Source organism: Zea mays, chromosome 7 (genome assembly GCF_902167145.1).
Source record: "Zea mays cultivar B73 chromosome 7, Zm-B73-REFERENCE-NAM-5.0, whole genome shotgun sequence".
NCBI lineage: Eukaryota > Viridiplantae > Streptophyta > Magnoliopsida > Poales > Poaceae > Zea > Zea mays.
Genome location: NC_050102.1, coordinates 90,287,649 through 90,359,737, shown reverse-complemented (window position 1 = coordinate 90,359,737; position 72,089 = coordinate 90,287,649). Strand labels below are relative to the sequence as shown.

Genomic DNA, 72,089 nt, shown 5'->3' with positions numbered 1-72,089 from the left:
ATTTGCATTGATGTTGCACTTCTATGCATTGCTTTTTTGTGTTGGCATAAATCACCAAAAAGGGTGAGATTGAAAGGGAAATGTGCCCTTGGGCCATTTCTAAGTATTTTGGTGATTGAGTGCCAACACAAATGGTCATGGGTTAAACTATGCCAAATGATGGACAAAGTGAAAATCAACATAAAAGTATGTTTCTAAGACTTAGTACTTTGTTTTAAGGACTAATGTATTATGTCTAAGTGCTGGAAACAGGAGAAATCACTTTAGAAAAGAGATGGCTTTGTTCAGCCAAAGACAGTTCAGTCTGGGAGCACCGGACTGTCCGGTGGTGCACCGGACAGTGTCCGGTGCGCCAGGCTGGCTCTGGTGAAAAGGCCGTTCTTGGGAATTCGTCGGCGGCGTACGGCTAAAATTCACCGGACTGTCCGGTGAGCCAACGGTCGGTCGAGCCAACGGTCGGCCACGCAATCCGCGCGTGACGCGTGGCCAGGCCAACGGTCTGAAGGGGGCACCGGACTGTCCGGTGTGCACCGGACAGTGTCCGGTGCGCCAACGGCTCCAAATCGCCAACGGTCGGCTGCGCCAAAACAGGAAAGAAATCCGCACCGGACAGTGTCCGGTGCGCCAGGCAACAGAAGGCAAGAATTGCCTTCCTGGAATGCTCTCAACGGCTCCTAGCTGCCTTGGGGCTATAAAAGGGACCCCTATGCGCATGGAGGAGTACACCAAGCATCCCTTGAGCATTCCTAAGCACCAAGACCTCATTTCCGCGCATTCGATTCTTTGTGATAGCAACTAGAGCTCCATTTGAGTAGAGAACTCTTTGAGTTGTGTTGAGAGCTCAAGTTGTGACTTGTGTGCGTATTGTTGCTCTGATTTTGTGTCTTGTGTGCATTGGTCATCCCATCCTTACTTCCATGCTTCTTTGTGAACATCAAATTGTAAGGGCGAGAGGCTCCAAGTTGTGGAGATTCCTCGCAAACGGGATATAGTGAAACAAAGCAAAACACCGTGGTATTCAAGTGGGTCTTTGGACCGCTTGAGAGGGGTTGAGTGCAACCCTCGTCCGTTGGGACGCCACAACGTGGAGTAGGCAAGTGTTGGACTTAGCCGAACCACGGGATAAACCATTGTGCCTCTCTGTGTTGATATCCTTGTGGTTATTGTGTTTTGCAAGAACTCCTCTCTAGTCACTTGGCTTTATTGTGCTAACTCCTAATCAAGTTTTGTGGCATTAAGTTTCAAGTTTTTACAGGATCACCTATTCACCCCCCTCTAGGTGCTCTCAGTTGGCTAGTTGGGGTAAATGCCATCAGCTAGGTAATATTCGAAGTTGTAAGCATGACCGTTGATTGTGTAATTCATGGGTGGCATTCGACTGCTTGTCATGGGGTCAAATACTGGTGATCGATGAAGCACGTTTACGTCATTATTTTTCCCAGACATGCAAAAAATGCATGCCAAATCCATAGATCATACGTTGCTACCGCTTCGAGTATCATCGTATGTCTTCCATTTCTGCCACAAAACTGTCCACGCCAGGTCGTAGGACAGTTCCTCCACTCCCAATGCATACAATCTATGGAACCCAACATTCCAGGAAAGCCCCTAGTCTCGCCATTGTGCATGAAGCGTGCAATGTCAGCTTGATTAGGAGTTCGTAGATACCACCCACTAAAATATGCAATGATTGCGCGACAAAAATGATGAAGGCATTCCCTAGCGGTAGACTCCCCAATTTGAATGTACTCGTCTACGGCATCAGTAGGTAATCCATAAGCAAGTATCTGCATTGCCGCACATACTTTTTGAAGGGGCCCGAGTCCTGACAGGCCTGTTGCGTCCATCCGTTGCGTAAAGTAACTATCCTGCTGTTGCACTCCTTCCATAATGCGGATGAACAATGGCCTACTCATGCGGAACCTATAAAATGTAATAGGTTCATTATGAAGACAATGCTAATGTGAGAACATATCCAGAAAAGTTTGAACTTCGTACCTTCTACGAAACACGTGGGGTGGATACACTAGGTTGGGGCCGAAGTAGTGATGCTGGATGAGGTTTTCTCCAGCAAAATGATCCCTGTGAATGATGCAGCGAGATATACCGGAACATCATCGGAGAAGGCGTCTAGCCTCAATGTTGAGGGTAAGAAGACTGACAAGCATAAGTGTGTTGTCGTCACTATCACTCGAATCGGAATCATCTTCCCTATGGAAATGAGACATACCGAACAATGGCTAACTAGCTCGAGTTGTGTTGGATGTGGGCACATTTGGGAAGAGAAAGTATGCATATATATAGGCGAGATGAATGTGGCTTCTGAGGGAAGCTCGTGGCTTTCACTGGAAGCCAACCGTGGCTTCCTGCGTACGATTGTTCGGGGTCTGCTTGCAACGTAAGCTAGGTTCAATTATGACGTCACAATGTTTCATGAAATGTTTGACGACGCATAATTGTGACGTTTTGTATGCAATTCCTAATAAAATTTTAACTAAATTGTTTTGTTAGTATGTTCTGAATAAATTGTAAACAAAAAATAAATTTATTAAAAAATTAATTTACAACATTGCAACATGTCCGACTTGTGAAAAGGAAGAAAGAAAATAGAAAATGAAGTTGGTTATGTTAGTTATGTGAAAATGTATATTTAATGTGTAGAGGGATATATAGGGGAATTTATTGGGAACGGTTGCGGGATGAGTGAATATAGGGAAGAGAATCTTGCTGACGTGGTTGTATAGTAACTTCTAGAGGGAAAAATTTAGGATACACCGTTGCGGACAGTCTCAGTGACGCGGTGGCCCACCCGCAGTAGCACCTGCAGGATGTTTTCTGTGCTCGCACGCGTCGTACGTCGGAGCCAACTCGTGCCGCAGCGTCTTCTATGCTCGGTGGAGAAACGGCGTCAAGGGGCAGCAAGTTGTGTGAGCAGCGCCGGTGAAGCAGCTTGTTACGACGGCCGAGATCCGTTAGCGCTGCCGGCCAGGAACATAGCTGTCGCACGCCTGGGACCGCCAGCGCCGCCCGCCAGGGGGATCAGCGCCGCGCTCGTAGGAGAACTAGCCCACGCCGCGCACCTGGGAGACATGCCCGCACCGCTCACTGGAGACCACCACCCCCGCTCGTCGGAGACTCAAACGTCCGCCGCACGCCGGAGATGGATTTGGCCGCTAGAGGATGACGACGTGCGTGGTCTGCGCTCGACGCTGCGGTCAACCACCACGCATGCGTGGTCTGCGCTCGTTACGATTTGGGAAGAGAAGGGGAAAGGGGAAAGTGTGGATGGTTTTGGGTCTACATGTAAGAAACTTGACGGTAGAAAATAGGGTCGTGAGGGGATTTCTGAGCGGATTGTGAAGGTGGAACGACAAAACCGAGTAAAGAATTTAGGCAGGGGTTGAAATTTAAATGTTCCAAAAAATTATGAGACATGTAGTGTGTTCTCAATGTCATAAATGGTACATTGGTCATTGCTTGCATTTAGAAGATGTATTGTCTAAGACCGAAACATGGTCCGGGCCGACAAAATCCCCGAACCTTAGCCCCATTACTAACGGGTTGATCAATTGCACACTCTGCAACAATCCAGCCGGAGGATGGCGCGCAAGATTACGGTCTCCGAGAGCAGGTGTGGCACAGCGAGGGGATTGGTCCAGGCCGATAAAACTCCCGAACCCTACCCCATCACTAATGGGTCGATCAACTGCCCACTTTACAATGGCTCAGCCGGAGGGTGGCACGCACTCTACAACGACCCAGCCGGAGGGTGGCACACAGGTTCTAGTCCCCAAGAGCGGGCGCGACACAACGAGAGGATTTTTTGACCAAGGCTGAAATTCGCCTCTCACGGGAATCGAACCCGAAACCTGAATGTACTACTCGAGAGCCTTAACCATTACGCTAGAGTATAGGTGTACATTTGGGCCGGGCCTGATGGGCCGGCCCGAAGCACGGAAAAAAAAAAGCACGGCCCAGGCACGGCACGGCCCGAAATAATTTAGTGCCGGGCCGGCACGGCCCGTTATATCGGGCCGGGTTTGGGCTGAGGTCACGGCCCATGGGCGGGCACGAGCACGGCCCGTTTAAGGCAGGCACGAAAAGGCCCATATAGAGGCACGAAAAGGCCCATATATTTATCAAAACACACTTCATTCCACACTTTCATATACTTGATAAAAAAACACAAAGCTAGAGATAATGCTAGTTAGATGTTTTTTGTATCTTTGAATTAGAGTGTGTGATGTAATTTTGCTTTTGTTATGAACATTAGACAATAAACTAAACTTACGAACTTTGTATAGAGCTGATTATACTCTTTTTTCTTCTAACAAAATGATTTATAAACGAGGTAGTCATTGCATAGCTGTGGTAACTTTAATACAAATATTAAGTTTAATTTTGTTCAAATTTATTTGTCTTATCTTTTATTTGTTTTATTATTTTTTTGAATTTAGGGCTCTAATGTGAATTTCGGGCCAAAAACTGAATTTCGGGCCCTAATGTGAATTTCGGGCCAAAAATTGAATTTCGGGCTTTTATAATTTCGGGCCGCCCGAAATAAGCCCGGCACGTTTAAGCAATTACGGGCCGGGCCGTGGGCCGAGGGCGAGGCCCATGGGCCGGGCCGTGGGCCGAGGGCGAGGCCCATGGGCCGGCCCGGCACGGCCCGAAATTCAAACGGGCCGGGCCGGCCCGAAATTCAAACAATACGGGCCTTTTCGGGCTTGGGCCGGGCCGGGCCGGGCGGCCCGAATGTACACCTATACGCTAGAGGCGCTTTCGTGTATTGTCGGCAAGGTTTACAAAACCGACCTGTTTTGGTGGTAAACCGGGCGGTTTACGGAAACCACGCCCCATTACGCTAGTGGAACTTTCGTGTATTGTCTGCAAGGTTTACAAAACCAACCGGTTTTGGCGGTAAACCGGTCGGTTTACCGAAACCGCGGGGGCGCGGTTTCGGTAGTTTTTTTTCAAAATTCGCCTTAAATTCAAAAAAAATGAAATTTTTTCATAAAAACGAAAACCGCTGGTAAACCGTTTTTTGGACCGGTAAACCACCATTTTTTACCGGGAAACCGGATTTGATGGCAAGATTGAGTTCCAGTTTAGGCTTATTAGTCTAGTTTACTTTTATATGCTATATGTAGAGATAAGTTCGTATTGTTATATATGTGATGGATTATTGTTTATATATTAGCTATTGATAAATGTGTTATTGTTTCATTATTATTAAATGTGAATGTCCAATAGTTTATGGTTTAGTTATTGTTTCAACATTCTTACTATGATGCACCTCATTTACAATGGGAGATAATAACGGTCGACGCCGTTCGGTTTCATTTCCTGTCCAATATTGAATTCGTAGCTCAAGTAGCTATAATTCTTCTAACTTTCGTCTGGACAATACCCAATCTAGAACCCTTATGCATGGCAATGACAACCAGGACAGGGACCACCAGGCGAAGTACCACCATCGATCATGTATATGTATGAAAACTATGGACCCCCTTCCACCGCCATATTCAAATATGTATCTACTAGGACCATAGTATGGTATGGACAGGTTCCTGCTCCACCGGTATGTTATTCTTGCTTCGCCGATAAGTATTTATTTTTCATTCTTGTTTTTCTCGCTAATGTATCTCATATCTTTTATATAGATATATCACTATCACTATGACAGATTGGAACCATATCACGATCCTTCCAACATGCCTAGGTACTATAACTATGACTCGAGCTGAATATATGAGTATTGTGAAACAAGTCGACCTATGTGTCGTTGGAGAGCTGTAGAAGAACTTGTATTTGGGTATTGCGAAGTTTGATGATTGTTTGTTGCATGAGAACTAGAGTTTGTGGTCACATATGTATGTCGTATGTTATTTTGGTAAACATATGTCATGTGGATCAATTAATATTTATTGTGCAATGTGAATCGAGCAAATTACAAATAAATCATATCAAAATTTTCCATTTTTTCTGTAAAAACAGCGAAAACAGATTCGTTTCATGAAAAACCAGCGGTTTAGAGCACTTTACCACTGGTTTTTTATCGGTAAACCGGTACAAATTCAAATTGGTTTAGATTGTCCAAACCAATCGATTTTTACCGGTTTACCGGCGATAAACCGTTACCCGTAGATACTGGTTTTCCCACCTAAAACGGTTTTAAACCGGGATTGTCAATGTCTCACACCTAAAATTTCAGGCGCCTGAAACACACGTACGTCATTGATGCAACGACAGGTTTTATTGGTACTTGCTGATCCAGTACACATAAAACACAGCAAGCTGCTCTGCTAGTGAGCAGCGACGCCGAGCTCTCTACCAGAGCTGGAAACAACAAGACCAATCACTAATAAAACTTGAAGCTAGGCAGCAACTGTGGGGATGCTCCAGCTCCACCCCGTTCTGGTCCAGCGAGCTTGATCAATGACGAGAGCATCGTCCTCTTCCGAGGAGCGTGGCCACGAGCAAGAGAGCATCTACCGTCTACGTCTTCTCTGGCCTCGTGCCTACAGCAAAATCAAGACAGACGAAGTAGAAGTAGGAGAAGCAACCAAAACTAGAAGAATTTGATTGAATTGAATGCTGACTGAGTCGAAGATAGCCACGACCATGCACCGTCTTCTCCTCATGGCCCTGTGCCTACAGCAAAAAAGAGACGACACGAAGTAAAACAAGCAACAAAAAACAAGAACCATCGACTGAATTGAATTCGTTAGATTTCAGCCTAAAAAGATTCGTAATGGCCTAATGGGGGCATCACGACGGGTGATGGCAGGCGAGCGCGCACGCGGCGGTGCTCCTCCTCCTCGTCCCCGACAACGGCGTCCGCCTGCCTCTTCCTACTGGCACAGCACCCGCACGGCGGCAGGGGCACCTTCTCCAGGACCTCGCAGAGGCCCCTGAACTCTTGCCCGCCAACGAACAAGCGATAGCTGATCGCGCGCAAGAACCGCTCCTCTAGGGCTGCGATCTCACCTGTGCGGATCGCGCGGTCTGAGACCGCCTCGAACGCGGCAGCCCAGTTCTTGGGGGAGTGACCGCCCAGGAACAGCGCGACGGCCACCAATCGGTGCGCGGTGGACGGCTCCACCACGATCCCCGCGACCCGCGCCGCGTGGCTGCCGATGAAACGCGTCAGGTACACCCCAGCGAGCACGAGACACGTGCCGTCGACGCGGATCGCGTGCCCGGCGGCCGCCTCTGACCGGACGAGCAGATGGATCCGCTCGAGGAACTCGCCGATCGGAACACTCCACTCCATTAAATTACTCATTATTTGTTATCGCTTCGAGCAACTCTTCAACTTTAGTATAATCTTCACTCATATTGTGTTCGCCAAATGACTTTATAATCTTCACTCATATTGTGTTCGCCAAATGAGAGAAATTAGTTAAAGGGCTTATATTTCACTCTAATATCCGTTTTTGGCGATTAATGTCAAAGGAGGAGAAAGTATTAGCCCAAAGCAAAAAGACCGCACCACCACCGATTTCAAAAATTATGTTCAAATGATGAAATTTTTCAATTTGGTATCTTATTTTTGATAGAATTTCAAAATGGATCACCCTCTTCAAAAACTAATATCTAAAACCCTCTTAAACACTAACAGAAGGATTTTATTGAGGGAGAGTTTTGTTTAGTCAAAGGAAAAACATTTGAAATAGGGGGAGAAAATTTCAAATCTTGAAAATGGTTCTCAAAATCGTATTCATTTACCTTTGACTAGTTCAATTATGCACTTCTATACTTGCTTTGGTTTGTGTTGGCATCAATCACCAAAAAGGTGGAGATTGAAAGGAAAATAGGCTTACACCTTTTTCCTAATTGATTTTGGTGGTTGAATTGTCCAACACAAATAATTGGACTAACTAGTTTGCTCTAGTCTACAAGTTTTACAGGTACCAAAGGTTCACAATAAGCCAATAAAAAGACCAAAAAAGGTTCAAACAAAGAGAGCAAAAGACAACCCAAAGGCATCCTGGTCTGGCACACCGGACTGTCCGGTGCACCATCGGACAGTGTCCGGTGCACCAGGGCACTCGACGCTAAACTCGCTACCTTCGGGAAAATGGGAGGCCGCTCCGCTATAATTCATCGGACTGTCCGGTGAAGCACCGGACAGTGTCCGGTGTCACACCGGACAGTGTCCGGTGTCACACCGGACAGTGTCCGGTGTGCCAGCGAAGCAACGGCTACTTCGCGCGCAACGGTCGACTGCAACGCATTTAATGAGCGCCTGCGCGCGTAGAGGACAGAGCACGCGCAGTTGGCGCACCGGACAGTCTACAGGACTTGTCCGATGCACCACCGGACAGCCCAGAGGCCCCACCTGTCAGAGCTCCAACGGTCGAACCCCAACGGCCTGCCGGCGTGGCTGGCGCACCGGACAGTGTCCGATGGCGCACCGGACTGCCCGGTGCGCCATGCGACAGCAGCCTTCCAACGACCATATTTTTGTGGTTGGGGCTATAAATACCCCAGCCACCCCACAATAAATGGCATACAAGTTTTCCACCATCAACACATTACAAGAGCTATAACATTCAATTCTAGACACTCCAAAGAGATCAAATCATCTCCCAAGTCCGGAATCACTCCAAATCAAATAGTGACTAGAGAGAGTGACATTTGTGTTCATTTGAGCTCTTGCGCTTGGATCGCTTCTTTTCTTTCTCATTCTTCTTGTGATTAAACTTAATTGTAACCAAGGCAAGAGACACCAATTGTGTGGTGGTACTTGCGGGAACTTTGTGTTCCGTTTGATTGAGAAGAGAAGCTCACTCGGTCTAAGTGATCGTTTGAGAGAGGGAAAGGGTTGAAAGAGACCCGGTCTTCGTGACCACCTCAACGGGGAGTAGGTTTGCAAGAACCGAACCTCGGTAAAACAAATCCTCGTGTCTCACTCTTTATTTGCTTGCGATTTGTTTTCACCCTCTCTCGCGGACTCGTTTATATTTCTAACGCTAACCCGACTTGTAGTTGTGCTTAAGTTTATAAATTTCAGATTCGCCCTATTCACCCCCTCTAGGCGACTTTCCATAAGAATAACTACGAACAAATAAACTGATAAAGTGATAAATAAAGTGTTAGATGTGATGGATCCAATCATATCTTCTTTAAAAGTCGAGTATTGTGATTTGAACTTTAAATGTATTTTTAATAGCTCATTTCATTTTATACCAGCAACATAAAACTCCCACTGATAGATAAAAAGGCTGAACCTCTTCAATCACCTCTAAATAGGTAAACTTTTGTATAGTTAACTCCCTACCTATCAGCTCATATAATTACTTACCAAAAGTATATATACATACCGTTAATACCACTGTGCACAAAAAAAACTTTCGATGCATATGTATAACATTACTAACACTGTTTGTTTGTACACGTACTTTTAAAACTATAAAAAATGTATGTTTTTGATAGTCGCCTAGAGGGGGGGTGAATAGGGCGAAACTGAAATTTACAAATATAAACACAACTACAAGCCGGGTTAGCGTTAGTAATAAAGAAACGAGTCCGCGAGAGAGGGTGGAAAACAAATCGCAAGCAAATGAAGAGTGTGACACGCGGATTTGTTTTACCGAGGTTCGGTTCTTGCAAACCTACTCCCCGTTGAGGAGGCCACAAAGGCCGGGTCTCTTTCAACCCTTCCCTCTCTCAAACGATCCCACGGACCGAGTGAGCTTTCTCTTCTCAATCACTTGGAACACAAAGTTCCCACAAGGACCACCACAAGTTTGGTGTCTCTTGCCTCAATTACAAGTGAGTTTGATCGTAATGAAAGAATCAAGAAAGAAGAAAGCAATCCAAGTGCAAGAGCTCGAAAGAACACAAGCAAATCACTCTCTCTAGTCACTATGGCGTTGTGTGAAATTTGGAGAGGATTTGATCTCTTTGGTGTGTCTAGAATTGAATGCTAGAGCTCTTGTAGTAGTTGGAAAGTGGAAAACTTGGATGCAATGAATGGTGGGGTGGTTGGGGTATTTATAGCCCCAACCACCAAAAGTGGTCGTTGGGAGGCTGTCTGTTCGATGGCGCACCGGACAGTCCGGTGCACACCGGACATGTCCGGTGCCCCCGCCACGTCATCACTGCCGTTGGATTCTGACCGTTGGAGCTTCTGACTTGTGGGCCCGCCTGGATGTCCGGTGCACACCGGACATCTACTGTTCCTTGTCCGGTGTGCCAGTATGGGCGCGCCTGCCTTCTGCGCGCGCAGAGCGCGCATTAATTGCGTCTCAGGTAGCCGTTGGCGCCGAATAGCCGTTGCTCCGGAGTTGCACCGGATAGTCCGGTGCACACCGGACATGTCCGGTGAATTATAGCGGACTAGCCGTTGGAGATTCCCGAAGCCGGCGAGTTCCTGAGGCCGCTCTTCCTTGGCGCACCGGACACTGTCCGGTGTACACCGGACAGTCCGGTGAATTATAGCGCGAGTGCCTCTGGAAATTCCCGAAGGTGGTGAGTTTACGTTGGAGTCCTCTGGTGCACCGGACATGTCCGGTGGCACACCGGACAGTCCGGTGCGCCAGACCAGAGGTGCCTTCGGTTGCCCCTTTGCTCCTTTGTTGAATCCAAAACTTGATCTTTTTATTGGCTGAGTGTGAACCTGTTACACCTGTATAATCTATACACTTGGGCAAACTAGTTAGTCCAATTATTTGTGTTGGGCAATTCAACCACCAAAATTAATTAGGGACTAGGTGTAAGCCTAATTCCCTTTCAATCTCCCCCTTTTTGGTGATTGATGCCAACACAAACCAAAGCAAATATAGAAGTGCATAATTGAACTAGTTTGCATAATGTGAGTGTAAAGGTTGCTTGGAATTGAGCCAATATGAATACTTACAAGATATGCATGAATCGTTTCTTTCATTCTTAATATTTTGGACCACGCTTGCACCACATGTTTTGTTTTTGCAAACTCTTTTGTAAATCCTTTTCAAAATTCTTTTGCAAATAGTCAAAGGCAAATGAATAAGATTTTGCAAGGCATTTTCAAGATTTGAAATTTTCTCCCCCTGTTTCAAATGCTTTTCCTTTGACTAAACAAAACTCCCCCTAAATGAGATCCACCTCTTAGTGTTCAAGAGGGTTTTGATATATCATTTTTGAAATACTACTTTCTTCCCCCTTTTAACATAATAGGAAAACCAATTGATAATAAGCTTGGAAACACGAAGTTTTTGAAATAGGTGGTGGTGCGGTCCTTTTGCTTTGGGCTCTTACTCTCTCCCCCTTTGGCATGAATCGCCAAAAACGGAATCATTAGAGCCCTCGAAGTACTTTCTTCCCCTTTGGTCATAAATGAATGAGTTAAGATTATACCAAAGACGAAGTCCGGTCCTTTTGCCTTGGGCTCTTACTTTCTCCCCTAAAGACAAAGTCCTTTTCTTTGATGCTCATGCTTTTCTCTCCCAAGAATGGAGAGTGACTTGGAGTGATGGCGAAGGATAAGTTACGGAGTGGAAGCCTTTGTCTCCGCCGAAGACTCCAATTCCCTTTCAATACACCTATGACTTGGTTTGGAATAGACTTGAAAACACATTAGTCATAGCATATGAAAGAGACATGAACAAAGGTATATAAATGAGCTATGTGTGCAATTTAACAAAAGAAGTTCCTAGAATCAAGAATATTTAGCTCATGCCTAAGTTTGTTAAAAGATTGTTCATCAAGTGGCTTGGTAAAGATATCGGCTAATTGATCTTTAGTGTTAATATATGAAATCTCGATATCTCCCTTTTGTTGGTGATCCCTAAGAAAATGATACCGAATGGCTATGTGTTTAGTGCGGCTATGCTCGACGGGATTATCCGCCATCTTGATTGCACTCTCATTATCACATAGCAAAGGGACTTTGGTCAATTTGTAACCGTAGTCCCGCAGGGTTTGCCTCATCCAAAGTAATTGCGCGCAACAATGGCCTGCGGCAATATACTCGGCTTCGGCGGTGGAAAGAGCGACCGAATTTTGCTTCTTTGAAGCCCAAGACACCAAGGATCTTCCCAAGAACTGGCAAGTCCCCGATGTGCTCTTTCTATTGATTTTGCACCCCGCCCAATCGGCATCCGAATATCCAATCAAATCAAATGTGGATCTGTGGGGGATAGATATCCCCTAGGTCCACTAAAGGAGTAAAAGACCTCACGAAAGGCCCAAGGGCCCAATAACTCGTAAGGTCATTTTTTCGTGGGCCTGGGGTGGAACAACCAGCAAGGGAGAACGACATGAGGCCGGATTGTTGCAAACCCGAACGGCCCACATCGTCGAGCGAATGATCGCAACAGAGACCCGACTTTCCCGCGCGGGAGTCCCCATGCAGCGGAGCCGTGCGAGGATAAGTCGGCGAGGATCACGCAGGATAAACTCGAGAGGTTCACTATCTTTTAGTTACTTGTTGTTATCATATCCACGTGTATTGCCCCACGGTCGAGTATATAAGGCCTAGGGGGCACCCCTTCAGAACGATCGACCCTATTTTCTACTTAGTCACCCTCATTAACTCTCTGTGCCTTCAATCCAGAGAGCCCTCTTGTAACCACACTCGTATACTCACCAGGACGTAGGGTGTTACGCATCTCTAAGCGGCCCGAACCTGCAAATCTTGTCCACTGTCCCTCGTGCGATTGGCACGAACCATTTTGCTACAGTCGTTGACACCGTCCTACTCCTAAAAACACCTTGAGGGGCAACCCCGGGTGTGCGGTCGGACCCAAAACACCGACAGCTGGCGCGCCAGGTAGGGGGTGTGTCGACGATCCAAGCTAGCTCAATGGCCGTCACCTTCCGCAGTAAGATCACCGTGCGTCCCGGATCTGTATTCTGCTTCGGGACAATCTCATCTGTAGCGGATGAAGACGGAATTCTACACCGTATCGCAGATCCGTCGGAAAAGAAGTCCACTCCAACGAACTCCGAAAATGCTGGAAAGACGCAACCTTTAGCTCTTCAGAAAAAGATCGTCTCCGGAAAGGCTGGAGCTGGAAGCTCGCTGACCCGGGAGACTCCACTATCTACCTCTCCGACAACAGAATGGACACGGATTGCGAGGAAGAAGAAGACTGGGGAGAAGCAAGCCGTTCTTCCTGTTCCTCCGACCTCAAAGGAGAACGGAAAGAAAGTCGCCACGACAGCAGCACCATTCTACCCCGACGTCCGCTTCATCGGGAGAGCGGAGTCGCCCGCCATCTCTGATGACGAACCGACCGCGCCTGGAGAAGAACCACCTCAACGAGAATCCCGCCGACGGAGGAACCGACGCAGGAACGTTCGACGACATCACGCAGCCGAAGAACGGGATCCAGAGCAGCCTGTCTCGCGAGACGAGGTCTCGGAGATAGGAGAAACTCCGGAAGAACGCGTCTTCAGGGAACGAAGAAACTCCCGACGACGTGATCGCCAACGAACTCAGGAGCAAGCCGAGCTAGATGCAAGGCAACGCCGGGAAAATCCACTCTTCGGACGCAACCTGAATCCCGACTTCGCTCGAGCTATGAACACGCCAAGCGAAGTCGGAGGCGTACTAGCTCGGATAGCTGACGGACTTCCTCGGACTCCCGACGCCGAGGGATACCGACGCCTGTTCACTCAGGCGGCCAACCATCTTCTACCACTCGCTCACCCGCCGAACGATCTACGACACGCCATCAACAGTCGTCGAGACGCGCGAAGCTCCATCAATGCTTCGCGCGAACGGCGGCATGAGAATGAGATTCGCCGTCGGGAGGAGTATGACAGGTATCATGGCATCCCGACTCAGAGCCAGGCCACCAGGACTGAGTCGGCAACAGCTTCAACTGGCGGGACCACCCGGGGACGGTCGAGGAACTACGATCACAACTCCCCTCCCCGGGACAGACATCGTCCCCGACGACAGGAGGACACGTGCGGAGTGTCCGCCCTTACTCCGCGCCTTAGGGCCATTCAGTGGCCTCCCAACTTCAAGGTATCCAACGTTGACAAATATGAACCTAAGCAGGATCCAGGGGGTTGGCTGGCTGTCTACACCACCGCTGCTCGAGCTGCCGGGGCATCTGAGGACGTTATGACCGCGTATTTGCCCATCGTCCTTGGGCAAGATGCGCTGCAGTGGCTACGACACTTACCCCGACACTGCATCGACGACTGGGGAGACTTCAGCCGACGCTTCACCGCCAACTTCCAGTCCCTCTCCGACAAACCGGCGCAACCATGGGACCTCAAATCCATCAAGCACCGAGGGGATGAGGCTCTCCGGTCGTACCTCAAAAGGTTCCAGACCATGAGAAATCGCATCCCCGAGGTCACGGAGGCGGCCGTGATCGAGGACTTCTACAGAGGATCAAACGACTCGGCTTTTGTCCGAGCCATACTACAGAAGGCGCCGAATACCTCTGAGGAGCTGTTCCGGGAAGCCGACCTCTACATCACCGCCGACGAGCGAGCTCAAAACCTCATCGGAGGAGCGAAGCCCGCACCGGCAGCACCACGACGCGACACGAACCATCCGACCGACAAACGCTGGGAGAAAAGGCCTCGCGAAGAAGTACACGCCGCCGGACCACCTGCCTCTCGCGCCCGAGGAGGGCCTCGCGGAGGCGAACGCACGCTGGACGACATCCTCGACGCCCAGTGCCCATACCACAAGGACATGCGCCACACTCTTCGCAACTGCCGGGACTTCAAGCACTCCGTCGGGCATGGCTGACCCTTCCAACATCTACCTCCTCCTCCGTCGAGGGGAGGACCAGACGAACCACGACAACCTCATCGGCAGGAGGAGGGAGAAGGAGGAGCTTTTCCGCGCGTTGACAGGGAGGTCAACGTCATCTTCGGCGGACACGGGTCGCAGGAGAACAAAAGACAACAAAAGCTCAACGACCGCCAGATACTGGTGGCGACCACCGGTCCTCCCGCCCCATACCGGTGGTCAGAACATCCGATCACTTTCACTCGGGAAGATCAATGGCTCAACTTCGACCACCCCGGCAAATACCCGCTCCTCGTCGATCCGGTGATCCGAGAGAGCCGGGTGAAGAAGGTGCTAGTGGACGGGGGGAGCAACATCAACGTCACCTTCCCCCGGACACTCTAAGGCTTGGGAGCTCACCTCAAAGAGCTCCACAAGTCGGACACTCCCTTCTTCGGCATCGTGCCGACGGAAGGGGAGTACCCGCTGGGCCACATTTACATGCCGGTCACCTTTGGAACTCCGGAGAACTACAGAACCGAGTTCCTGAGGTTTGAAGTGGCGAACTTCGACTGCGGGTACAACGCCATCATCGGAAGGCCGGGATTGGCCAAGTTCATGGCCATTCCACATTACACATATATGATACTGAAGATGCCAGGACCGCGAGGAATCATAACTGTGCGCGCCGACTTCCAAGGCGCCGCAGAGTGTTTCCGAGTGGCCATTCAAGCAGCCCTCACCACCAAGCCGTCGACGGTTCCTTCTACACCGGCGAACTCTAAGCCTGAGGAGGACCTCACAGTACCGGCGAATGAAGCTCAGGCCGCGACCTCTATGCGGCCGACTGAAGAAACCAAAAGAATCAACCTGGGGTTCGCTGACGAGCGTAAGACGGCTATCATCAGCTCCAGCTTGGATGACAAATAGGAAAGCGCGCTCGTCCAGTTTCTGCAAGATAACCGAGACGTATTCACATGGCAACCTGCGGATATGCCGGGAGTCCCAAGAGAACTGGCCGAGCACAAACTGAAAGTCTACCCCCAGGCGAGGCCGATTCGACAAAAGCTACGTCGCTTCATGCCCGACAAGAGAGAGGCCATTCGTGCCGAATTAGCTCGCCTGGTCGCGGCTGGATTTATTAGAGAAGTATTACACCCTGAGTGGTTAGCCAATCCTGTTCTTGTACTCAAAAAGAATAAAGTGGATTGGCGCATGTGCGTCGACTATACCGATCTCAACAAACACTGTCCGAAGGATCCCTTCAGGCTCCCGAGGATAGATCAGGTGGTGGATTCCACCGCTGGATGTTCTGTGTTGTCTTTCTTAGATTGCTATTCCGGGTATCACCAGATTAGTCTAGCAAAAGAAGATGAGGAAAAAACAGCGTTCATTACTCCGTTTGGTGCTTTCTGTTATACCTCCATGCCGTTCGGCCTCAAAAACGCTGGAGCGACTTATCAGAGAGCCATTCAAACATGCTTAGCCGATCACTGGGGCAAGCGTGTGGAGGCCTACGTAGATGATGTGGTAATCAAAACAGAGAATTCGGAAAACTTCATCGAAGACTTGCAGCTGGTTTTCAACAGCCTGAGACGATATAGATGGAAGCTCAACCCCGAAAAATGTGTTTTCGGGGTACCAGCAGGAAAGTTGCTCGGGTTTATCGTCAGCCACCGGGGAATTGAGGCTAATCCAGATAAGATTGAAGCTATCATGAAAATGGAAGCTCCTCGATCACAAAAGAAGGTTCAGCGACTCATTGGATGTATGGCGGCTCTAAGCAGATTTATATCCAGGCTGGGGGAGAAAGGCTTGCCGTTTTACAAGCTGCTCAAGAAGGTGGATAAGTTTCAATGGACTTCAGAAGCACAAGAAGCTCTAGATGCATTGAAAAAATTCTTGACAACACCACCAGTACTGAAACCACCCCGGCGAGCTACATCAACTCAACCGGCTGGAGATTTGCTATTGTACATCTCTTGCACGACTCACGTGGTAAGCACCGCGTTGGTAGTCGAGCGAGTAGAGGAAGGACATGCCTACCCGGTACAACATCCTGTTTACTTCATCAGTAAAGTTCTGGGCCCCTCAAAGAAAAAGTATCCTCAAGTTCAGAAGCTATTATACGCAGTACTTCTAACTGCCCGCAAGCTACGTCACTACTTTGACGACCACAAAGTCATAGTAGTCACTGGTTTTCCAATAGGGGACATTCTTCACAACAAGGAAGCTATTGGCCGAATAGCCAAGTGGGCTTGCGAGTTGGGATCCCACGACATCGAGTTCCGACCTCGCACCGCCATCAAAACCCAAGCACTGGTTGATTTCTTATCAGAATGGACCGAACAGCAAGTACCGGATAATCCAGAGACTGCAGAAGTATGGCGAATGCATTTTGATGGCTCGCTGAAGCTGCAGGGAGCAGGAGCAGGGATTCTCTTCACTGCACCTGGAGGCGAACACCTCAAGTACGCCCTCCAGTTACTATTCTCGGCCTCCAACAATGCAGCCGAGTATGAAGCTCTGATCCATGGATTAAACATTGCCATATCACTAGGCGTCAAGAGATTGATGGTATACGGAGATTCTCTGGTGGTTATCAGCCAGATAAACAAGGAGTGGGATTGCTCAAGTGATTCAATGGGAAAATATTGCGCTGCCGTCCGCAAACTGGAAGACAAGTTCGAGGGTCTGGAATTTCATCATGTGGAAAGGGATCGTAACACAGCAGCTGATGTACTATCCAAGCTCGGATCCAGTCGAACTCAGGTCCCACCTGGAATCTTCATGCAAGAAATTCTGCAGCCGAGTATCTCAATGGATCGAACAGAAGAGTGCAACATCATAGATCAACCCGAGTCAGACTCTGATGATTGGAGAAAGCCGATCATTAAGTATATAAAAAATGAAGAAGAAACCAGACGTCAAGAACTCGGCAGAGCGCATTGCCAGGCAGTTGGCTCACTATACACTCATTGGGGAGATATTGTACAGAAGGGGCACATCAGGCATCCTCATGAAGTGTGTTCTCCCGTCCACTGGGAAGCAACTTCTGGAGGAGGTCCATGCAGGGCAATGTGGAATTCATGCAGCATCCAGAACACTAGTCGGGAAGGTTTTCAGGTCAGGATTCTATTGGCCGACAGCGAAGAACGATGCAGCCGAGTTAGTTCAGAGGTGCGAAGCTTGCCAATACTTGTCAAAGCAACAGCACATGCCAGCACAACAACTACAGACCATACCAGTAACCTGGCCTTTCGCATGCTGGGGACTGGATATGATTGGACCTTTCAAGAGAGCTCAAGGGGGATATACTCATGTATTGGTGGCGATTGACAAATTCACTAAATGGATAGAGTTCAAGCCCATTGCTTCTTTAACCTCTGCTAAGGCCGTGGAATTCATACAAGACATAATATACAGATTCGGGATACCAAACAACATCATCACTGACTTAGGATCCAACTTCACCAGTTCAGAATTCTTCGATTTCTGCGAGCAAAAGAGCATTCAGATCAAGTACGCGTCTGTAGCACATCCAAGAGCCAACGGGCAGGTTGAGCGAGCCAACGGAATGATATTGGAGGCACTCAGGAAAAAAGTCTTCGATAAGAATGAAAAATTCGCAGGAAAGTGGATAAGGGAATTGCCTTATGTTGTTTGGAGCCTAAGAACCCAACCTAGCCGAGCCCTGCATGGGAACACCCCTTTCTTCATGGTCTATGGGTCGGAGGCAGTGCTACCTGCTGATCTCAAGTTTGGGGCGCCAAGGTTGATCTTCGACAGTATAGCAGAAGCTGAGGCCACCAGACTAGAGGATATTGATGTACTCGAGGAGGAACGGCTAAATGCAGTGATCCAATCAGCACGGTACCAGCAGACTCTAAGACGCTACCACGACAAGGCCGTGCGGCAACGATTCTTCTCAGTAGGAGATCTCGTCCTCCGCCGAATTCTAACGGGGGAGGGACGACACAAGTTATCACCCTTATGGGAAGGACCCTTTGTGGTAGCAGAAGTCACTCGGCCCGGATCGTATCGTCTCACTTAGATGGATGGCACAGAAGTTGGGAACTCCTGGAATATAGAACACCTCAGAAAGTTTTATCCCTAGATGTATCTCAAAACTGCTGGGACAACGATGTAATCTGTAAAGTGGAAATATGTCATCAATAAAAAAGAGGTTTTCAAAGATACTCAGTTCATCTACGATTGACTTGCATTCTTACTTAACTCGGGGTGACCACTATGCCCTACAAACGGAGCAATCGACTTAAGTCGGCGACGACTTAAGGCGGTGCAACATGCTCACGCTTACTTAACTCGGGGTGACCACTATGCCCTACAAATGGAGCAATCGACTTAAGTCGGCGACGACTTAAGGCGGTGCAACATGCTCACGCTTACTTAACTCGGGGTGACCACTATGCCCTGCTAACGGAGCAATCGACTTAAGTCGGCGACGACTTAAGGCGGTGCAACATGCTCACGCTTACTTAACTCGGGGTGACCACTATGCCCTGCTAACGGAGCAATCGACTTAAGTCGGCGACGACTTAAGGCGGTGCAACATGCTCACGCTTACTTAACTCGGGGTGACCACTATGCCCTGCTAACGGAGCAATCGACTTAAGTTGGCGATGACTTAAGGCGGTGCAACATGCTCACGCTTACTTAACTCGGGGTGACCACTATGCCCTGCTAACGGAGCAATCGACTTAAGTCGGCGATGACTTAAGGCGGTGCAACATGCTCACGCTTACTTAACTCGGGGTGACCACTATGCCCTGCTGACGGATCAATCGGCTAAAGTCAGTGGCGACTAAAAGCCGGTGCAACATGCTCATGCCCATGCAATTATGAGGATGACTTCTATATCCCGCAAGCAAATCTCATAATCATCGTGCGTCGTTTTCATCACTGCAAAATTACGAACTAATGAATTCTGATACAATAAGAGAGCAGTTATATCATCCGAATACTAAACTGAGGTCCTCTAACTCGATCATACTAACTGCGCGCTCAAGGCACGCAAAATGTTTTCTATTTGGCAATGTCTTTCTCAGGAGCGACCGACGAAGAAGGGCGACTCGAGGAATCAGGGGCAGCGATCACGTCAGCCCTTATGTCCTCAGGAACAACCACGCCGGGTCTCCTCATCAAGATTCGTCCCGCCCGAATAGCCTTGTCCATGGCTTTGTCGCGCTGGGCTTTGAGAGTAACAGCAGTCTCCTCGGCAACTTTAGCAGCCAGTCGAGCGGTCTCTAACTCCTGGGCGATGGACTTCTTGGAAGCTCGGAGTTCTTTGATAGTAGCATCCTTTGCTGATATCAACTGCTTGAGGCGAGTCACCTCATCTGAAGATTCCTGCAGCCTACAACGCTGATTGTCCAACTCCTCCATTGTGAAGCGATGACTCCTCTCCAAGATGGTTAGCGAGTTACTGGAATCACGATACAACCTGTCAAGATTGTCACGAGAAGCAGCAAGGATACACTTTTCTTCCTGCAAACAAAAATCAACCCCTTCAGAAACTAAACAAGTGATAGGAACACAGCAAGGCAAGGCACAGTTTTGTAAGTCACCTTTTCAGAGTCGAGCCGAGCATGGAGAGAAGAACTCAGGGCATTGGCGTCATCCAAGGCAGCAGAAACCTGATTCAACTCAGTTTGGCTCTGAAAGTACTTCTCCTCGAAGTCAGCGCACCGTCGAGCCATTTCAGCCTGATCTCGGGAATGTTTTTCCTCAAGAGTTGCAATTTGCCGAGTCATTCCTAGCAAGAGGTAATCAAACAAAACAAGGTCAAAAGGTAAAATAGTCCACAACCAAGGCAAAGAGAAAGAAGAAAGGGCACTAACCAGCGTTGGTTGTCTCCAATTCGGATACACGGCGCTGGAGTGACACTGGGCTCCAGCATGCAAGAGACGAGGCCACTTCTGGGACGGAAGCACCCTGCAATCTTAGCTGGCTAGCCATCCCATCCACCAAAGCCTGATAAGGAGAACAAGTGAGTATGATGACAGAAGTTCATACAACATAAAAATCAAGCTAAAACACATCACAGTACCTGGAGGTTGGAAAAGAACGAAGGTATTCCCAAGTCAGGAGAAATCAGTTGATAGGCAGATGTAGGACCGCCACCCGGAGCAGCTTGCAACGAACCAACAGAAATCAGCTCAGCGCCTTCGACAGAGCCCAGCACTCGGTCGGCAGGGACGCTGCCCTCTAAAGCGACCTCCTGACCCAAAGTTTGGGCTACCACCATGCAGCCAGAGTGTGGAGGAGATCCTGCGTGAACGTCCATGGAAGTACAGGAAGGAGACCCTGCCCAGGCACCCTCGGGGGCTGGGTCATGGTTGGCGCCGCCCACTTGAGCCGGATCATCCCCGGCAGCACCCTCGGGGGCTGGGCAGTGGCTTATACTCTTCACCCGAGCTAAGTCATCCCCGGCGACATCCTCGGGGGCTGGGCATGCGTTAGCACCATTCTTGAGGTCCAGGCTCTCTGCAGTAACCACTTCTAAGGTTGATGGGCCCTCAACTACTTCCATGGGGCCAGGACGATCCAAGTCAGTCTCACGACCCTCGAGATCGCGCTCTAAGGTCGACGAGGCACGAGATGACCTCAACCCAGCATCAGGCACGGCAGCACAAGCCTCTGTTGCATCATCACCCGCTGGCTCTGATAGCAAGTCTTCTGGGACCATATCCTCAAGAGTTTGATCGAAATTGGCCAGAGACAGTTCTTGCAGACCAATGAGGGCAGACAGAGCAGGAGAAGGAACTCCACTACTCTCACCGCCGGCGATGAGCTGTCGACTGTTTTTCCGAGTCAAAGGAACTTCATCCTCTTCCTCCTCATTCTCCACAGTGACAACACAAGCAGCACCCCCATTGGGATCAGTAGCAGTCTGGGTACACCCATTGGGATCAGCGTCAGTAGGTCCAGTCGCAGGCACTTCTTCAGCGGCAGGAACTGAGGTACCAGCGTCTTCATCAAAACTGGATACTCGCCGGAGGCGTCTTCTCTTCTTCTTCTGCTCATCAGCAGAAGGCTCAGGCTGATTGGTTCGGCTAGGGCGCCTCGGGCGAGTGCTGACAGGTTTCTGAACATCCAAAATTGTATCAACTTCTGGGAGAGGCACCACTGCCAACGTACCAGCAGGAGCAGCGTTGGAAGAATCCTCAGCTAGCAGATCAAGCATGGCATTTATATCTGCATCACTAGGGTTCAAGGGCACCTCGAAATGGACCTCTCGTTCGTCAGCAGGAATCTCCCCAAGCGAAGTAACCAAAACACTAACTTCTTCAGCAGAGGGTCGCACTCTAAGGCCCAGACTGCCATCAGTAACAGGTGGATTTGATACAAATAGGGTGAAGGCTTTGGGAGGAGGCAGGTTCCAGGCCGAGTATGCCACTGGAGCACCAACATTGGACACCTTGCCCCTAAGGATCATTTCTAGATGGCTCACCAAGTCTGCTGAAGGGATTCTCCTGTTGGTAACCCGAGTTGAGTCGGCTAGCCCCCGATACAGATAAGCTAGGTAGGCCCTGTCTTTCAATGGCTGAATGTTTTTGAAAACAAAGTCAGTGACCACAGCTTCAGCAGTTAGACCTCTTTCTTTCAGCAGTCCAACTTCAGCTAGCAATACACTTGCCTCAGCTACCTCCTCGTTCGTGGGAGACTCGGTCCAACTTGGAGTGTGAACGTCTGGCTGTCTTCCCGACCGGGAAGGGAGAGAATTTCCATAATTGTCAACTATGAACCACTCTAGACGCCATCCCTTGATACTGTCCTTAAGAGGAATCTCAAGGTACTCAGTCTTCCGCCCGCGGCGCATCTCCAAACTGGCACCTCCAACCAACTGATGTTGTCCTCCAGCCATCCCAGGACGGCAATGATACAGATATTTCCACAAACCGAAATGCGGCAGCACGCCAAGGAAGGCTTCGCACAAGTGAACGAAGATGGAGATTTGCAGAATTGAGTTAGGGTTCAGATGGGTCAGGTTTATGTGGTAGAAATCAAGAAGGCCTCGGAAAAAGGGAGAGATGGGAAGGCCAAGGCCGCGGAGAAGAAAAGGGGCGTAAACTACAGATTCATGGGTATCCTCTGTCAGAACAGTGGTCCCGTGGCAAATCCGCCAGGAATAGAGTTCCCGCGGAGAAAGAACCCCGATAGATACGAGGTGAAGGAGTTCAACTTCAGAAATTATGGACATATGGTTACCTGCGAAAGGCAGCTGGCTGTTGGGGTCGATTGGTGGGATCACCGCAGCAGATGAATTTGCAGTTTTTCTCTTGGGCGCCATATCGATTCTACTAGCAGGCAGAGTGGAGGCGAGCAGCAGAGAGGATTCGGGTGCAGGAATGCAAGAACTAGGGCACGGAAAGCAAAGGCGGCTAAAAGCGCAGCTCTTATGGATATTCTCGGGCCAGATACCGTTTCAAAAAGTGCCCAGTCATCACCCGGCGGTTATTTCCGAAACCCCAGCATGCCACGTGGACATCTGGCAATTACTTCCGAAAAAGCCGACGTGCCACTTCATCACTCGGTTATTATCCTCAAAATAACTCGTGCGGCCGGCTATTACTCGGCGTTGCCTCTAACGCACCGACCTCGTGTTCAATCGCTCGGCATTACTTCTAAAATGCCGACGTCGACCTTCAATCATTCGGCGTTGCCTCTAAAACGCTAACCTCATATTCAATCGCTCGGCATTACTTCTAAAATGCCGACGTCGACCTTCAATCATTCGGCGTTGCCTCTAAAACGCTAACCTCGTACTCAATCGCTCGGCATTACTTCTAAAATGCCGACGCCGACCTTCAATCGCTCGGCGTTGCCTCTAAAACGCTGACCTCGTATTCAATCGCTCGGCATTACTTCTAAAATGCCGACGCCGACCTCCACTTACTCGGCGTTGCCTCTAAAACGCTGATCTCGTGTTCGATTGCTCGGTGTTACTTCTAAAATGCTGATGTCGACCTTCAATTGCTCGGCGTTGCTTCTAAAACGTCGATACCGACTACAATATTACTCGACAGCTACTTCTGGAAGCGTCAGTGTGATGCGCAATTTATTCATCTACTGTATCAAAAGAATCAGTTCAACAATCAGGGAAAGCGAGTCATCGAGAAGGGGCCAACGTCGGTTTTTCATTAAGGGGAAGATAATAAGCTTACAAACCAACTCTTTGCGAGTTGGTGCTTCCCTGCTACTACTCTACATTACTACTACTACTAAACTACACTATACTACTCTACATTACTACTACTACTAAACTACACTATACTACTCTACATTACTACTACATTATTTTAACTACACTATACTAATATCTAAAGACCAGTGGCGTTTAGCCACTGGCCTTGCTGCTGCTGCCCTTGCCGCCGCCGCCCCTGGTGCTGCCTTTGCTGCTGCCGCCTCTGGTGCTGCCCGTGCTGCTGCCGCCTCTGGTGCTGCCCTTGCCGCCGCTGCCCCCGCCGCCGTTGCTGCCGTCACCGTCGCCGTCGCCACCATCGTCGTCGTCGCCGTCGTCGTCGTCATCATCTTCGTCCTCGCCGCCGTCCGAGTCCTCCTCGTCCGAGGAGAACTCAGACTCATCCGAGCCCTCGAGCCCAGATCGCTCGACGGCCCGGATGTACGTCCAGACCTCCGCGGCAATCCCCTGGGAGTCGTCTGAATCATCAGACGACGTCGGGGGAGAGACGGGAGCCGGAGATCCCTCGGACTCGGAGGAGAACTCCTCCTCCGAGTATTCCGAGTCGCCGAAATCCTCCGACGGAGGAGTCGGCTCGCGCTTGCGTTTGTTATTCTTGGCCATGATGGAAGCAGGCGAGAAGGAAGAGAGGGAAGCAGTAGTAAAGAACAGCGAGGAGATGTGAAAAAACCAGAAAGGCAGCGCCGTTATTTATAAAGGGAGAAGGCAACCGCTCACCTCCAACCGCGGTCACTGAACAGTCGCAAAGCATTCAATAAGCACTTCCACCCGTCTGAAGACACGTCGGACGGCTGACGCCGTTTCATGCAACACTACACCCATTGGGACTCCAGTCAACAGCGCAAAGGATATGATTACACTAGCCGTCCCATCACATTACAACTGAGAAGCAACCGGCTAAAACACTCAGCGTACCAAGCCGTCCCTTGCCCACACCCATTGGGGGGGGACGCCCAGGAATTATCAGTATATTTTTCAAAATGGTCACATCCGTGCAGGGCACGCAGTAAATACCTCAAGACAAAAATGAGATATCAGTAAGGATCAGAGGAAAGCCAAATATAGCCAGCAAAGTACAAGATGTGGCCGACAGAAGCGACGTGAGGACTAGACAGAGAACGTCCATCAAACGCCCAATCAAGTCGCAGAAGCAAATAAATTGCATTACCTAGCAAGATATGGATGGATTGCAAACTCGGCTGCTAAAGACAAAATATATGCTGACCTCTGCAGCAAAATATTGATGACATAATGCTGACCTCCAAAGCATAATGCAAATAGCTTCGTGCCGATTTCTACAAGCAAAAGGAATAATTTGCAAGCAAAGAGACACAAAGGGAAGACCTTCGAATGGGTTATCCTTAAAAATCCATTTGAAGGTCGGGGGCTACACCCATTGGGTGCACCTCCGGTGCACCCCATGGATTACCATTCCAAACCAAGAAAGTACCGACTTCTAAGGCGTGAGACAAGATTAAAAGGCCAACCCTCAACCAAAACGCAGGAGCACCAATGGAGATAATCTTTGAGGAAGACCTTCGAGTAGATTATTTTCTAAAATCTACTCGAAGCTCGGGGGCTACACCCATTGGGTGCACCTTCGGTGCGCCCAATGAAGTTCAGAATCTTACAACTTGAAATGCCGACCTCTAAGGCACGGGCACGAAACTATGCTTCGGTTAACGAGTGATCGAGGCAGAAGGAAACAACAGGAAGTCATTTTTCTTCGAATCATCTGCAAGCTGGACCTGGGATCTTCGGGTTGATTACCTCTAAATTAACCCAAAGATCGGGGGCTTGTGGGGGATAGATATCCCCTAGGTCCACTAAAGGAGTAAAAGACCTCACGAAAGGCCCAAGGGCCCAATAACTCGTAAGGTCATTTTTTCGTGGGCCTGGGGTGGAACAACCAGCAAGGGAGAACGACATGAGGCCGGATTGTTGCAAACCCGAACGGCCCACATCGTCGAGCGAATGATCGCAACAGAGACCCGACTTTCCCGCGCGGGAGTCCCCATGCAGCGGAGCCGTGCGAGGATAAGTCGACGAGGATCACGCAGGATAAACTCGAGAGGTTCACTATCTTTTAGTTACTTGTTGTTATCATATCCACGTGTATTGCCCCACGGTCGAGTATATAAGGCCTAGGGGGCACCCCTTCAGAACGATCGACCCTATTTTCTACTTAGTCACCCTCATTAACTCTCTGTGCCTTCAATCCAGAGAGCCCTCTTGTAACCACACTCGTATACTCACCAGGACGTAGGGTGTTACACATCTCTAAGCGGCCCGAACCTGCAAATCTTGTCCACTGTCCCTCGTGCGATTGGCACGAACCATTTTGCTACAGTCGTTGACACCGTCCTACTCCTAAAAACACCTTGAGGGGCAACCCCGGGTGTGCGGTCGGACCCAAAACACCGACAGGATCCCCTAGGATACCAAAGCCCAAACTTAGGAGTATAAGCCAAATATCTCAAGATTCGTTTTACGGCCGTAAGGTGAGCTTCCTTAGGGTCGGCTTGGAATCTTGCACACATGCATACGGAAAGCATAATATCCGGTCAAGATGCACATAAATAGAGTAAAGAACCTATCATCGATCGGTATACCTTTTGATCCACGGACTTACCTCCCGTGTTGAGGTCGAGATGCCCATTGGTTCCCATGGGTGTCTTGATGGGCTTGGCATCCTTCATCCCAAACTTGTTTAGAATGTCTTGAGTGTACTTCGTTTGGCTAATGAAGGTGCCTTCTTGGAGTTGTTTCACTTGAAATCCTAAGAAATACTTCAACTCCCCCATCATAGACATCTCGAACTTTTGTGTCATGATCCTACTAAACTCTTCACATGTAGACTCGTTAGTAGACCCAAATATAATATCATCAACATAAATTTGGCATACAAACAAGTCATTTTCAAGAGTTTTAGTAAAGAGTGTAGGATCGGCCTTTCTGACTTTGAAGCCATTAGCAATAAGGAAATCTCTAAGGCATTCATACCATGCTCTTGGGGCTTGTTTGAGCCCATAAAGCGCCTTAGAGAGCTTATAGACATGGTTAGGGTACTCACTGTCTTCAAAGCCGGGAGGTTGCTCAACATAGACCTCTTCCTTGATTGGTCCATTGAGGAAGGCACTTTTCACGTCCATTTGATAAAGCTTAAAGCCATGGTAAGTAGCATAGGCCAATAAAATGCGAATTGACTCAAGCCTAGCTACGGGTGCATAGGTTTCACCGAAATCCAAACCTTCGACTTGGGAGTATTCCTTGGCTACAAGTCGAGCTTTGTTCCTTGTCACCACACCATGCTCATCTTGCTTGTTGCGGAAGACCCATTTGGTTCCTACAACATTTTGGTTAGGACGTGGAACTAAATGCCATACCTCATTCCTAGTGAAGTTGTTGAGCTCCTCTTGCATTGCCACCACCCAATCCGAATCTTGTAGTGCTTCCTCTACCCTGTGTGGCTCAATAGAGGAAACAAAAGAGTAATGCTCACAAAAATGTGCAACACGAGATCTAGTAGTTACCCCCTTATGAATGTCGCCGAGGATGGTGTCGACGGGGTGATCTCGTTGGATTGCTTGGTGGACTCTTGGGTGTGGCGGTCGTTGCTCTTCATCCTCCTTGTCTTGATCATTTGCATCTCCCCCTTGATCATTGCCGTCATTTTGAGGTGGCTCATTTGCTTGATCTTCTACTTCATCAACTTGAGCTTCATCCTCATTTTGAGTCGGTGGAGATGCTTGCGTGGAGGAGGATGGTTGATCTTGTGCATTTGGAGACTCTTCGGATTCCTTAGGACACACATCCCCAATGGACATGTTCCTTAGCGCGATGCACGGAGCCTCTTCAATACCTATCTCATCAAGATCAACTTGCTCTACTTGAGAGCCGTTAGTCTCATCAAACACAACGTCACATGAGACTTCAACTAGTCCAGTGGACTTGTTAAAGACCCTATATGCCCTTGTGTTTGAGTCATAACCAAGTAAAAAACCTTCTACAGTCTTAGGATCAAATTTAGATTTTCTACCTCTTTTAACAAGAATAAAGCATTTGCTACCAAAGACTCTAAAATATGAGATGTTGGGCTTTTTACCAGTTAGGAGTTCATAGGATGTCTTCTTGAGAATTCAGTGTAGATATAACCGGTTGATGGCGTAGCAGGCGGTGTTGACCGCCTCGGCCCAAAACCGATCCGAAGTCTTGTACTCATCAAGCATGGTTCTAGCCATGTCCAATAGAGTTCGATTCTTCCTCTCCACTACACCATTTTGTTGAGGGGTGTAGGGAGAAGAGAACTCATGCTTGATACCCTCCTCCTCAAGGATGCCTTCAATTTGAGAGTTCTTGAACTCCGTCCCGTTGTCGCTTCTTATTTTCTTGATCCTTAAGCCGAACTCATTTTGAGCCCGTCTCAAGAATCCCTTTAAGGTCTCTTGGGTTTGAGATTTTTCCTGCAAAAAGAATACCCAAGTGAAGCGAGAATAATCATCCACTATTACAAGACAATACTTACTCCCGCCGATGCTTATGTAAGCAATCGGGCCAAATAGATCCATGTGGAGTAGCTCAAGCGGCCTGTCGGTCGTCATGATGTTCTTGTGTGGATGATGGGCACCAACTTGCTTTCCTGCTTGGCATGCGCTGCAAACCCTGTCTTTCTCAAATTGAACATTTGTTAGTCCTAAAATGTGTTCTCCCTTTAGAAGTTTGTGAAGATTCTTCATCCCAACATGTGCTAGTCGGCGATGCCAGAGCCAGCCCATGTTAGTCTTAGCAATTAAGCAAGTGTCGAGTTCAGCTCTATCAAAATCTACCAAGTATAGTTGACCCTCTAATACTCCCTTAAATGCTATTGAATCATCACTTCTTCTAAAGACAGTGACACCTACATCAGTGAAAAGACAGTTGTAGCCCATTTTGCATAATTGAGATACAGAAAGCAAATTGTAATCTAAAGAATCTACAAGAAAAACATTGGAAATAGAATGGTCAGGAGATATAGCTATTTTACCAAGACCTTTGACCAAACCTTGATTTCCATCCCTGAATGTGATAGCTCGTTGGGGATCCTGGTTTTTCTCGTAGGAGGAGAACATCCTTTTCTCCCCTGTCATGTGGGTTGTGCATCCGCTGTCGAGTATCCAACTTGAGCCCCCGGATGCATAGACCTACAAAACAAGTTTAGTTCTTGATTTTAGGTACCCAAATGGTTTTGGGTCCTTTGGCATTAGACACAAGAACTTTGGGTACCCAAACACAAGTCTTTGACCCCTTGTGCTTGCCCCCAACATATTTGGCAACTACTTTGCCGGATTTGTTAGTCAACACATAAGATGCATCAAAAGTTTTAAAAGAAATGTCATGATCATTTGATGCACTAGGAGTTTTCTTCTTAGGCAACTTAGCACGGGTTGGTTGCCTAGAGCTAGATGTCTCACCCTTATACATAAAAGCATGATTTGGGCCAGAGTGAGACTTCCTAGAGTGAATTCTCCTAATCTTGCTCTCGGGATAACCGGCAGGGTACAAAATGTAACCCTCGTTATCCTGAGGCATGGGAGCCTTGCCCTTTACAAAATTAGACAATCTTTTAGGAGGGGCACTAAGTTTGACATTGTCTCCCTTTTGGAAGCCAATGCCATCCTTGATGCCAGGGCGTCTCCCATTATAGAGCATACTTCTAGCAAATTTAAATTTTTCATTTTCTAAGTTATGCTCGGCAATTTTAGCATCTAATTTTGCTATATGATCATTTTGTTGTTTAATTAAAGTCATGTGATCATGTATAGCATTAACATCAATATCTCTACATCTAGTACAAATAGTGACATGCTCAATGGTAGATGTAGATGGTTTGCAAGAATTAAGTTCAACAATCTTAGCATGTAGAATATCATTTTTATCTCTAAGATCGGAAATTGTAACTTTGCAAACATCAAAATCTTTAGTCTTAGCAATCAAATTTTCATTTTCTAATCTAAGACTAGCAAGAGAAATGTTCAATTCTTCAATCCTAGCAAGCAAATCATCATTATTATCTCTAGGGTTGGGAATTGAAACATTGCAAACATGATAATCAACCTTAGCTAACAAATTAGCATTTTCATTTCTAAGGTTGTCTATTGTTTCATGGCAAGTGCTTAGCTCACTAGATAATTTTTGACATTTCTCAATTTCTAGAGCATAAGCATTTTTAACCTTAACATGCTTCTTATTTTCTTTAATAAGGAAGTCCTCTTGGGTGTCCAAGAGATCATCCTTTTCATGGATGGCACTAATCAATTCATTAAGTTTTTCTTTTTGTTGCATGTTGAGGTTGGCAAAAAGAGTACGTAAATTATCTTCCTCATCACTAGCACTATCATCACTAGAGGATTCATATTTAGTGGAGGATTTAGATTTAACCTTCTTTTTGCCGTCCTTTGCCATGAGGCACTTGTGGCCGACGTTGGGGAAGAGAAGTCCCTTGGTGATGGCGATGTTGGCGGCGTCCTCGTCGTCGGAGGAGTCGCTAGAGCTTTCGTCGGAGTCCCACTCCCGACAAACATGGGCATCGCCGCCCTTTTTCTTGTAGTACCTCTTCTTCTCCTTTCTTCTCCCCTTCTTGTCGTTGCCCCTGTCACTATCACTTGATAATGGACATTTAGCTATAAAGTGACCGGGCTTACCACACTTGTAGCAAACCTTCTTGGAGCGGGACTTGTAGTCTTTCCCTCTCCTTTGCTTAAGGATTTGGCGGAAGCTTTTGATGACTAGCGCCATTTCCTCATTGTCGAGCTTGGAGGCATCTATTGGTTGTCGACTTGATGTAGACTCCTCCTTCTTTTCCTCCATCGCCTTGAATGCGACGGGTTGAGCTTCGGATGTGGATGGATCATCAAGCTCGTTGATCTTTGTGAGCTCATCTCCCTCGTGCGCGGTTTTGAGCACATCCCAAACCTCCTTGGCGCTCTTCAACCCTTGCACTTTGTTATACTCCTCTCTACTTAAAGAGGCGAGGAGTATCGTTGTCGCTTGAGAGTTGAAGTGCTCGATTTGGGCCACCTCATCCTCATCATAGTCTTTATCCCCTACTGACGGTACCTGTGCACCAAACTCAACAACATCCCATATACTTTTGTGGAGTGAGGTTAGATGAAATCGCATTAGATCACTCCACCTAGCATAATCTTCACCATCAAAAGTTGGTGGTTTGCCTAATGGGACGGAAAGTAGAGGTGCATGTTTAGAAATGCGAGAATAGTGTAGGGGGATCTTACTAAACTTCTTACGCTCTTGGCATTTAGAAGTTACGGAGGGCGCATCGGAACCGGAGGTCGATGTCGATGAAGTGTCGGTCTCGTAGTAGACCACTTTCCTCATCCTCTTTTGCTTGTCCCCACTCCGATGCGGCTTGTGGGAAGAAGATTTTTCCTTCTTCTCTTTGTGATGAGAAGAAGATTTCTTCTCCTTCCCTTTGTTGGAGGAGCTCTTCTTCTTCTCCCTCCTTTTGGTGCGGGACTCTTCCGATGAAGTGCTCCCGTGACTTGTAGTGGGCTTTTCGCCGGTCTCCATCTCCTTCTTGGCGTGATCTCCCGACATCACTTCGAGCGGTTAGGCTCTAATGAAGCACCGGGCTCTGATACCAATTGATAGTCGCCTAGAGGGGGGGTGAATAGGGCGAAACTGAAATTTACAAATATAAACACAACTACAAGCCGGGTTAGCGTTAGTAATAAAGAAACGAGTCCGCGAGAGAGGGTGGAAAACAAATCGCAAGCAAATGAAGAGTGTGACACGCGGATTTGTTTTACCGAGGTTCGGTTCTTGCAAACCTACTCCCCGTTGAGGAGGCCACAAAGGCCGGGTCTCTTTCAACCCTTCCCTCTCTCAAACGATCCCACGGACCGAGTGAGCTTTCTCTTCTCAATCACTTGGAACACAAAGTTCCCACAAGGACCACCACAAGTTTGGTGTCTCTTGCCTTAATTACAAGTGAGTTTGATCGTAATGAAAGAATCAAGAAAGAAGAAAGCAATCCAAGCGCAAGAGCTCGAAAGAACACAAGCAAATCACTCTCTCTAGTCACTATGGCGTTGTGTGAAATTTGGAGAGGATTTGATCTCTTTGGTGTGTCTAGAATTGAATGCTAGAGCTCTTGTAGTAGTTGGGAAGTGGAAAACTTGGATGCAATGAATGGTGGGGTGGTTGGGGTATTTATAGCCCCAACCACCAAAAGTGGCCGTTGGGAGGCTGTCTGTTCGATGGCGCACCGGACAGTCCGGTGCACACCGGACATGTCCGGTGCCCCCGCCACGTCATCACTGCCGTTGGATTCTGACCGTTGGAGCTTCTGACTTGTGGGCCCGCCTACACCGGACATCTACTGTTCCTTGTCCGGTGCGCCAGTATGGGCGCGCCTGCCTTCTACGCGCGCAGAGCGCACATTAATTGCGTCGCAGGTAGCCGTTGGCGCCGAATAGCCGTTGCTCCGGAGTTGCACCGGACAGTCCGGTGCACACCGGACATGTCCGGTGAATTATAGCGGACTAGCCATTGGAGATTCCCGAAGCCGGCGAGTTCCTGAGGCCGCTCTTCCTTGACGCACCGGACACTGTCCGGTGTACACCGGACAGTCCGGTGAATTATAGCGCGAGTGCCTCTGGAAATTCCCGAAGGTGGCGAGTTTACGTTGGAGTCCTCTGGTGCACCGGACATGTCCGGTGGTGCACCGGACACTGTCCGGTGCGCCAGACCAGAGGTGCCTTCGGTTGCCCCTTTGCTCCTTTGTTGAATCCAAAACTTGATCTTTTTATTGGCTGAGTGTGAACCTGTTACACCTGTATAATCTATACACTTGGGCAAACTAGTTAGTCCAATTATTTGTGTTGGGCAATTCAACCACCAAAATTAATTAGGGACTAGGTGTAAGCCTAATTCCCTTTCAGTTTTTCATAGGATCAAAAGGATTCTACAGACAAAAAGGACCCCACGAATGATAGATGCAACCACATCAAACCCATAAAAATGCTCTTACCTACGATGTCTCAGTTTTTGCTATCAATCTTATGCTATGCGCAGCGGTTACCGCACGCTGCCCCCTCCGCTACGTGTAGGGGCTGCAGTGCGATGCTAAAAGCTACAGCGGTGCCCCCCTCCGCTGCCCCCTAAACAACGATAAGTTTCTCTCTCCCTCCCTTCTAGTGTTCCTCTAAACGATGTAGCTTTCTTGACTTTTGTGTCTGCTATTAATTGTTAGTTTAGAAAGAATGATAATAGATGATAAATAGTAAATAGTTATAGAAAATGATATTTTGTGGTTGTAGTGGGTATATGTGGAGAATTTAGGTAGAACCGTTGCGGAAGGGTGAAATCTGGGTGACGTGTCGAAAAAGTGAGGTATAGAGGGCAAAATTTAGAGGGAACTGTTGCGGATGCCTACCATTTTGTAACCAAAATACCAAATACAATGAATGCACATTTAAATAACCCTTTAGATATTCTACTAAATGCAGCTGATGTACTTCAGCTTATATTTGTTTTAGACAATGACCCACTTAAATATGGCTTGAAGACTATGTATGTCATCGTTTTATTTCTAGATACAATATATGCATATACAGTTAGCTGTTAGCCCTTAGATCATGCTACCCACTAATTGAAGATAACTGACAAATACAATCTATAATTTTTTTTATAATGAACAATACCGAGCCAGTATTAATATTTAAACCTTCCCTTTATTTGCATAAAAAGAGAATATTAATATTACATTATACCTGTACCTTCATATATAACATCTTTTTACACATAAAAATTTGTATCATCACAAAAAAACAATAATAACGTGCGCTCGCGCGCGTCAAACAATAGTTTAAGGGTATGTTTGGTTCACTCCTAACTTGCCACACTTTGTCTAACTTTTCTGCCTAAAGTTAGTTCTTCAATTTAGATGACTAATCTTAGGCAAAGTGTGACGTAATTAGTCACGAACCAAACAGGACTTAGTACTCATTGATATTATGGACTAAACTTTGATCAGAAACCAACCATCCCTAGCTTTTAATTTTGATCGAGGAAAACATGTCCTTTCACGTCTAAGGCCAGGAAGCAGCTGCAGGCCCGTACTGGGCTATGGGCTGTGAACCTGTTGCCAGTCGGGTGAGTGCACGAGGCCCCGCCCACTTTCTGCTTCTCCCGTATTGCCGTGCCCTCCTCCCTCTCCCTGCTCGCTCTCTCCCTCTCGTCGCTTTCTTTCCTGGTCGCGCCGCCCTTCATCAGGTCTCCTCCGCCTTAGCCGGTGAAGAGCGACCAGGTACGCGTACGCCCCTTCCCCTTCCTTCACCTCCCTCTGCGAATCGAGCACCCGAAACCCTAACTAAGCTACATGTATTCGGATTCGGATCCGATCCAATTTCCATGGATATGTGTACTACATATCCACTAACTTCGATTTCTGGCAAAAACTATTGTCGGATAAACCATGCCCTATAAATGATGCGCCCATGACTATGCTGCATGTTTCAGTTGATTTTTTTTCTCTCGAAAAGTTGTTGAGTTGCGAAATTTCAGAGCATAGGCTCCTCACTAAGTTTCGCCTCATGTTTGCATTTTAGGCCCAATAAATAATCACCATGGCTCATCAAAAGCGTGAAGGCAGCTACGCCGATGATGATAGTACATCCAAGCGCATCAAAGGCACCGACACTGCTTCTGAAACGGGGGACAGTGTAGAGTCTAGTGTTTCACAGCAAATGGATGCTGAAGCTAGGAGGACCTGCCAAAAGGAAAGCGAAGCACCATCGGACAAATGCGTTTCAGATGGGGAATGCGCTGCAAACTCTAAGGTTTTGGGTGAGCAGAAGATGGTATTGACTGTTGTCGAGGCTGATGCGGCGGACGACAAGGGTTGCAGGCACACTATGGAGGACGCCTGGGTGGTGCTCCCCAATGCTGGTGCAGAATCCCCAGGAAGCTTGAGGTCATCATCTTTCCTGTTCATATTAAGTACTCGCATGCATTGCTGATGTATGTAGTTTGAGGTGTACTGGATGGTGCAGGTGCGTACATTTTGCGATTTATGACGGGCATGGTGGTCGCTTGGCGGCAGATTATGCACAGAAGCATTTGCATCAGAATGTCATCGCTGCAGGATTACCACGTGAGTTGGTCTGTTTACATTTTCCACTGTTTTTTTGTGTTTATGTTAGTTGTTCTGACACTTTCTTCCCTTTGAAACTTCTCTTATAGGCATTTTTTTTGCTATGTTTCCATAGCTTAGGAACAAATAGTTTCTGTTATATGTACGCATTTTCTTGCTAGTGTTATTTTATGCAAAATTTTCATGGTTTGCCATATAATTAAGATATTCCCAGTTCATTTTAGATGCACCTTTGTTAAAAAATTGAAATGCTCTGCTGTTATCTAAATACTGCCCAATTATTTTGCAGATGGATATTAAAGCTGCAAAGAAGGCTGTAATTGAAGGTATTCAACACTCCAAAGTTAATTATTACTTGCTCCTTGCTTGTCTAGGAACTATTGGTCTTAGATCGACTGTAAGGCCCTCTAGCTGAATTAGTTATGTGGTCTGAGTAGCACTCTTCAGTTCCTTAGTTTGACTCCCCATGGGAGTGAATTTCAGGTTGGGTTAAAAAAAAATCTTCTCGTTGTTCCACACGCCAAAGCGTAGGTCTAAGGTTCTGGTCCCGGTTGCGGTCGTTCTCACATGGACTATAGTGCCACCGTGTATGGGTGGGGCAAGGGTTCGGGGTTTTTCTTGACCTGTGTGAGGTTTTCTCTTAATACATTGTTTGAGGGCTGTCTTACCCTCCGCAGATCGAGTTTTTTTAAGAGGGAAGATTCTACTTCTACTGCTTTCAAAATCTTAGTTTCCAAATGGGTTCTATTTTATGTTTGATTTGCTCTCTTGCTATTCTTTGATGCTTCCAGATTCAATAGTCTATTATTCACACAAGAGGCAAACTTTACCTTACAAAAATTATGCTGCTGCAGTGATGAGCTTGTCATAGAATTACCAATTTATCTCACTTGCTGGCGTCTGGACTTCTATTCTTCATAGACTCATTGCGGCCGTGAGGCCTCCCACTGCTACTAGCTTCTTTAATTCCTGTTGGAGCCGTGCAACCAGATCTTTGCCCAAAATGGAGAGAAAAGGTTTTAATTCCCTAGTGATCCTAGTGGCTTGGGAGCTTTGGAAGCATAGGAATGCCATTGTTTTTCAGGGGGTTAGGCCAGATGTCCAAAGTGTTGTGTCTGAAGTGGTTACTGAAGGGCATCATTTGTGGTGCCTGGTTGGGGCTTCGGCCCTACATGACCTGGCCCTTAAGGCTGGATCACTTGGGGTCGATCCGGGGCCCAATAGTGTTTAAGAGTGTATTGTACCCCTGAGGGTGGCTAATCCATCAGCCCCCTTTTTCTTTCTTAATGAAATGACGCGCAACTCTCCTGCGTGGTTCGAAAAAAAATCTCACTGGCTGGCATTCTAGAATATAACACATTTTTTTTTGGAAAACTGTAATGGGGATTTCCATCTTGTATGCTGCATTAAGGTTTCAAGAGGAACATAATCAATTTAAAATCTTCTCTCTATATTTTTGTTTTCTTGCAAGCATTTTGACTGTAGCTAATGTCTCTCACGTGCAAATTTGATGTCTTTTTCGTTCTTACACTGTCAATAAAATGTTTTGGATTGGTAATTTGTAATTTTTCTAATGCTTATTTCTATCTGCAGGTTTCCGTAGAACTGATGAATCTTTACTGCAAGAAAGTACTAAGGGTAAGAAACGGTTCTTTTTGTTCATCTGCAATGGCCACTATGTGCTACACTATCTGGACACTTATTATATAGATTTGCTATGCCAGTAGATCGTGGGCGTATAGTGACTACATGCATGATAGTAACAGTTCCTGGCAGGGCTAGCATGTCTGCTGATTTATTTAGTATTCTTTAGAATTACCTTCTTGTAAGCTGCGACTTATTGTGGAGAAGTGTAGTGTCATTCTAAGGTCATATATAACCTATTTTAGTAATGAGAAATCGTTGGTGCATTGTTAGAATGGTGCGGTAGCCTGTAAGCCCTGTTCTAGGCGGAGGTCCAACGCCCAGGCGCCTTGCCCGCCTACCTCACCTAGGCGTCGCCTAGGCGCCGCCTAGGCGTCCAGGCGGTGGTCCAACGCCTTGGCTCGCCTTACCGCTTTAAAAACCATGCATGTAAGAGATACATTTAGTTGTGTCCAGTTCTAGTACGTGTTGGGCATTACCAAGAAAATTGGTGTGGTCAAAAACACTGTTTTATAGATTCCAGTAGTTTCCTAAATGTTTTAAAGTCGTCCGATTAATCGCGATTAATCATCCAAGTCGGTTTGGAAAAATAGCGATTAATCGCCAAGTCGTCCGACTAATCGTGATTAATCGCTCAAGTCGGTCAGCCAGAACGATCAGCAAGTCGTCTGACTTAAAAACATTGTCCTTTATGTTGCTTCGTGTTGAGACTATTAATACTCATACCCTATTATCACATCTGTAGGAAATTGGCAAGATGGTGCAACAGCTGTATGCGTTTGGATCCTGGGACAGACGGTCAGTAAACAGTACCCAGGAAAAGTCTGGATCTCGGGTTTTTCTTGTTTTGTATTTTAGAAATATTGCGGACTTCTTTTGCGCCATTATTTCTTTCTTCCAATGTTTTCAAGTCGTCCGATTAATTGCGATTTATCGTCCAAGTCGGTTTGGACTAATCACGATTAATCGCCCGAGTCGTCCTACTAATCGTGATTTGCCCTAGTCGGTCAGCCAGAACGACCAGCAAGTCGTCCATCAACTCGAAAACATTGCTTTCTTCAGTAAATATGTATGTTCAATTTCCATTTTCTTAGTCTGAAAAGCTGGAAATTTCTTCACTGGTGGTGGTGGTGGGGGGATGATGTTTTTTATCGCCCACACGCTTTCCTTAAAGTTTGCCATCCCCAATGTTATCTGCTATAAATTCATCTGCAAACGTCATAATTCACACATTGGTTTCTTATGTGTAAGAAACTAGATGACATGTCATGATACATTTAGTACTTGCATCTTGAGTAATTTCATACGGTTGGCATGCCTTTTTTTTATTTAGAAACTGGAAGTGTGAATGTGAAATCAAAGTGAATCCCATAGTACAATGTTTCCTCTTAAAAATTCTAGGTTGTAGTTGCGAATGTTGGAGATGCTAAAGCAGTATTGGCTCGTTCTATTTCAACTGAGGGTGAAGGTGTGGTTGATGAGACCAAAAGTCAACTAAAGGCTATTGTTTTGACAAGAGAACATAAAGCCATCTTTTCACAGGAGCGCTCCCGAATCCAGAAGGTAATATGTTTTGTGTGTTCAGATTCGTTTATTTTCTCCCTAATTCCTACTTAGGCCCCGTTTCAATCTCACGGGATAAACTTTAGCTTCCTGCTAAACTTTAGCTATATGAATTGAAGTGCTAAAGTTTAGCTTCAATTACCACCATTAGCTCTCCTGTTTAGATTATAAACGGCTAAAAGTAGCTAAAAAAAAGCTGCTAAAGTTTATCTCGCGAGATTGAAACAGGGCCTTAGTCCATAATCAATATAACTGTGCTGTATCCATTTTACATTGTCATATCATGTGTATGATTGTATCTTGTTTGACTATAGTAAGATAACGGAAGCACTGAATCATGAATCCTCTTATCATGCTGATCATCTTTTCATTATTTAATTTCAAGACTGTTAACAATTGGAGATGAACACTTGTGTATTCTATGCATACCCACCTAGCCTATATTCTACCACTCAGTTTTATTGCTAGGACTTGTGTAGTACATGGCACATGCTTTGCAAAGAGTTGCCCTTTTGTTATTTTTCTGCAGTCTCATTTTTCCCTCTGTTATCGTCTCGGTATGTACTATACTACTATCACTTCAACTTTATTGGTTCTGGAAATTAGATTTTTATTTGTATACCGATATTAAATCATGATACTTTTAACCTTGTGCTGTTACAAAGGCTGGAGGTTCTGTTGGCTCTAATGGAAGATTACAAGGTCGTATTGAAGTATCAAGAGCTTTCGGTGATCGCCAGTTTAAGAAGGTTTGCTGATATAAGTATATTTGGTCGCTACTTAAGTCTGCTCTTTTGTATCTGTTTATTTGGAAAAGGTATGGTGTTTGATTACCTAGTTGAATATTTCAGCATCAATAATAAATGGAGGCATTATTTTATGCTGAAAATAAAGTACATTTTGAGTGCAATGTACAGAAACGATTACAAAGTCTATTTCCTTTGGCTATGCATTCTGTTGATCTAGACCAACCAGTGAAGCGTCCGATGACCTTTGCTTTGTATGCTAAAAATGGGGGTTTTCCTGATTTTGTGATTGTATCTACTGTTAAGGGCAGTCCTGGTGCAGTGGTGAGAACTGTTTCACTGAGTCACCAGGTCGCGGATTCGAAGCAGCTTTTCTGCACTTGTGGAAGGCTTGCCTCTGTTTATCCTTTTCCAGACCCCACTCATGTGCGAGCCTCTCACACTGGGTCTGCCCCCTTTATCTACTATTAAGAAATAATATAACTGCTGCTTGAAACCTTTATAGTCGATAATGAGGAACTTTGTTAGCTTAGTTGTGTTAGAAAGTAAACGGCGACACGTAGTGTCCATGACGTGCGTCTGTGTACCGCGCTGTGGTGGTGTCGTGTGCATGTCTGCATGCAAGTGAGCTAGCTCGGGCTGATTGGTGTTGGGTTAGAAAGAGTCCAGGTTGATTGGTGCTAGTCAAGAAAGAGTCCAGGCTGATTTGGAGTGGTTTGCATGGCGCTGATTCACATGGTGGAAGCCACATCGTCCAGATGAGGAAGTGGGTCACGGTGATTGCTGCACGAGTCCCGTGGATCATGGCACGAAGGCCGGCATGGAGGCAAGCTCCAAGTCTATAAGTAGCGTTGTACTTCTCCATGGTTTCTTTGCCAAGTGCAGTGAGTAAAGGAGCCAAGATAAAGGTGAGTTTGACATCGTGGCGTTCATCAACGGAAAACAGTGTGCCTGTTGTGCTTCTGTCTCTTGCCAAGTGTGTTGGCGTGTCTGTGTTCAAGTGGTTCCTGGACGAAGCCATCATTTGGTATGAGAGCCGAAGATGACGACTTTGTTGAAGAACTCAGGATCCCGTGATCTCTGTTCTTAAGGCGTCGCCTAGGCGACGCCTAGGCGTTGCCTAGGCGTCCGGGCGGTGGTATAACGCCTAGGCGCCTTGCCCGCCTACCTTGCCTAGGCGTCACCTAGGCGCCGCCTAGGCGTCCAGGCGGTTCTCCAACGCCTTGGACCGCCTTACCGCTTTAAAAACCATGCCCGTGATGACTTGTCGTGTCATGTCATGGTGGAGCATATTGTTTCCAACATCATCAACATAGGAGATATTTTGAAGTTGTCGAGCTCGAGGAACAGGCATGGCAGTAGCCGCTACCGAGGGTGATGCTTTGAGTGCGGCGAGCGCGGCCACAAGGTCAAGGACTGACTTCCTCACCGACATTGACGACAAGTCGACACCCCTGCAGGTCAGGCGTATGAGATGTCGTGGTTTAGGGGGTGGTTGTTAGAAAATAAACCATGACAGTGTCCATGGCGTTTGTGTTGGTGTGCCATGTGGTGGTGTTGTCATGTGGCTGCGTGCAGGTGAGTTGGCTCAGGCTGATTGGTGCTAGTTTGGAAAGAGTACATGTTGATTGGTGCTACTTAAGAGTCCAAGCTGATTGGATGGAGTGGTGTGCGTGGTGTCGATTCACATGGTGGAAGCCATCTCGTCCAGATGATGAAGTGGATCACAACGATTGCTGTGCGAGTCCGGTGGATCATGGCGCGAAGGCCTGCATGGAGGCGAGTTCTGTGTCTATAAGTAGCCCTGTACTACTCCATGTTCTATTTGCCAAGTCCTGTGAATAAAGTAGCTATGATACATGCGGGTTTGTCGCCGTGGCGTTCGTCGCCGGAAAACATTATCTATTGTGCTTCTATCTCTCGCCAAGAGCGTTGCGTGTGTGTTCAAGTGGTTCCTGGGCGAAGCCATCAAGTTGGTAGGGGTTGAGATTGTGTAATGTAAACCAGCACACCCTGATTCTAGTCCTCTTTGGTTTGAATTTGGGTGAGCTACATGCGAAGTGCTTAGTTCTGCCATGGTGGTCTAATACATTTTTCTCTCTAAGATTTATCTACTAAAGAATTTGGTTATGTAAGTTCCTAAAGCTACATAGTTGTAAATTGGATTAATTGATTTACTGTTTTCTTAAATTGTGATTTAATCTTTTCCAATATATGTTCCTTTGCAAAAAAGAAATGCATAAATAAGTTACTTGGTCGGTGTTGGAATATAAGTGAATTGCTCACATTTTCCTATCAGCTTAAGCTTTTGGGTCAAACTGGTTGGTGCATGCACTTTAGTATGGTATCACAGATAGAGGTCTTGAGTTCGAATCCGGTATATGGCAGCGAGCCAAGCCGAGCTAGTTAGGCTCGTGAGCCGGATTCGTTGATTTGGTCTTATACCGTTACACTATTATTATATTATCGTGTTGTGGATTTATTTCTTTATTTTTATGGACTCCATGCTAGGTGTAGTCTAAAATATTTGGCTAGATTATTGGTACATTTTTTTTATTTTATATATAATAAGAGTATACCATTTATACTCTAAATGTGATAGTGTGTAGGCTCGCGAGACACCATCGGGCCTCATCGTCTAGCTCGCAATACGACCGTTCACCGAGCCGTACTGAGCCAGGCTCGGCTCGGCTCATTTCCAACCTTACCTGAGAGCCTCGACGTGAGGGGGAGTGTTGGAATATAAATGAATTGCCCACCACTTTCTATCAGTTTAAGCTTTTTGGTTGAACTGATTAGTCTCCCAATACCTTTAAATTAGGACCTCCCAAAAAATATTAAGGGCTAAAAAAGACTAGTTCTCTAACAGTTTTGTTTTTTCCTCTTTACAAAACTGTTTGAAATAGTCTTTGTGGGCTGGCCTTGCATCACACCATATTTATTTCGACAAGGCTGGCGACTGAATGGTGGAGTGCTTGACGATGACGAGTGGTGATGCCATACCTTGTCCCTGTGCCGTGTTGGTGGAGAGGAATGAAGCACTGATGTCTGCTGCTACATAAGGGGTAGTCTGCGTGTGCACCTCCAACAGGGCGCTGATGCCGAGAGTTAGAAAGGGAAACCCTAACCCTAACTTAGGGTATGGAGATGTATTAATAGACTCAGGTTGTTGGGCCTGGCCCATTACACAGGGGTATAACTGTAATTACAAGGGGCTAACCCCAAAACCCTAAACGAGTACTCTATTATAACAGATGTTGAGACTGGATCGAAAATCGGTGAATACACTCGACGGTAACACCTTGCCGAAGATGTTGGTGAACTGCAGCGTGGCGGGGACACTGAGAACCCGAACGTCACCGGCAGCGACACGCTCACGAACGAAGTGCAGGTCGATTTCCATGTGTTCGTGCGTTGATGCTGCACATGATTGGTGGAGATGTAGACCGCACTGACATTGTTCCAGTAGACGAGGGTGGCGCACTGAAGGGGGCTATGGAGCTCCTGGAGAAGCTGGCGCAGCCAGGAGTCCTCTGTCACGCTGTTGGCTACAACGCGGCACTTGGCCTCCGCGCTGGAGCGGGAGACCTGTTGCTTGGCGGCCCAACAGACGAGGTTGGTGCCCAAAAACATGGCATAACCGGAAGTGGACCGACGCGTGTCGGGACTACCAACCCAGTTTGCGTCGGTGTAGACCACGAGCTCTGATGTCGGGGAGGGTCGGAGTAAAAGGCCGTAGTCGAGGGAGCCCCGGAGGTAGCATCAAGATGGGGCTCCCGCGGGGTGTGCATATGCAGGCACACTTGGATGGCGTAGGCGATGTCGGGCCTGGAGAAGGTCAGGTACTGGAGGCGTCGGTCAAGCTCTAGTAGTACGTCACGTTAGCGACCGGGGCCCCGTCGTCCTCAGAGAGCTTCGCCTAAGTGTCGACAGACGTGGAGCAGGGCTTGCAACCGGACATGCCAGCCCGCTTCCGGATGTCGATGGCGTACTGGCGTTGGTGGAGGAAGAGACCTTGAGGCCGGCGCTCGGCGGTGATGCCGAGGAAGTGGTGAAAGGGCCCCAAGTCTTTCATCGTGAAGTCCCGCTAAAGGGCGACGATTGTGCGCTGTAGAAGGTCGGCGGTGGATGCCGTGAGCACAATGTCGTCTACGTAGAGCAGGAGGAAGACAATGTCGTCGCCGTGCCAGTAGATGTAGAGGGACGTGTTCGACTTGGCCTCGATGAAGCCGATGGAGGCCAAGTAGGAGGCGAAGCAATTGTACTGGGTCCGCGACGCCTGCTTGAGGCCATATAGGGAGCGGATTAGCCAACAGACCAGATCTAGGCGAGTGGCGTCGACGAAGTCGGTGGGCTGGCTGCAGTAGACGGCTTGAACGACGACGAACATGACGACGGAGCTGAAGGTCTCGTCGTAGTCCACTCCGGGCGCTAGGTGAAGCCCCAAAGGACCCAATGGGCCTTGTAGCGGTCGAGGGAGCCATCCGAGGTCAGCTTGTGGCGAAAGAGCCACTTGCCGGTGACCACGTTGGTGCCTGGTGGACGTGGCACCAGGTCCTAGGTGTGGTTGGCAGTAGGGCCGCGTAAACCTCCATAGCGGCGATGCCAATGGGGGTCGGCGAGGGAGGCACGAACGGAGGAGGGGACCGGGGAGGCGTCCGAAGGAGTGGCAGTCGTGTCAGCCGCCAGGATTAGCCTGTCGGCGGGGTGGAGAACACTGGCTGCGCGGCGAGTCACCATCGGCTAGACGTGCTCGGGATTGCGGTGGATGGCGACTGAGTGGTACACAGGAGGTTCGGTGCGGGCCGACGGGGTGTCGGGAGCCGAGGGATTGGCTCGCTCGCGGCGGTGGTAGACGAGGACGGGATCGGCGAACCGAGGCACTCTCTTTGACGGGTCTGGGTCAGCAGGAGCCGAGGGAGTGGCCCGCTCGCGGCGGTGGTAGACGCGGGCGGGGTCGGCGAAGCGGGCCACGCTGGTCGATGGGGCCGCACATGGCGCGAGAGGGGTCGACGGAGTTGCGCGTGGTGCAGGCGTGGTCGACGGGGCCGCACGTGGCGCGGGGGGAGGTGCGAGCGAAGGCGTTGAGGTTGCACGTGATGCGGGCAATGGCGCAAGGCGGGGCGCTTGGGGTGGAGGGGAACCAGATCAGACTTGAGAGAGTCGAGATCGGTGGGTGGGGAGGAGCTAGCAAGGGGAAACACATCATGGTCGAAAAGAATGTGACGAGAGATGATTATGCGGTGGGAGACGAGATCAAGACAACGATACCCCTTGTGGTCAAGGGAGTAACTGAGGAAGAGGCAGCGAGTGGAGCGGAGCGATAGCTTATGGGGAGCGGTGGCGGAAGTGTTGGGATAGCAGGCACAACCGAACATGCGAAGGTGGTCGTAGAAGGGGGCTGTGCCATACAGAGCGAAGTGGGGAGTGGGGTGGCTCACTGCTTTCGAGTGGAGGCGGTTGAGACGTGTGTCGGTGTTCAGGGCCTCTGCCTAGTAGCTGGCAGGGAGAGACGCCCGGAAGAGAAGGCAACATATCATGTTGGTGGTGGTGCGTGCGTTTGGCCCGGCCGATCTGGGAGAGGTGTAGGGGCACGAGAGATGCAACTGGACACCATGGGTGAGGAAGAAGGAATGAGAGGCGTTGTTGTCGAACTTGCGACCATTATTACACTTGAAGGTACGGACCGAGCGACAGAACTGTGGGGAGACCCAGGCGAAGAAGTGGGTGAGAGTGGTAAAAGTGTCGGACTTCAGTCGAAGAGGAAAAGTCCAGAGAAAATGGGAAAAATCATAGGAGATATCTAAGCATCTAGAAAGCTAGGACATCACGTCGGGTCCAGGGTGCCCGAGATGACGATGCCAAACGGTGGAGGTGGTGGTGGGAGCAAGGGCATGGGGGAGGCTACACTGGTGGGGGAAGTGGATGGCAAGTGAATAGAGTAGAGATGCTGGAGCTGTCGCAGTGAGCGAGCACGACACGAGAGAGAAGGTGGCGTATGGTGAGCCCCCAGGGGTCAAACTCCATAGACAGTGGTTGTCACTAGTGAAGCGATGAACCGAGAAGGGGGTGAGTCAGACCGGGAGCAACAAGGACGTTGTTAAGGTAAAATGGTCCTGGAAGAACCAATGCACCTACTGAGGTGACCGGGGAGGGTGGAACAGTTGCCCACAACGCTAGAGGGAGGATGTGAGGGGTGTGGTGGGTGGGAGTGGAATAACGAGCTGGAGATAAGAGTAGTGTGGAAGGAGGCTTCAGAGTCGATCACCCAATCGGTGGGAGAGGGTGGAGAAGCCACAGGGTGAGCGGAAAGAGCCAGGGGTGGGGCTGTGACACAACCACTAGTGGGGGAGGGAGACAACAAGGTCTTGATCGCAGGGAGGCAATCATAGATCTGGGGAAGACAAGCGGTTTAGGCACGTGACCCCCATGTGGGTGAAGGTCGACGCAGTCATGGAGAACAGGGCTCATGGCGCGACTGAAGGCCACGAAGGTGCCCTAGACAAGTTGGCCGTCATGGAGGAGGACGCGCACAATGAGGGCAGTAGAGTTGGGCGGAGCCAAGGGCGCAACGGGCGAGGCAAGAGCCGTCGAGAGAGGTACTACTGTATAGAGCAGCAACAGAGGGCGCGCCAGGGAGGTACTGTTGTATAGAGCAGCAGCAGGGTAGGGAAGAGCGAACAGTGGCTGCCGACGAGGGCGAGGGGAGCACCGGTGAGAGGCCCATGACTGATGATGAAGGGGGCACGACGACGCAAGGAGTCGGCGCGAGCCGGATGGCGGTGTAGAGCCACTGAAGGGGAGACATAGGGGAGGATGTCGGGGCGGCACGAGGCGCGTCGGGACCGGTTCCGGCACTGGCAGCCACGCTCGTGTCGTGGAAGGGTAGGGTGGTGACAGGGATGGTGATGGGGCTCATGGCATGGGAGAAGAAGCCAGCGCCATTGGGAGGAAGGGGAGCAAACCAGGGTGAGCAAAGGCGAGGTCAGCCGTGTCGAGCTCCTGCGTAGGCTGGGATGAGGGAGTAGAAGCCGACGGCCTGGGCCTTGGCGGGTCGAGCAGGGAGGGCGCGACGAGGCGAGGACCACCGGCGAGGTGGTTGGGCACGCGTCACCGGCGACGGTGAAGGAGCTGGGAGGTCAGGATCTGGTGGCTGGGCGTTGCTGTTGCTCCGGCGACAGGCGACGTGGAAGTAGGGGCGGCGAAGGAGCTCACCGTGGTGAACCGGTGACCTAAGGATGCCGGGGCAGGGCGACAGAGGAGCTTGTCGTGGTGGGGCGCGTCAGCCGGCAACGAGAACCGTGCATGCTGAGTCTCGGCGGCGCGCGGTGAAGGGGCGCGGCCAGGGGTGGTCCCGGTTGCACGAAGGAGGGCTAGCGGCAAAGGGGATGGGGATGGGGGGGAAGGGGCTAGCGGCCTGGCCAGGATGGCCGGCAGCGGGCAGCGCGACACGAAGAGGAGGCGACCGACTGTGTAGGGGCCCAAGGAACCGGCGGCGTGGGTGAGGGAGGGTGGGGAAGAGAGAGAGAGAGACTGACTCTGGTACCAAGTTAGAATGGGAAACCCTAACCCTAACTTAGGGTAGGGAGATGTATTAATAGACTCAGGTTGTTGGGCTTGACCCATTACATAGGGGTATAAGACTATCCGCAACGGTTCCCTTTAAATTTCTCCCCCTATATCACTTTTTTTTTGTGTCACATCATTAATAGTTTGTTCCCTACTTTTTCATCTCCCGCAGCGGTTTCCCCTATACCCCACTACAACCATAAAATATCATTTCCTATACTTTTCATCTACTATCAATTTTTCATCCACTAACAATTACTCTTGGACCCACTACTACAAGAATGAACAGTGATGGAGAGGATGAACAGTGAACCGCTATATACGGAGGGAGAGAGAAGAGGGCCGACGCGTAGGGGGCCGACCAGGGGTCAGCGCTGCGGGTCTAGGGGCGCTCCCTGTAGCCGCATGCAAGAGGCGGGGGCTGGCACGCGGAGACCGCTGTGGCCAGCCTAACTGTAATTACAATGGGCTAACCCTAAAACCCTAAACGGGTACTCTAACACCGTGGGCCGGGTCAAAGGGGCCACTGTGCCTACATATCTGGGAGGGAGCACCGGCGCCATGGACGAAGACGAAGGGCACAACGCAGATCGAAGAAGGGCGTTGTTGCTATTAGTGGAGACAAAGGGAACATTGACGTCTGCAGCTCTTGGAGGGGGGAGGCGGCGACTGCAGCACTTGGTTGTGGCGGCGGTGTCTACCTCTCGTTGGGGGCAGAGCTCGGGGAAAAATGGTGCGAGAAAGAAAAGAAACGGCTGCAGGAGAAATATTGCACGTGGAACTGATAGATTGAGATGGCAGTTCTTCGACTGGAATTAGAGAACTGTGCCGATTTTTGGTGTTGCCAAAATATTGGGCTACGAGTTGGATACTGTTGGAGCAGTGATTTTTTCGCCTTATTTGCCAAAACTAGTTTTGGGGGACATTTATTAGGAGCTCTTGGAGATGCTCTAATAGTCAGTGCACCGGACTGGATGGAAACACAAGAAAATCTCTCATAACCTAAAATTTCTTGTATGGTCACAATTGTCAATTATCTTTATGGTAATTGCGACATGCACGAGTCATGCATTTTTATTAGCACAAGAGGTTCACTTGCTGACTTATGTGCAGTGATGGTGGACTGTACTGTACAGCTTTATTAGACAAAAAGAAAGGCTGTCCTGTTGTAGTGAATGGCTTTTCATGCACTCTAAAAAGGCCCATACTGTAAAGGGGAAAATACTGACGTTATTTTCTTTTCCCCGTCTATGTGCATTATCGGTTTGAACTTAAAAACAATGCAGGTTGGGTTGATTGCAACACCAGATGTCCATTCCTTTGAACTTACTAAGAAAGACCATTTCATCATTCTAGGGTGCGATGGCTTATGGGGAGTATGTTTATTTCCCTCCCTCTAGTTTGTTCTGTACCAATTATTGTTTCTTAATTCTGAAATTTGCTTTATATCTGTGTAACAAGGTATTTGGACCAGGTGATGCTGTCGAATTTGTTCAGAATCAGTTGAAGGTGTTCTCAGTGATCCAAAGTCTATATATGTAGTTGCATTTCCCCCTATTTACTGGATGTCCTTTTTTCAGGATATCTGAGTACCATTATATTAAAGAAACAGATAATGTGTTCTCTGCTATGTTAAAAACCAGTTAGACTATAATCAGAGGACACTAATAGGGAATCTGTAACCCTATTTAGACAAATTAATAGTAAAATTCACTTGTTAAAATGTTTACCCAGTATACATAGCATGTGTTTTGCTTACTAGCTATTTATTACGGAACCAGAATGTCATACTTGAACATAGATGATAGTTTTATCTTATAGTGTTGCCCTGCTATTTTACCAGCATTTTATTCAAATTTTAAATACTGCAGGAGACCTCATCAGCCACACTTGCGGTGCGCCGCCTCGTGAAGGAAGCTGTTCGCGAGAGGCGATGCAAGGATAACTGCACTGCTGTTTTGATCGTCTTCAGGCACTAGCGATCGGCCTAATTCCCTTTTGCTTTCGTCAGGCTGGAAAGAATTAGCTGATAAAGAACAATGTTTGAAGTGTAGCGAGTTGAACTTGGAACTCTTGCTTTGTCTGTTTTGATTTGATGTGACCTATTAATACACCATCCATATTCATTTGGAAATTACTCTATCCGTCCAAAAGACATTGTTTAAGTTTTGTCGCGAGTCAATCCATTTTAAAATATTGATAGCAACAGATAAATATATTGTAGAAATATGTCGCATGCCGAATCTAATGGTTCTTATTTGCTAGTATAAATATTAGTATTCTGCTGTATAAATTTGGTCGAATTTTAGATAATTTGGTATAGGGCAAAACTAAACCATCAATTTTTTTGGTACAGTTGATATCATATTATCTGGGTCAGTACCAGATCAGTAATTTGATGGTAATATCGGAAAACAACAATGAAATTTCTCTAACGCCCATTTTAGATCAATGGAATCGAATTTCATTCTAATATTAGTAATTTTGGCATATATTAATTAAGTTAATTCGATTTTATGTAAAATATATTTGTATATTATTATTAGGAAGATATCGGAGATATTTATGTGCTACATTTTTACTATAGAGTGAGACGAAGAGTGTCATGTAAGTTACAAAGTAAAAATAAATTATAAAAACATTTTCTATACTCTACCCTATGAATTTGAGATAAGCTTATATCTGAACTTTGGAAAGTGGTGAAATGTATTCTAAACTAAATAAGTTACTTTATTGAGTGAATTTCAATTCCTCTAAAATGAAGGGATCCAAACGCCCTGTAACTGAATTAGTACTTTAGTTCTTTTTTATTTGACGTGTTTTAGTTCAAAAATGAACTAGCAAGCAACAATAATTCGATAGCGGCGGTAGTATAAAATAATATATTTATAACCATGATAATATATACTTGATTTAGTTCGACAAACATAAATTTTACTTCTAGACTACGGACTAAAAGATTACTTGAGCAGCAGCATGCGCCTTAGAACCTTCAATAAGTGCTTTCTATCTAGTACCCCGTTCGAAAATAGTACTCCCTCCTCCCTTTTCTTTTTAATTTATCATATTTTAGTTAAAAATGAACTAGCGATAATACTCCCTCCTCCCTTTTCTTTTTAATTTATCACATTTTAGTTAAAATGAACTAGCGGACGATAAATTTTCATGAACAGATGTAGTATTCGTTTTGGTTCTAGAATTTTATGTTTATATTTATATGGATGATTATGAACCTAGACATATATGTAGAACACACACAATATATGAATCCAGTTGTCGGTGTTTTGACCCGATGGTCCTAACCAATGAGTGAATTTGTGCTACGTGTTCCGGTCCAGATGGGTGATGCAAGAAGACAAAAGATTTATTCTGGTTCGGGCAAGAGAAAACCCTACTTCCAAGGAGGAAGGATGAGATTTATTATCTTGCACCTAAGTGCTCGTAGTAGAGGGTATAAGCTGGTCGAGAGAGGGAGGTGAATCCCAAGTCTATGTGAGTAATTGAGGTAAATGCCAATATCGAAAGTGGAGAGCAAAACAGTGAAGTGTTGTCCTCAGTCTCCTCGGGACCCTAGACTCCCCGTTTTATAGCCGCAAGGGGGAGCCCAAGAGTACAAGGGTCGTCGGGCTGCTTGTAGGAGGAGGCCCAAGCCCCTGTAGCAGTATGACCCTTGTCCTGGATGTCGCTTTTGATTAGGAGAAGGATGTCCGGCCTCTGTTGCTTGTGCTTTGACCTGGTAGAGAGCCGAGGTTGGGTCGGGGGCTCGGATGCGTACCTGTCACACCCGGTTCTAGGGGCAGAGTCGGATGCATAGCATATGTGTGCCAGGATCTATTTTCACACATATGTTGACGTCACAAGTGTAATATATCAAAAGAACAATGAATAAAAGCGTAAATAACGATTATATTAACATATTACACTTCGAATAGACATAATATCTTAACCTTTATTCATCAAAGTACAGCGAAACATGGACATACTTCGACAGGAAGATGACCGGTGGTATCACTAGACTAGCATCCATCAAGTTCACCATCATATCTTCATCTGCAAACTTATGATAAAAAATTAAGCAAGGGTGAGCTCACTTATGGTCGAGGCTCAGCAAGTGGGTGAAAATGCAATGTAACAAGGTAAGACTAAAGTTAAATGCAGTTAGCATTTTAGTTGGTCAACATTTTATTATCAACACCTGATTACTAGATATAAGTATATATCAAACCCATATTAAGCATATGAAATATTCATCAGCATATATGTCATCAACATAAATAATCACCAGCATAAGCTCAGAACCACTTGAACCAAAAGGACCATGATTTATTTCCAGGTTGCTCATAACCGTGAGCACGGCTGATATATCAGTTTTACACTCTGAAAAGGTGGCGCATCTTTACCTAAAAGGTATTCATAATAAATCAAACACCACTCAATAACATACAACAATCATCATAAATCAACCTAAAAGGAAAACATAACAAAAGATCATTTACTTTTCAAACACATCGCAAGCAAGGGTTATACTAAAAGGTATTATTTTTGAAAATGTTTGATCTATACTTTATAAAACAAAACATAAGCTTAAAATATTTTAATTAAAATATGCAAATATTAGGTTCACCATTTGAAAGTTCCCTTTGACCCGGGAACAGGATCTGGATGTCGCCTAGAGGGGGGGGGGGTGAATAGGCGAATAAAACTTATTACTTTAAAACTTAAATTCTTACTCTACTCGAAGACTTAGTACGCAGTGGAGTGAGAAGACTCTTCAAGTAGGTTGCAGCGGAATAGAAGATCCTGTCTCAAAATGTCCTGCACTTCAAATAAAGCTTATACCACAGATAAGTATTGAAGTGCAGATATAAAGGCGAGTAGAAAGAGAGTCAGGATACAATACAGAACAGAGCACACAGACGCAAGGATTTATCCCGAGGTTCGGCCAAGCCTGAAATGCTTGCCTAGTCCTCGTTGGAGTTAGCCACACCTGGGCTTGGAGTCTATTTCAACTCCTTCCTCCGTTTGCTCAGATCTGTCAGTATGACAGATAGAGCCTTTCACTATTGAGTGGGGTTACAACAGAACCGCGGCTGCTTACAAACTTCTTGGCAGCACCCCGGCAGAGTAACGATACGCTCAAGACCTTGCTCTAGCTCTAAGCAGCACTTCTCCTCTCTCTAAAGGCTTATAGTTGTGCCTTCTACACAAATTAGAGAGATACACACAAGAGGGAGAGTGAGAATTGATCCGAGTGATGTCTACACTTGTTGGCTGCACTTTTTTTTTTGCTGGAGGCGCCTAGGGGTCCCTTTTATAGGCACAAGGGGCCTAGGAGCCGTTGGAAGCAATCCAGGAAGGCAAATCTTGCCTTCTGTCGGGTGGCGCACCGGACAGTCCGGTGCACACCGGACACTGTCCGGTGCCCGATTTCTTTCCTTCTATGGCGAAGCCGACCGTTGGCAGTCTTGGAGCCGTTGGCGCACCGGACATGTCCGGTGCACACCGGACAGTCCGGTGCCTCCATCTAGCCGTTGGCTCGGCCACGTGTCCCGCGCAGATCGCGCGGCCGACCGTTGGCTCACCGGACAGTCCGGTGCACACCGGACAGTCCGGTGAATTATAGTCGTACGTCGCCGGTGAATTCCCGAGAGCGGCCAGTTCGCCAGAGTTCAGCCTGCACCACCGGACACTGTCCGGTGCACCACCGGACAGTCCGGTGTGCCAGACTGAACTAAGTCTTGGCTGTACACAGCCAAGCCTTTCGCACCTCTTTCCTTTTCTTCTTCTTTCTGTTTCTAACACTTAGACAAGTATATTAGTCCACAAAACCAATGTACTAAGTCTAGAAACATACCTTCTCTTAATTATTACATCTATAGCATTTTACATGCTTAAGCTTTGATGTTGGACTCATAAATCATCAAGTCGGCTTGACTTGATCTAGATTGACATTTCTTGGCTCCAACATCCTGCAAAGGTTACATAGAACATCTCCAAACATAGGAACAACCCAAACTAAAGATTAAGGTGAACTTAGCTCTTTTGGGCTGCTTCCAGTTCTGGTTTTGACACTTGTTCTCCTTCTAGTGACCTTGATCTCCTTCTTAGAGCTTGATCTTGAGCCTTATGACTTACACTTCATAACTGTAGTTGTTACCTCATTGGCTGTAAGTCACGTTCTTATGTAGTGATCCTTGATGTGCCGTAGCTGTTCTCAACTCGATCACCCTTGACTTTGCAAGCCTTCTTCTTCACCCTTGGCTTTGGGTTCCTCAGCCTCCTTGACCTTCTCCCGTGCACTTGGTACCTCGAAGCTTTTCTTGCCTCCGTCCTTGGCTTGATCAGTTGTCTCCGAGCTACGCACCCGAGTCTCACTTATGCAATGTCCATCTTACTTGTGATGTCCATTATGTATCCATGATCCAGTTCTTGGACCATCACATTTGTTCACTTGTGTTGAACCCTGTAGGCTTTACCTTAAGCACCTGTTCAACACTTAGTACACTTGTTAGTCCTTTAATTGAGTTGTCATCCAAACACCAAAACTCACAAGAGAGCTTTCACCATTTTAATCGTTTATAAAAGTTATATGTGGTATATCTAAGATTAAGGGTTCATAAGATGATAAATCACATTACAAAATTATTAAACATTTTAACCTCTTAGAAAAGATATATGTTATATATCTAGTTATGAACAAACTGACTATAGGTTTGATTAATAAATTATGACAAAAGGATTTAAATTACACAAACATGTGAACAGTTAGAAACACTAACTAAAAATGCTTTTCATATAATTGTGAAACTAATGAAATAATTTCTATTTTATTTGGATTTTAAATTTTACATTTTATAAAAACAAGGACCTACACATAAATAAAGATAGACTAGAATGGGTAGCTGGTAAATTTGTATTTTTTTGCACAGATATCATTATAAATAACTATCTCTTATTTTTGGTTAAAAACATAAAAGCTATAATTCTCATTATTTCTTGTTTGAAAACTGGATATAACAATCATAATTTAAATATTAATGAAACATGTAAATTATTGCAAACACTAATTTTAAATGTGTATCACAAATTTATGAAGCTAACAAATCAATATCTACTTTATTTGTGTTTAAAATACGTATTTAAATTAGGGAAAATATCACATGTGTCTACACTCAATTAAACATACACATGAAGGGGTAGCTAGTAAAATGTTCGTCTTCCTCTACCTTGGTTCGGCTGTGAGGATGGATTTATAGCAGAAATAAGGAGGGCACCAACAGAGGAGTCGACGATGTGGTCAAGTCACAGCGTAAGCATAAGCACGAAGGGCATGGTCGTTGCGCGGTGACGAAGTCCGTTGAACGACGAATAGCGACGACGTCGGGCGAGCAGTTACAACAGTGTCAAGCGACAACAAACAAGGTGGCTGACTTCTTGATGCATGCAGCAGGAGTTTCGGCAAGGTACTGCGCAGCACGATGGCGAGCAACAGTGGGAAGCCAGGCGACGGCGGCGCACTGACGCGAGAAAGCGAGGCGGTGGCGCAGTGGGGGAAACAGCCGGCAGCGTGGGTGCGCAGGCAAAATGGCGCAGCAGAGCAGCAACTCCTAGGCGACGATTCGGCTACGGTGCCCTAGGGAGGCGAGCAGGGGGCAGGGGCTCGGCTGGCCGCATAGGTGGGACGTCAGGCACGAACGGGAGAACTCCGACGCAGGTCATCGACGGGGCGTCGGCAAGCATCAGCTAGTACATGGAGCATGTGCAGCGAGCATCAGAGAAACCATGGGAGGGGTTCAATGGGGTGTCGGTTTTATAGCAGAAAGATGGGGAGACGAGTGGTCGTCGGTGGAGCGCAGAAAGACGGACGCCATTGATGGCACAACAGCAATGGGAAGGGAGAGGGACAGCCGTGCGCAGTGGCCAGTGGGGAAGAAATGGATGACTAATTAAAGAGGAGAGCAGAGCGGTTACGACCATTAATGGCGTGAAGAGGATTCAACGTCGTGGTGGGAGAGAGAGAGAGAGAGAGGAAGTAGAGAGGTCGCGACGGTAAAGGTGCTCCATTTCCGAGCTGAGCAGGCGAGGTGGCGGTGTTGCTGTCCAAGGATGTGTATCACAGAAGAAAAGATGGGATGGGTAGGGATGGCAACGGGTCGGATTCGGATCGGATATTGGAAATATCCGCCCGCAGTCATATCCACGGTCATAGATAATATCCGCCCGCGACTATACCCGCGGGTAGAAATTCATATCCATATCCATGCCCATCGGGTTTCGGATATCCATCGAATATGACAAAGATCCATTTTCAGCAATTCAATAACATAATTAATCAAATTTCTTCCCAATTCACCATCATACACAACTTAAAATTTAATAAAAATTTAAACAAATATACATGCCCTACAACAAGCAACATTCTCAACATGACAACAAATACATGTCTACATGTCTCAACATGAAAACAAATCCATGACAACAAATACATGTCTGCTTTTGGCCTTCTGATTATGATCCTAGTGTAGTGTTGAACACTTGAGCTAGCGTTATAGTAGCTGTGTTTGAATTTTTTAGTCAATGGTAGTAGAATCATGTTTATCCGGTGATTGGTGGAGGCTGGCCGTGGGCAGGGGGCGAGGGCATCTGGTCGCTGGCACGAAGCACGACGCTCGAATTCGGTGGCGCCCTGGCGGGATGGCGGCCGGGCTGGCAGGGGCGCAACCGCGCAAGGCGGCGCGTCGTGCGCCCTCGGGCGTCGACGCCTCGGCGGCGGGCTACTGCTTGCTGGCCGTCTAGGGGCTACGTTGCTGGGTGTGGGGAGCTGGGAACGTGAGGTGCAATGCAAGTGCTCGGTGGATGGTGGCTCGGCCGCTCGGGGCTACGGGTTGGCGAGTGGGACGCAGGCTGCGGGTTGGCCTGGGAGTTGACCAAGAGTGAAAGACGACAGGGAATTAGGGTTTGGGCTTTTGGGTGATTGGTGCCTTGGTGGGCTGGTGGCTGGGCTCATTGGTGGGTTGGCGACTTGGCGGTTTGTTCATTGGTGTCCATGTGTGGGCCGACAGTAATGGTTAATTTCGGATATCCAACGGATAACCCGCGGTTGAGGTTTAATATCCAAATCCATGTCCACTTTATCTCGGATCGGATACGGGTCTAACCCGCGTGTCAAAAAATATATCCATATCCTGATCCGTCGGATCGGATATCTAACGGATATCCAAATCCACGGATTAAATTGCCATCCCTAGGGATGGGAGAGAGAAGGCGGGTCCCACTCAGTCATTCAAACCAAAGGGGAAACGGTGCCAAAGTGGCCAGTGGCCGAGCGTTCGTTTGTTTTTTTTATTTTTTTTCTTAATTTCGAAATTCATTTTCTTTTATTTTTTTAGAATAGGTTATTCATTAATAAATATATTTTAATTATTTCAAAAGTATAATAAATCTAATAATAATATTTGAATAAATAAAATTCATAATAAATAATCTTTCGGCAATTGCTATTATTTAAATGAATTGGGCCTCGCAAAAGAGAAAAAATTAAAATAAATTTCTTGCAACTCATTAACAAACAAAGAAATCATGCACCGATAATAAATGCATCAAACATTTGATAAATTTTTATCTAATCAAGAAATTGTTCGATTTGCTTATGTCACCATATTTATAAACATATATATTTTTATTTCTATTGAGAACTAACACAACAAGTTGGTTTGTTTTCATTTGATGGATTTAGGGTGTTATAAAATCTACCCCTCTAAAAAGAATCTCGTCCTCGAGATTAGGGAAGGTTAGCAAGAAAACAAAAGGTGATATATGGTTATTTGTGGGTCCTTAGTTCACATTGAACTCTTCTAAAATTAAGGAACTTCCTTTCTTCTTTGCTCCGCAATGTATACTAATCAAGCAACCTTCATCATCATACTTATAAAATGATTGGTCTTCTGAATTATTGCTTATGTCATGCTTGTCAGCTTTCTTCTTTATTCGGTCTATACGCTTCTTGGGGCATTCACGAATAATATGTCCTTCATTTTTGCACTAGTAGCAAGCACCTCTTGCTTTGAGTTCTTTGCGAGTCAACTTTGCTTAACCAATAGGGGGTGAGGGTTGATTGGGTGTCTGTATCTTATATAGTTGAGCCTGACTTGATTCTTCTGTTTTGGTATCCATGTGTTTCGTGGTTTTTGCTTGTGGTTGAGGTGGACTAATCATGTATCCAAATAATTTTCTATTCCTTTTATTGTTCTTCATTCCATTCATGAAATATCTTTGTGACTCATTTTCTCGTTCATAGTTGTTAAGGTAGGAATATTGTCGTTGGCATCATTTACTTCATTTCCATTGGGGTTCATCATCTAGTTAGAGGGTAAAAGAGTTAGTGAGACAGACCGCATAAGAGGCTTGCATGATATTAAGATAAAGGGCTTAACACAACATTTTTTATTTCCAAAATAAGATTAGTTAAGGATGATTTCCAATTCCGCCTAGCTTCATCATACTAAAGAGTGCACAAGTGTTATAATCCTTAACAAAGATCTTTTGAACTTTATAGATTTCAGAGCATGATATCCAAATCATCTTTCTGATCCAACAGTATTTCTTTGAGCACAATTTGAGAGAAAGACTTGAGCGGGACTTTAGGGCAACTAGAGTGGAGCATCACATTGTTTGCATATAGCAGATGACACCATACTTTATTCTCTTTATAAAGAGGCAAAACACAATAGGTGTGAGAGATTCTCCAAATTTATTCATATATCACTTAGCACAATTCCTGAAAGGGGCAACACTTTGACATAATTTTTTCTTCGTGAGACATACTCCTTCTAGCTAAATGATATATTATTCTTCCTTGACAGATGCACCAATCAGAGCTTGAGGTCGATTGTCTTCAACTACTATTCTTTCTCCAGATGGAGTTTCCAAACACATGGTTCTCTCAGTACGTTGGATTACTGCCTTAGTTCTTTGTAACCAATTATTTCCAAGAATCACATCCTTTCCCATTGATTCTATCATTATAAGATCGCTAGAAAATCTATCCCATTGATTTTAACACTTACATTTGGACATATGTAGTTTACTAACATTTTTCTTTCGGGTGCACTGATGGTCATCCTTGATCTCAAGGGACACGTAAAGATACCATACTTTGTTGCAAACTGGACACTGATAAAGGAATGTGTTGTACGAGGATCATACAACACGGTGGCGATAGTTGTGTGAATGACTAATGTTCCAAACATTACTGCATTATCATATGGAATGGTTCCTGTCACTGCATAACTTATCCTTCCCATGGACTTTTTCCGTTGTTTATTCTTTGTTGATGCATGAGTTTGAGGGTGTTGTCTTTTCTTTTGGACCTTATTGATCTCCACATCCTTCTTAGGACAACTATTAAAAAGGTGGCCGGTATCACCACAACCAAAGCAAGCATGACTTGATGAGTTACATGGTGGAGTTGTCTTTACGTTGTTGGTAGAAGTTTCTGTGCATTTTGTTCATATTCCATGTCTGAAGACTGAGATAGCTTCATCTCGGAGGTGATCTGTAGTGAACTCTTCTCAGGACAGTTATGGAAGTAATGACCTTCACGCCCACATTGATAGCAAGCTTTTCTTGAAGTTATTTGTTGACTTTTTCCATGTTTCCCTTTTTGTTTCTTGGACCTGATGTGACCACGAGGCTGAAACTGTGTGCAAGTAATAGTCCATCCATCAATGTAACACTCCTGTGTTTTCTTCTTGGGACTGGGCATCCTTGTGATGTTTCCTTTTTGTAATACTTTGCAATTCATCAACTGACAATGCATTAGGTATGAGAGATTCTGCTATTAGTTGTTCTTGGGGAGACATCTGTCTTTTTATGCCAGAAAATAAAATCTGGTTCTTCTGTTTTGCAGTTTCACTTTCATTTGCATTGATTTGGCGGCAAGGAATTCCATAGCACTCACAACAACAACATGTTCCAAGGTCACTTGTCTGTTGGTTTGGTTGTGCATCCTTTTGTGTCTTGAATGTCTGTTCATCAGCTGTTTTATTTATAGTGTTGTTTTGACTTGCCAACACACCGCATTCTTTGCATTTAGTGACATCACTTGTAATTGTTGTTCTAAGGTCTGACATCTGTATGGGTATGGAAGAATGGAAGGGACGAAAGGGTTGAGCAAAGACAGATTATAGAGAGCAGAGAAAACCCATCTATCTAAGGTTTTACCTAGCTAAGTGATGCCATTGTGGACAAAAGTCACACAATACACCAACAATCATTTCCAAGAAGCAAATCAATCATGAACACAAGGGACAATGAATTCAAACATACCAGCACAACACAATCCAATTCTACTCATTCAACCAAAACAAAAGGCGAGACAAGGTTTGGAATAAGAAAGATATTATAAAGTCAAGGAGTCAGGTAAGAAATAGCAAGGAGTTAGACATGACGTATTTGTTGGTGACCAAGAGTGAAATAAGATAACCATGAACTATTAAAGTGAGGATAAATGATACAACCAAGGATATGAAGTGGGTTAGGAAGAAAGCATTATCAAGGACAAAAGTAGAGAGGCAAAGATTTAATATATCAAGGTAGATATTGCGCAAGGGTGGCAATATAATGGCAAGAAAACAAAAGTATAAGAAGTCAAGGGTTATATAGCAATATTAGGGATTAGAAAACCACTATAATATAATATAATATAATATAATATAATATAATATAATATAATATAATATCGCCCTTACCGATCTAGTCGAAAATCTTAATACTAAAGAACAATCCTATCCTAGCCCAGAGGTCAAATAATAGATCCAGGGGATCCATAACAAAACTTCTTGCTGAGTGGGGATAAGACAGAGAATATGGACTCATCAATAGCTTTGAAAGGGTTTCTTCTGGCAATCTTCGCTTCAAGTTCCATAATCTTGCTTGATCATTTTGCAATGCTTCTCATTAGAACCTTCTGATAGACCAAAAATCAGACAAGAAGGGTTGAACATAAAAGAGACGAGTTTTGATATAAAGTAAGTTTTTATGAAGACAAATAAGTCAAGTTTTGAACGACTGACTGGGCTTTCCATTTCTAACTAATCTAGCGACCTACGGTCACATTGCTTTGATATCACTTCTAGCACACCCGGTTCTAGGGATAGAGCCGGATGCATAGCATATGTGTGCCAGGATCTATTTCCACATATATGTTGACGTCACAAGTGTAATATATCAAAAGAACAATGCATAAAAGCGTAAATAACGATTATATTAACATATTACACTTTGAACAGACATAATGTCTTAACCTTTATTCATCATAGTACAACGAAACATAGACATCCTTCCACAGGAAGATGACCGGAGGTATCACTAGACTAGCATCCATCAAGTTCACCATCATATCTTCATCTACAAACTTCTGATCAAAAATTAAGTAAGGGTGAGCTCACTTATAGTCGGGGCTCAGTAAGTGGGGTGAAAATGCAAGGTAACAAGGTAAGGCTAAAGTTAAATGCGGTTAGCATTTTAGTTGGTCAACATTTTATTATCAACACCTGATTACTAGGTATAAGTATATACCAAACCCATATTAAGCATATGAAATACTCATCAGCATATATGTCATCAACATAAATAATCATCAGCATAAGCTCAGAACCACTTGAACCAAAAAGGATCATGATTTATTTCCATCTTCAAGTTCAATTATCATGTGAGGGTCCCGGCTGCTCATAACTGTGAGCACGATTGATATATCAGTTTTACACTCTGCAGAGGTGGCACATCTTTACCCATGTGTCGCAATTCCGTTCTAGCTCGGGTTTGCAAGTCCCGTATTCACTTCTGAGGTGACTGGCTAGGGTCTCATTACGAGGCTTTTCTCTAGAGTTCTCATTATGCAAATGCTGGAAATGGTCAAACTGCATAAAGTACACCTAACGTAACCAACTTATAGACCAATCTGCAGGGTAAAGCTTTGGGAACCATGCCCGTATCCAATCTGCCTGAGCCGGAATATAAGCGCTTGGCAGATGCCCCCGTTCCGGTCGACCACGACCAGCACCCAACATAAGACTTCCCTAGTTATTTAGCCAAGGACATCCCATACCGCCCTCATGGTAGCACTGTTTTCCCGGGTGGTCACTCCATGTTCCAATTAAATCATATGATCTTGCTTAATCGTCGGATTAACAACAATAATGTAAACTTATCATTTGAAACATTAATATCACAAATAGGAGTGACTGCATAAAGTTAAGTTGTAGCAATAGCATAACTACGAAGGTAAAGTATAATACCCAAGTTTGATCAAGGAATACGGTAGAAAAGGTTAGGTGTGTCCAAATAGTAACCCATCAAATTATGCATATATATCCAAGAGTAAACTTTATTAAATGTATTGTTTGGGAGCAACCATAGTATGCAGAGGGAGAAGTCCACTTGCCTTCCTTATTGAAAACTTGAGGTTCTTCCACAGATAGGAATAGATCTTGATTCTTAACTACTAGATCAACCACTGAATATCACACAAACAAACAAGAAGAAACTGAAAGGGAAATGTGCCCTTGGGCCATTTCTAAGTGTTTTGGTGATTTGGTGTCCAACAAAAGTGCTTAAGTGTTAATATATGCAAGGTGGTGGACAAGTGCAAATCAAGTCAAAAGGTATGTTTCTCAGACTTAGTACATTGTTTTAAAGACTAATGTATTGTGTCTAAGTGCTGGAAACAGGAGAAAACAAATTGGAGAGAGATAGCTTTGTTTCAGCCAAAGCCAGCGCTGTCTGGGTGCACCGGACTGTCCGGTGGTGCACCGGATAGTGTCCGGTGTGCCAGGCTGGCTCAGGCGAACTTGGCGCTCTCGGGAATAAATTAACGGCGTACGACTATAATTCACCGGACTGTCCGGTGTGCACCGGACTGTCCGGTGAGCCAATGGTCGGCCAGGCCAACGGTCGACTGCGTGATCTGCGCGAGACACGTGGCCTAGCCAACGGTCGGGAGGGGGCACCGGACTGTCCGGTGTGCACCGGACAGTGTCCGGTGCGCCAACGGCTCCAAGGCTGCCAACGGTCGGCTTCGCCAGATAAGGAAGGAAATCCGCACCGGACAGTGTCCGGTGGTGCACCGGACAGTGTCCGGTGGTGCACCGGACTGTCCGGTGCGCCAGGCGACAGAAGGCAAGAATTGCCTTCCCGGATTGCTCTCAACGGCTCCTAGCTGCCTTGGGGCTATAAAAGGGACCCCTAGGCGCATGAAGGAGAATACCAAGCATTCCTTGAGCACTCTTGATCACTCACACTCCATTCTTGCGCACTTGTTCGACATTCTAGTGATTTGAGCTCCGTTCTAGTGTGCTAGTCTTTTGAGCTTAAGTCTAGGTCTTGTGTGTGCGTATTTGCTGTGATCTTTGTGTCTTGTGTGAGTTGCTAATTCCTCCCTTACTCCGTGCTTCTCTTGTGAACATCTTTGTAAGGGCGAGAGACTCCAAAGTGTGGAGATTCCTCGCAAGCGGGATATAGTAAAGCAAGCAAAACACCGTGGTATTCAAGTGGGTCTTTGGACCGCTTGAGAGGGGTTGATTGCAACCCTCGTCCGTTGGGACGCCACAACGTGGAGTAGGCAAGCGTTGGTCTTGGCCGAACCACGGGATAAACCACTGTGCCATCTCTGTGATTGATCTCTTGTGGTTATTGTGTTTTGTTGAGACTCCTCTCTAAGCCACTTGGCATTATTGTGCTAACACCTAATCAAGTTTGTGTGGATTAAGTTTCAAGTTTCATAGGATCACCTATTCACCCCCCTCTAGGTGCTCTCAATTGGTATCGGAGCCGTTCTCTTCAAGAAAGGGACTAACCGCTCGAAGAGATGGATCCTAAGGGCAAGGGGATTGTGATCAATGATAAGGAGAAGGAGTCCTTCGTCAACGAGCCCAAAGATGACAAGCCTACCGACTCGGGCTCGGGCCACAAACGCAAAGATGGGAAGAAGAAGAAGACAAGACGCATCAAGGAGATCGTCTACTACGACGACAACGATGAGTCCACTTCTTCCCAAAAGGACAACGACGACAACGACTACGACAAAAGAAAGACGGTTAATTCGAACTTTTCTTTTGACTACTCTCGTATTCCGCAAAGTACAAATGCTCATTTGCTCTCCATTCCACTTGGCAAACCTCCTCAATTTGATGGAGAGGACTACAGATTTTGGAGCCACAAAATGCGTAGTCACCTGTTCTCTCTCCATCCGAGCATATGGGAGATTGTGGAAAGTGGAATGAAATTTGATAGCTCGGATAGTCTTATGTTTATCAATGAACAGATTCATAGAAATGCACAAGCTACTACTGTGTTGTTAGCCTCTTTGTGCAGGGACGAGTATCATAAGGTGAGCGGCTTGGACAATGCCAAGCAGATCTGGGACACCCTTAGGATCTCACATGAGGGGAACGACGTCACCTTACTCACCAAAATGGAGTTGGTGGAGGGCGAGCTTGGAAGATTCGCAATGATCAGGGGAGAGGAGCCAACTCAAACATACAACCGGCTCAAGACCCTCATCAACAAGATAAGGAGCTACGGAAGCACACGATGGACGGACCACGACGTCATTCGTCTAATGCTAAGGTCCTTTACTGTACTTGATCCACATTTGGTGAACAATATCTGTGAAAATCCTAGGTACACCAAAATGTCGCCCGAAGAAGTTCTTGGGAAATTTGTAAGCGGGCGAATGATGATCAAGGAGGCGAGATATGTCGACGACGCGTTGAACGGTCCAATCCATGAGCCTCAACCCATTGCTCTCAAGGCAACGAGGAGCAAGGAGGCGCTACCTAGCAAGGTGGCGCAAGTCGAGGCGACCGGGCTCAATGATGAAGAGATGGCCCTCATCATCAAACGCTTCAAGACGACGCTAAAGGGTCGCAAGGGGCAGCCAAGCAAGACCAAGACAAAGGGGAAGCGTTCATGCTTCAAATGTGGTAAGATTGGTCATTTTATTGCTAACTGTCCCGACAATGATAGTGACCAGGAACAAGGGAACAAGAGGGAGAAGAAGAAGAACTATAAGAAGGCAAAAGGCGAGGCACATCTTGGCAAGGAGTGGGACTCGGATTGTTCGTCATCCGACTCCGACAATGAAGGACTCGCCGCCACTGCCTTCAACAAGTCATCCCTCTTCCCCAACGAGCATCACACTTGCCTCATGGCAAGGGAAAAGAAGGTAAGCGCTCGTAACACTAGTACTTATGCTTCTTCAAGTGAGGATGAGTCTAGTGATGATGATGAAATAGATTATTCATGTTTATTCAATGGTCTAGACAGAACCAAGGTGGATAAAATAAATGAATTGATTGATGCTTTGAATGATAAGAATTGATTGCTAGAAAAGCAAGAGGATCTCTTATATGATGAACATGATAAGTTTGTAGAAGCTCAAAAATCTCATGCTTTAGAAGTTAAAAGAAATGAAATGATTTCTTGTGAACTATCTTCTTGCCATGAGACAATTTCTAGCTTAAGGAGCATAAATGATGATTTGAATGCTAAGTTAGAGATAGCTAGTAAATCTAACTCTTATGTAGAACATGTTACGATTTGCAATAGGTGTAAAGATTTTGACATTAATGCTTGTAGTGAACACCTAGCTTCAATTTCCAAATTGAATGATGAATTGGCTAGTCTTAATGCCCAACTTAAGACTAGCAAGAATGAATTTGACAAGCTAAAATTTGCAAGGGATGCCTACACGATTGGTAGACACCCCTCAATTAAGGATGGACTTGGTTTCAAGAGGGAAGCCAAGAACTTAACAAGCCATAAGGCTCCCATCCCTGCCAAGGAGAAAGGGAAGGCCCCTATGGCTAGTAGTGCTAAAAAGAACCATGCTTTTATGTATCATGATAGAAGACATGCTAGAAATACAAATAGATTGATTCACATGTTTATATTCATATGCTATGTTTGCTTCTAGTTCTTCCTATATGCATGGTAGAAATGTAGCTAGGAGAAATGCTATTAATCACATGCCTAGGAGAAATGGTGTTAATGTTCCTAGGGAAATTAATGAACCTTCTACAATATATCATGCTTGCAATGCGTCATTTGCCATTTGTAGAAAGGATAGGAAGGTAATTGCTAGGAAATTAGGGGCAAGATGCAAGGGAGATAAAACTTGCATCTGGGTCCCTAAGACAATTGTGACTAACCTTGTAGGACCCAACAAGAGTTGGGTACCTAAGACCCAAGCCTAAATTTGCCTTGCAGGTTTATGCATCCGGGGGTTCAAGCTGGATTATCGACAGCGGATGCACAAACCATATGACGGGGGAGAAGAAGATGTTCACCTCCTACGTCAAAAACAAGGATTCCCAAGATTCAATAATATTCGGTGATGGGAATCAAGGCAAGGTAAAAGGGTTAGGTAAAATTGCTATTTCATCCGAGCACTCTATATCTAATGTGTTTTTAGTTGAGTCTCTTGGATATAATTTGTTATCTGTTAGTCAATTATGCAATATGGGATACAATTGTCTATTCACAAATGTAGATGTGTCTGTCTTTAGAAGAAGTGATGGTTCACTAGCTTTTAAGGGTGTATTAGACGACAAACTTTACTTAGTTGATTTTGCAAAAGAGGAGGCCGGTCTAGATGCATGCTTAATTGCTAAGACTAGCATGGGCTGGCTGTGGCATCGCCGCTTAGCACATGTGGGGATGAAGAACCTTCACAAGCTTCTAAAGGGAGAACACGTGATAGGTTTGACTAATGTGCAATTCGAAAAAGATAGACCTTGTGCAGCTTGTCAAGCAGGCAAACAGGTGGGAAGCTCTCATCACACCAAAAATGTGATGACCACATCAAGACCTCTGGAGATGCTTCACATGGACCTCTTTGGACCCGTCGCCTATCCAAGTATAGGAGGAAGTAAGTATGGTCTTGTTATAGTTGATGACTTTTCCCGCTTCACTTGGGTATTCTTTTTGCAGGATAAATCTGAAACCTAAGGGACCCTCAAGCGCTTCCTAAGGAGAGCTCAAAACGAGTTTGAGCTCAAGGTGAAAAAGATTAGGAGCGACAATGGGTCCGAGTTCAAGAATCTTCAAGTGGAGGAGTACCTTGAGGAGGAAGGGATCAAGCACGAGTTCTCCGCTCCCTACACACCACAGCAAAATGGTGTGGTAGAGAGAAAGAACAGGACGCTTATTGACATGGCGAGGACGATGCTTGGAGAGTTCAAGACCCCCGAGCGCTTTTGGTCGGAAGCCGTGAACACGGCTTGCCACGCCATCAACAGGGTCTACCTTCACCGCCTCCTCAAGAAGACGTCGTATGAGCTACTAACCGGTAACAAACCCAATGTTTCGTATTTTCGAGTTTTTGGGAGTAAATGCTACATTCTAGTGAAGAAGGGTAGGAATTCCAAATTTGCTCCCAAAGCCGTAGAAGAGTTTTTGTTAGGTTATGACTCAAATACAAAGGCGTATAGAGTCTTCAACAAATCATCGGGTTTGGTTGAAGTCTCTAGCGACGTTGTATTTGATGAGACTAATGGCTCTCCAAGAGAGCAAGTTGTTGATTTTGATGATGTAGATGAAGAAGAAGTTCCAACGACCGCAATACGCACCATGGCAATAGGAGATGTGCAGCCACAGGAACAAGATGAGCAAGATCAACCTTCTTCCTCAACAATGGTGCAACCCCTAACTCAAGATGATGAACAGGAGGCGTGTGATCAAGGGGGAGCACAAGATGATCATGTAATGGAGGAAGAAGCACAACCGACACCTCCAACCCAAGTTCGAGCAATGATTCAAAGGGATCATCTCGTCGACCAAATTTTGGGTGATATTAGCAAGGGAGTAACTACTCGACCTCGATTAGTTAATTTTTGTGAGCATTACTCCTTTGTCTCTTCTATTGAGCCTTTCAGGGTAGAAGAGGCCTTGCTGGATCCGGACTGGGTGTTGGCCATGCAGGAGGAGCTCAACAACTTCAAAAGAAATGAAGTTTGGACACTGGTGCCTCGTCCCAAGCAAAATGTTGTGGGAACCAAGTGGGTGTTTCGCAACAAACAAGACGAGCACAGGGTGGTGACAAGGAACAAGGCACGACTTGTGGCAAAAGGTTATGCCCAAGTCACAGGTTTGGACTTTGAGGAGACTTTTGCTCCTGTGGCTAGGCTAGAGTCCATTCGTATCTTGCTAGCATATGCCGCTCACCATTCCTTCAGGTTGTTCCAAATGGATGTGAAGAGCGCTTTCCTCAACGGGCCAATCAAGGAGGAGGTGTACGTGGAGCAACCCCTGGCTTCGAGGATGAACGGTACCCCAACTACGTGTGTAAGCTCTCTAAGGCGCTCTATGGACTTAAGCAAGCCCCAAGAGCATGGTATGAATGCCTTAGAGACTTTTTAATTGCTAATGCTTTCAAGGTTGGGAAAGCCGATCCAACTCTTTTTACTAAGACTTGTGATGGTGATCTTTTTGTGTGCCAAATTTATGTCGATGACATAATATTTGGTTCTACTAACCAAAAGTCTTGTGAAGAGTTTAGCAGGGTGATGACTCAGAAATTCGAGATGTCGATGATGGGCGAGTTAAGCTACTTCCTTGGGTTCCAAGTGAGGCACCTCAAGGATGGAACCTTCATCTCTCAAACCAAGTACACGCAAGACTTGATCAAGCGGTTTGGGATGAAGGACGCCAAGCCCGCGAAAACTACGATGGGAACCGACGGACACACCGACCTCAACAAAGGAGGTAAGTCTGTTGATCAAAAAGCATATCGGTCTATGATAGGGTCTTTACTTTATTTATGTGCTAGTAGACCGGATATCATGCTTAGTGTATGCATGTGTGCTAGATTTCAATCTGATCCAAGGGAGTGTCACTTAGTGGCCGTGAAGCGAATTCTTAGATATTTAGTCGCTACGCCTTGTTTCGGGATCTGGTATCCAAAGGGGTCTACCTTTGACTTAATTGGATATTCAGACTCCGACTATGTTGGATGTAAGGTCGATAGGAAGAGTACATCGGGGACGTGCCAATTCTTAGGAAGGTCCCTGGTGTCATGGAGTTCTAAGAAACAAACCTCCGTTGCCCTATCCACCGCTGAGGCCGAGTACGTTGCCGCAGGACAGTGTTGCGCGCAACTACTTTGGATGAGGCAAACCCTCAGGGACTTTGGCTACAATCTGAGCAAAGTCCCACTCCTATGTGATAATGAGAGTGCTATCCGCATAGCGGATAATCCTGTTCAGCACAGCCGCACAAAGCACATAGACATCCGGCATCAATTTTGAGAGACCACCAGCAAAAGGGAGATATCGAAGTGTTTCATGTTAGCTCCGAGAACCAGCTAGCCGATATCTTTACCAAGCCTTTATATGAGCAGACCTTTTGCAAGTTGCGTAGTGAGCTAAATGTCTTAGATTCGCGGAACCTGGATTGATTTATAGCATACATGTGTTTATGCCTTTGAGCATGTTTCTTTTGCATTATGCTGTTTATTTATGGTGCTCAAGTTGTACATGCACTCCCCAGGACCTCACAAGCCCTTTGCAAGTGATGCACAAATTTAGGGGGAGATGTGCTACAACTTGACCCTTTGAGACTAACTGTGTGCTTGAGTTTGCCTAATTTAGTCTCGAAGGTGGATTGAAAGGGAAAAGGTGAACTTGGACCATGCAAGACTTCCACTGCACTCCGATGAACGAGTAACTTCTTCCAAGTTCATTTTACTACTCGTATTGCCTTTTACTCTTAGTTGAAGATTTTTGGTGAGGCAATGGGGTTAAAGGGCCAAAATTGATCCCGTTTTGGTGCTTGATGCCAAAGGGGGAGAAAATAAGGCCAAAGCAATAAATGGATTAGCTACCACTTGTGAATTTTGAAAATAATAGAGTTAGAGTTTCTGTTTGTCAAAATACTCTTATTTGCTCTTATTGTCAAAAGTGGGTCTCTTGAGGGGAGAAGGTTTAATTATGACAAAAAGGGGGAGTTTTTGAATACTTGATCAATTTCTCGTGAAATATCTCTCTTTATGTTTCAACATGTGTGTTTGACTTAGAGATAGGAAATTGAGTTTGATTTGCAAAAACAAACCAAGTGGTGACAAAGAATAATCCATATAGGCCAAATTTGATTCAAAACAAATTTGAGTTCTTATTTGAATTGATTTTGTACTTGTTCTACTTGCTTTATGTTATGTTGGCATTAATCACCAAAAAGGGGGAGATTGAAAGGGAAATGTGCCCTTGGGCCATTTCTAAGTGTTTTGGTGATTTGGTGTCCAACAAAAGTGCTTAAGTGTTAATATATGCAAGGTGGTGGACAAGTGCAAATCAAGTCAAAAGGTATGTTTCTCAGACTTAGTACATTGTTTTAAAGACTAATGTATTGTGGCTAAGTGCTGGAAACAAGAGAAAACAAATTGGAGAGAGATAGCTTTGTTTCAGCCAAAGCCAGCGCTGTCTGGGTGCACCGGACAGTGTCCAGTGTGCCAGGCTGGCTCAGGCGAACTTGGCGCTCTCGGGAATAAATTAACGACGTACGACTATAATTCACCGGACTGTCCGGTGTGCACCGGACTGTCCGGTGAGCCAACGGTCGGCCGGACCAACGGTCGACTGCGCGATCTGCGCGAGACACGTGGCCTAGCCAACGGTCGGGAGGGGGCACCGGACTGTCCGGTGTGCACCGGACAGTGTCCGATGCGCCAACGGCTCCAAGGCTGCCAACGGTCGGCTTCGCTAGATAAGGAAGGAAATCTGCACCGGACAGTGTCAGGTGGTGCACCGGACTGTCCGGTGCGCCAGGCGACAGAAGGCAAGAATTGCCTTCCCGGATTGCTCTCAACAGCTCCTAGCTGCCTTGGGGCTATAAAAGGGACCCCTAGGCGCATGAAGGAGAATACCAAGCAATCCTTGAGCACTCTTGATCACTCACACTCCATTCTTGTGCACTTGTTCGACATTCTAGTGATTTGAGCTCCGTTCTAGTGTGCTAGTCTTTTGAGCTTAAGTCTGGGTCTTGTGTGTGCGTATTTGCTGTGATCTTTGTGTCTTGTGTGAGTTGCTAATTCCTCCTTTACTCCGTGCTTCTCTTGTGAACATCTTTGTAAGGGCGAGAGACTCCAAAGTGTGGAGATTCCTCGCAAGCGGGATATAGTAAAGCAAGCAAAACACCGTGGTATTCAAGTGGGTCTTTGGACCGCTTGAGAGGGGTTGATTGCAACCCTCGTCCGTTGAGACGCCACAACGTGGAGTAGGCAAGCGTTGGTCTTGGCCGAACCACGGGATAAACCACTGTGCCATCTCTATGGTTGATCTCTTGTGGTTATTGTGTTTTGTTGAGACTCCTCTCTAAGCCACTTGACATTATTGTGCTAACGCCTAATCAAGTTTGTGTGGATTAAGTTTCAAGTTTCACAGGATCACCTATTCACCCCCCCTCTAGGTGCTCTCAGAAACAAACACCACTCAATAACATACAACAATCATCATAAATCAACCTAAAAGGAAAACATAACAAAAGATCATTTACTTTTCAAACACATCGCAAGCAAGGGTTATACTAAAAGATATTCTTTTTGAAAATGTTTGATCTATACATTATAAAACAAACATAAGCTTAAAATATTTTAATTAAAATATGCAAATATTAGGTTCACCATTTTAATCGTTTATAAAAGTCATATGTGGTATGTCTAAGATTAAGGGTTCATAAGATGATAAATCACATTACAAAATTATTAAACCTTTTTAACCTCTTAGAAAAGATATATGTTATATATCTAGTTATAAACAAACTGACTATAGGTTTGATTAATAAATTATGACAAAGGATTTAAATTACAAACATGTAAATAGTTAGAAACACTAACTAAAAATGCTTTTCATATAATTGTGAAACCAATGAAATCATTTCTATTTTATTTGGATTTTAAATTTTACATTTTATAAAAATAGTGACCTACACATAAATAAAGGTGGACTAGAAGGGGTAGCTAATAAATTTGTATTTTTTTGCACAAATATTATTATAAATAACTATCTCTTATTTTTGGTTAAAAACATAAAAGCTATAATTCTTATTATTTCTTGTTTGAAAACTGAATATAACAATCATAATTCAAATATTAATGAAACATGTAAATTATTATAAACACTAATCTTAAATGTGTATCACAAATTTATGAAGCTAACAAATCAATATTTACTTTATTTGAGTTTAAAATACGTATTTAAATTAGGGAAACTATCGCATGTGTCTACACTCAATTAAACATACACATGAAGGGGTAACTGGTAAATTGTTGGTCTTCCTCTACCTTGGTTCGGCTGCGATGATGGATTTATAGCAGCAATAAGGAGGGCACCAGCAGAGGAGTCGACAATGTGGTCAAGTCGCAACGTAAGCAGCAGCACGAAGGGCGTGGTCGTTGCGCGGTGACGATGTTCGTTGAACGACGAATGGCGACGACGTCGTTGGGCGAGCAGCTACAATAGTGTTAAGCGACAACAAACAAGGTGGCTGACTTCTCGACGCATGCAGCAGGAGTTTCGGCGAGGTACTGCGCAACACGGCGGCGAGCAACAGTGGGAAGCCAGGCGACGGCGGCGCACTGACGCGAGAAAGCGAGGCGGCGGCGCAGTGGGGGAAATAGCCGACAGCGTGGGCGCGCAGGCAAAATGGCGCAGCAGAGTAGCAACTCTGGCGAGGTCGATGCGCAGAACAGAGACCAGCAGGGCGCGTGGGGGACGATTCGGCTAATGTGCACTAGGGAGGCGAGCAGGGGCAGGGGCTTGGCTGGCCGCATAGGTGGGACGACGGGCACGAGCGGGAGAACTCCGACGCAGCCACGCAGGTCATCGACGGCGCGTCGGCAAGCATCAGCTGGTACATGGAGCATGTGCAGCGAGCAGCAGAGAAACCATGGGAGGGGTTCAATGGGGTGTCGGTTTTATAGCCGAAAGATGGGGAGACGAGTGGTCGTCGGTGGAGCGCAGAAAGACGGACGCCATTGATGCACACCAGCAATGGGAAGGGGGAGGGACAGCCGTGCGCAGTGGCTAGTCGGGAAGAAACGAATGACTAATTAAAGAGGAGAGCTGAGCGATTACATCCATTAATGGCGTGAAGAGGAATCAACGTCGTGGTGGGAGAGACAGAGACGGTAAAGGTGCTTCATTTCCGAGTTGAGCAGGCGAGGCGGCGATGTTGCTGTCCAAGGATGCGTATCGCAGAAGAAAAGATGGGATGGGAGAGAAAAGGCGGGTCCCACTTGTCATTCAAACCAAAGAGGAAACGGTTCTAGGCTGAGTCTGCATGGGCCAAAGTGGTCAGTGGCCGAGCGTTCGTTTGTTTTTTTTCTTAATTTCGAAATTCATTTTCTTTTATTTTTTAGAATAGGTTATTCATTAATAAATGTATTTTAGTTATTTCAAAAGTATAATAAATCTAATAATAATATTTTAATAAATAAAATTCATAATA

At 46.3% G+C, this 72,089-nt stretch overlaps 2 protein-coding genes across 3 annotated transcripts; one reads left to right on the top strand and one right to left on the bottom strand.

Moving 5' to 3' along the window:
• Positions 1–6,237: 6,237 nt before the first annotated feature.
• On the bottom strand, positions 6,238–7,346 carry LOC103632555 (uncharacterized). Of its 2 annotated transcripts, XM_023300599.1 has the most exons (3): positions 6,991–7,346; positions 6,603–6,654; positions 6,238–6,521 (listed from the first exon to the last, which is right to left on the bottom strand). In XM_023300599.1, the coding sequence occupies exons 1-2, from the start codon at positions 7,286–7,288 to the stop codon at positions 6,641–6,643; spliced, it is 312 nt and encodes a 103-aa protein (XP_023156367.1). In that variant the 5' UTR covers positions 7,289–7,346; the 3' UTR covers positions 6,238–6,521; positions 6,603–6,640. The 2 variants fall into 2 exon arrangements, with proteins under 2 accessions (XP_023156367.1, XP_023156366.1); XM_023300598.1 differs by having other exon boundaries at positions 6,603–7,344.
• Positions 7,347–34,153: 26,807 nt separating this feature from the next.
• LOC100191383 (uncharacterized) lies at positions 34,154–48,758 on the top strand. The gene is made up of 11 exons (NM_001136817.1): positions 34,154–34,221; positions 34,523–34,887; positions 34,967–35,075; positions 35,357–35,393; positions 36,661–36,705; positions 37,457–37,509; positions 38,113–38,274; positions 38,940–39,023; positions 47,876–47,965; positions 48,051–48,098; positions 48,461–48,758. Exons 2-11 carry the CDS (start codon positions 34,541–34,543, stop codon positions 48,566–48,568), a joined length of 1,083 nt encoding a protein of 360 aa, NP_001130289.1. The 5' UTR covers positions 34,154–34,221; positions 34,523–34,540; the 3' UTR covers positions 48,569–48,758.
• Positions 48,759–72,089: the final 23,331 nt, after the last annotated feature.

What these genes read in the sequence shown, in the direction of transcription:
- LOC103632555 (XM_023300598.1), bottom strand. Translation starts at nt 7,288, where the DNA reads ATGAGTAATTTAATGGAGTGGAGTGTTCCGATCGGCGAGTTCCTCGAG.
- LOC100191383 (NM_001136817.1), top strand. Translation starts at nt 34,541, where the DNA reads ATGGCTCATCAAAAGCGTGAAGGCAGCTACGCCGATGATGATAGTACA. An exon ending in AAAGAAGGCTGTAATTGAAG is followed by an intron (nt 35,394 to 36,660) that starts GTATTCAACACT and finishes TTCTATCTGCAG; the next exon opens with GTTTCCGTAGAACTGATGAA. An exon ending in TTGTTCAGAATCAGTTGAAG is followed by an intron (nt 48,099 to 48,460) that starts GTGTTCTCAGTG and finishes TAAATACTGCAG; the next exon opens with GAGACCTCATCAGCCACACT.